The following is a 72,089-nucleotide window of genomic DNA, read 5'->3' on the forward strand; positions in this document are numbered from 1 at the left end:
GTAACTTTTTATATTACATTTTATATATAATACCTTTTAAATTTATTATAACACATTTTTTATATGACTTATGCATTAATTATAAGTTATTATGTTTTTTTCATTTTAAAGAGTATGTACAATCACAAGCTTCAACAATTACAACGATGGGTGTTAGTACTCGTCTTGATATTTGAATAGGTAACTCTTAAATTTAATAGATCTTTTGGTTTCAAGGTATTATATTTATAATTGTTTTACTTTTGGTTTTAAGTCAATTGTAACATGATAATTGTTTTGATCTTATGTTAGGAAAGTTGAAGTTGGTAGTTGGAAAGCAAAAGTTAAGGACTCATCAAAGTGTGTTGTGAGTTTAATTTGGTGTTATTGTGCTTTTGGTTTGAATAACTTGTAGTCTATCTAAATGTTTTTGGATGATAATTTTTATTTTGCTTTATTTTATTGTTGGATGATATAATGATAATATTTATTTTGTGATTTTGTGTTGTTTATTTATTTGGAGACTTGGAGTAATGTTTAATTGTTTATTTTGTGTTGTTTGTTTGGAGACTTGGAATAATGTTTATTTTGTGTTGTTTACTTGGAGACTTAGAGTTGGAGCAAAGTTTATTTTGTGTTGTTTATTTAGAGACTTGGAGCAATGTTTATTTTGTGTTGCTTATTTGGAGGCTTGGACTTGGAGTAATGTTTATGCACCTAAATTGTAAGAGCATTACTAATTAAATGAAATGGGAGTGTTTATACAAAATGAATGCATATGAGAATATAAATGGGCCGTTGATTATAGATTATTAGATTTGATTACTTAAATGTTTTCATTTTAATGGCTTATATATATTTTTTTTTTTGTGAATAGAAACTTTGTATCGGCTTGTTTTCTTGGTATATGTCAATGCCATATTGTCAAGGAAACAATACAATATACATTGTCATTTGTCAGCTTGTTTTCATTTTCTTTTTTTTTAATGGCTAGTAATTTTCCATTAATTATAGATTTCATAAATTTTTTGTGAGAATTGTGAAAAAGGTCCAAATCCGATTTCAATCCGAATCCCAAATATAATCTGAATCCGAAAATTAATCTGAAATCCAAACTTATCCGATCCGAATCCGAGTAATCCAAAATTTTCATCCGATCTGAATTATTCAGATCGGATGAAAATTTGGATTGAATTCGAATGAATTTTTTTTCAATCCGAATTATCTGAAATCCGATCGGATCCGAAATTGCCCACCCATAACTGTTGCTTCAGCTCTAGGCATTGGAATTCTTAGATCCTCCTTTCCTTTTTCAAATATAAAGAGGTTTCTTGAGTGCCAATTGGCCCAACACAAAGACACAAAAAGCACCACAACTCTTGTGTTTCTCTTCTCTGTTATTGCTTGCATGATAGTTAACAAATTTTGGTTCCCCATACCATCTAGATCGTCTTTGAAACTAGTCTAATTCCACACCTTTTGGGAGAACTTGCACTCTATAAGTGCATGAAAAATATTTTCACCTTTCTTTCCACATCTTTAGCACCATGGGTCTTGTAAAACTTTCTTTTCCACAAGTTTCCAGCCGTAGGCAATAAGTCTTGGGCTGCTCTCCACATAAACACCTTCACTTTCTCTGGAATTTCCAACTTCCATATTGCATTCCATTCTGTTGGACTTGCTCTTGAGGAGCTTGGTTGGTCTTTAAATTTTAGGCTCAATGCAACTTGGTACCCACTTTTAACATCATACTTACCTTGCTTATCATAAGCCCATACCATTTGATCTGGTTTTTAAGTTCTTGGGAAAGGGATCTTTAGAATTTTCTCGGCATCTTCATAATCAAAATGTTGCCTAATCATGCTTTCCTTCCATTTATGCTCTTTGTCAATCAAAGTGGAGACAATAGATTCCAGAGGTAAATTTGCTTTGGAGAGAATTTTGAAGGAGGTAAGTCTAGAGATCCATCTACTCTGATAAACCTCCACCTGCTTCCCACATCCAATTTTCCATCACATCCCATTTTGAAGCACTTGTCTTCCCCATAAAATACTTCTCCAAATGAAAGAGAGATTATATCCAAGTTTAACTTGCATAAAACTTGAATTCTTAAAATATCTTGCTTGCAACACTCTGGCCATTAAGGATTCTGGGAAATGAACCACCCTCCACCCTTGCTTTGCCACTAAAGCTTGGTTAAAGCATGTTAGATCTCCTAATCCCATACCACCCTTACCTTTTACTTTACACAATCTGTCATATCTAGCCTAGTGAATGTGTCTTTCTTTGATCCCTACAAAAAATAAACAATTGCTTTTTGGATATCTATACAAAGACCTATTAGAAGTTTAAAAACACTCATAGCATAGGTTGTAATTGCTTGAGCTATAGATTTAATGAGTACCTCTTGTCCTCTACTTGAGAACAATTTCATGTTCCAGATAGAGATCTTGTTTAAAACTCTTAACTTGATGTCATTGAAAAAAATCACATTTTTCCTCCCCACCATGGATGGTAGCCTAAGATACTTTGCATGCCTCGAAATAACATGAAGATGAAAGATGTTTTTTATTGTGGCTACTTGAGTTGTATGAGTATTTCCACTAAAGAACATTGAAGACTTTTCAAAATTGAAAATTTGGCCTAATGCTACAGCATAGCACGCAAAGATGGCTTTTTGGTTAATGCAATCTTTAGTGGCGGCCCCTATAAAAATGAGACTATCATCTATAAAAAGAAAGTGTAAGATGGATAGTTGTCTGCTAAATTTTAAGCCATGGATGAATTGCTTTGATTTTGCTTGCAACAATAAGTTGGAAAAAAACCTCTGCACAAAGAATAAACAAATATAATGACAGAGGACAGCCTTGTCGCAGTCCCTTTTGGGGATAAATCAAACTCTTAGCTACTCTATTTATCAAAATAGAAAAGAAGGAGGTTGATACACATTTCATTATCAAGTCCACCCATTTTATTGAGAAGCATAATCTATGCATGACACTTTTTAAAAAAATCTCACTCTACCCTATCATAAGCCTTGTTAATATCAAGTTTCAAAGCTACTAACCCGTGCTTTTTTATTTATTCAACCTATTTTATGAAGGCATTCATAACCGATGATAAGGTTATCAGAGATAAGTCTCTTAGAAACGAAAACATTTTTGAAAGCATTTTGAGTAGGTGAGATAATATAATGTAAGATTTGTTTCAGCCTATTAACTACTGTTTTTTGCTACAATTTTGTAAATAACATTACATAAGCTGATTGACCTAAACTCAGCTACTTTTCTAGGCTTTCCATCAGGGCCTACTGCTTTGGTAGGACACATTTGAACTAAGGTTGTTGTGACTTCCTTTTCAGCAAAAGGCTGGTTTAGCTCTTCATTCATTTTCCGTATCACCCTTCTTGGCACATCCTATAAAGTTGCATTAATTTGTTCTTGTGAGAGCCTTGATGATGAACAAGTTTGCAAAGTAATCACAAAAAATTCTCTCAACATCTGCAGCTTCATTTATCCATTCATCACGTTCATCTAAAATCCCTCATATCTTGTTTTTCCTCTTTCTAAAAGAGGCTTTTGCATGGAAATTTTTTTATTTTTCCCCCTATCTTAGCTAATCTGCTCTTGACCTCTGTTTCCAATAAATTTCCTCATAAAAAAGAAAAGCATTGATTTGTCTTTCAATGCCTTTAATCTTATCCCCATCTACATGTTGCAAGCCCTGTAACTGTATGTTCTTTAGTTCATCCATTAACAGCTCTAGCTTTTTCTTCTGACCTCCAAACTCTTCTTTACTCCAAAACTTTAAGTATGTCATGGAATTTTTTGCTACTTTTTAAAAATTCTCAATTGCATCTTCACTGTACCATCTTCTTTGGTCTGACCACTGTCGTTTAACAATTTGCTTGCATTGGTCATAAAAGCTCTAGAAATCTTCGTAATGAATACATCCAGTGATCTCTTTTTATACTTTCTTGCCTTGCCCTTTTTTCTCAAATTCCATCATAATTGGGTTATGATCTGATGTCCATGTTATCATCATTTCTGCTGCGTTTTAATAGAAGAAACTTCCCCAAGATTTACTATACTAAAAATGATCCAATCGTTCCTCAATTAAACCAATTTCTATCTCCTATTCAACCAAGTAAAAGGAAGCCCTTCCAACCCATATCGACCAAATCACATTTTCTAATTGCCTCCCTAAACTCATGCATCATCCTAATCTCTTTATTGTTCCTTTTTTTAATTTGGCAATAAAATTTCATCAAAATCGCCAAAACACATCCATGGCATGGAAGAAAGGCTAGCTAACCTCTTTAACAAAGTCCATGTGTGGTGCTTCTACCCTCCCGATGGGTGTCCATAAATTCTTGTGTACCTTCAATAGCTTCCATTTTCAATATACACCATTGAGCATCACGCCAATGTGATGCTTGTTGTATGACTGTATATGTAATGTGACATCTAAGTTTCGTAACAATGCCAAGCCACCCCTCATACCTTCTCTACCAACTTCAAAACAGTTTTTCAAATTCAAATTACCGTTAATTCTTTTCATTATTTTGGCACTAGTTTTGTCTCACAGAAGAAAACTATCTAGGGCTTATATTTTTTAGAACATTTTTAGCTTCACGGAACGTTCGGTCCTTCCCTAAACCCCAAACGTTCAAACTTAGGACTCTCATGGCTATCGACGAGGCTGGTCACCAGCCTCTGCCATTGGATTTTCAAAATTCTCAACTGCTATTTCCATGTCTCCTTTATACTTTCTATTTATCATCTCCCACCTTAGCATTTGCTTAGCTTTTGGTAATGTAAATGGTGGTTTTGTAAATGAGTTGTCCATTTTCTTTTTTTCTTTTTTCGCTTCTGGGCTTGGCTAATTGGCTTTATTTGTTGATCTTTTTTGCTGCAGAAGGCTCGTGTTTTTTAATCACTCTTTGGTAGCTGATTCTAGCTTGAGCCCTCCATTTTCTTCTTTTGGGCTCAACTTTATAGATCTCTGCTCCATTTCCATCCTCCCCCATTATAACTTCAATTTGGGCCGAACTTTTGTCTGGACCTTGATGTGGTTTCATGCTTTGAGAGTGCCCCAAGTTTTTTACCCTTTCTCGTTCATTTTTCCTTTTTTTTTCCATTTCCCCTTCTTGTTTTGTGCTTAAATTTTGACTTTCCTTCTGTTGTTCTCCCTCTTTCCAATTTACTCCTTCTAGCTCCTGATGCCTAGTAAGATTGACCTTACTAGTTATTTTCTCATATGTTTGCCCATTTATATCTAACAGCCTCGAGAAGCCCCCTTCTTACAGTGAATGCATCTCTATCTCTTTTGGATTTCAGGTTTGGTTCGACACGTCTTTTGACCCAGACTATCTGCAACATTTTTGCCTTGCAATTTGGTAGTACCTAGGGGAACCAGATTTGAAGAGGATTCAACTCTTTGCTCATCTGTGGTTGTATTCCATTATTCCTTTCCCCTGTGTTACTTCAATTTATCCACCATAGTTGTGGCATTAGTCCATGGCCCATACAGCAAATCCTCTTTAGCTTGGTTTTTTAACTTTGTGCATTCTCTGTATTAATGGTCAATACAACCATAGCAATAACAAAAATCAGGCAACTTTTCATATTGAACTGTAATTGGGACATCTTCTTCTTCACCATCTTTCACTACAACAAAAGAGGGCTTTAGCGACGAACAATTTTGTCGCTAAAACATGCAATATTTGTCGCTAAAGGCTATAGCAATAAAAAAACAAATTTTGTCGCCATAAGAGTGTCACATTAGTTCTTTGGCATCGAATTTTCAAATTTCGTCGCTAAAATTATTTTAGCGACGAATCTTGCTTCGTCACCAAAAGTACATTTAGCGATGAATCATGTTTCATCACCAAAAGAACTTTCACAAAATTTAAAATCTCTTTTTTGAAAGAAAATTATTACAAATGAATATAAATTTCTTGATTTTCTTCATCTTAATGTAATTGGTCCTCAATATTCCCTACAAATAAACATACAATAATTAGTTAACTTAATAAACACAAATTTAATAATAATATAAGTTAGAATAAATAAGATGAGTAAAAACAATTACACCATGTTCAAAATAAAAGAGAAAAGAAGTAGAGATTAAATTAGAAAATGAGAATTATACATTTAGAGATGAGAGAATTAAAGAATAAAATTAAGGGAGTGAGAGAATGAGAGAATGAAAGAAAGAATAAAAAAATGAAGTAGATGGTATATAAATAGGTTACAAGAGTTTTTAGAAATGATATTTAAAATTCGTCGCTAAAACTTAATTTTGGCAGAAAATAACCCGACAAAATTTTTTAAATTTTGACATATTTTAGCAATGAAATATTTCGTCGCTAAAAGTACACATTCAGCGAAGAAATTCAATTTCGCCACTAAAGGTCTTAAATTTTGGCAGAAAATCATCCGCCAAATTTTTTTAAAATTTTCATAATTTTTAACGACAAAAATATATTTCTTCGCAAAAATTAGTTTTAGCATCTATATTTTTTTTCCCGCTAAAACATGGCCATTTGAGACATCAAAGAGTTTTAGCGACAAATTCTATTCGTCGCTAAAACTACTTGTTGCGATGAAATATATTTTCGTCACCAAAACAAGCTCTTTTAGCATGTCATAGAGTTTTAGCAATGAATATATTTCGTCGCTAAAACAATTTTTAGCGAAAAAATTTATTTTCGTCGCCAAAACATGCTATGTGTAAATAACTTTTTAACGACGAAATGGCTTTCATTGCTAAAACTATTTGTGGTAACGAAAAAAATTTCGTCACTAAAACAATTTTTAGTGATGAATAGTATATCAAATTTTAATCGTTAAAAGTTTGGGTGCTAATATTTGTTTTGCCGCTTAATTTTTTGGTGACAAAACTAATTTTTGGTCGTTATATGTCGTCTTTAGTGACGATTTTTTTGTCGCTAAAAGTGATAATTAAATATTATTTTTCTATTATGACTTTAACAACTAAAGTTCTTTTTTGTCGCTAAAAAATACTTGCAACGACAAAAATATTTTGATCGCTAAAAGTTTCATTGCAAAAGACCAATATTCTTGTAGTGTAATTTCTATTTAAGTGATAAGAGGGTCATTAGGGGCTTAATAATATCGATGGATACTCTAAGTCTGATGACTTCTCTAGTGCATTCTCCATTGGCATCTGCTTCTTCAACTTTTCCTATTCTTGCTCCCAACTCTGATATCGTTTCTTTATCCATACACATAAGGGTACATTCTTTAGTTGCACCCAAAATGATGCATTGGTAAAGGACTGCTTTAACACCTCTCCAATACCCATTGATTCTCTGAATACAATAAGCGTACCATTAAAATGCCAAGGGCCACTTGCTATTGCTCTCTTTTTATCTATTTCTGCTGCAAATCTAAACATTAAAATATTCTCTCCCATGGCATCTACCTTCACTTCCCTAATTGTTTGCCACGTCTGTTGCATTGCTAGCTTCAAACCTTTTTTGTTTACATTTCTACTTGTCAACACTTTGCCCATCAGACATCCACCGACTATTCTCTCTCCTTTTGACTTCATTTCACTTTTAAAGGAGACTTTTCCTTCCTCCCCCCTTTTAAAGTTATAGCTTTACACTTTCGAATCAACTCCTCTGTATCCATTTGGAGCTCGGAGAGGTTTTACTTGAGAACCACCCCCACTCCCTATTTAATGTTATATCATTTAAGACACCTACCTCAACTGAGCCAACAAGATTTTGTGTTTATACAAACAATGTATATGTTAGTAATAAACTTGAACCTAACGAGTAGGTAGAAAAGAGAGTCATAAAGACTCTATTCACCTTCCATTCTCAGGTTTTCAAAGAAAACTTGAGAAGGAAAAAACATGTAAGGAGAGGTAGTTGAAGTGCTTATAAACTCACATCTCAAGCTTTAGCTTAATGATGTAGGATTTAATTCGTTAAGATCCATCCACTTTTTAAAAGGTAGTTGAATTGAAAACCTGAGAAGGAAAAAACATGTAAGGAGAGGTAGTTGAAGTGCTTATAAACTCACATCTCAAGCTTTAGCTTAATGATGTAGGATTTAATTCGTTAAGATCCATCCACTTTTTAAAAGGTAGTTGAAGTGTTTATAAACTCACATCTCAAGCTTTAGTTTAGTGATGTAGGATTTAGTTAGTTAAGATTCACCCATTTTCTAAAAGTGACCTCCACCAGTTCATACCCTAATTGTTATATGCACATTAGATAGAATTCATCCCAAAAAACCGACTTATAAAGAGAAGGAGCCCATATACTTATAAGCTCACATGGAAAACCTTAACTTAACGATGTGGAACTCTATTAAAGTTGCTACAGTGCAATCCTAAGAAATACCCAAAACCCTCTGTACTTTGGTATTCACAATTCTTTAAGGAAAGAAGTGTGCGATCATCTGAAGTCTTCAAAACTTGAGAAAAAATTAGAATAAAAATACAATTGATTTTATTCGATTTATTCATAACACATCAAAATCAATACAATCAATAAAAATACAAATTTATTTAAACAATCAATAACAAGAATATCAAATTTTCATAAATTGATAGAGAGAGTGTAAATGAAAGAAAAGAAAAAACAATATCAACTAGGCTAATTAATTTTAAAAATAAATGAACTTAGTTGAGAAATAAGGAATTATGAGATAATTAAAGGGGGCCAATACCGCCCCTATTTAAAAATTTCAAAACATAGAAGATGCTTCTCCGCTTTATGGGCCTTAGCTAAGTTCACTTATGGGGATTATCCGATAATTTATAACTAGAACACGATAAGCCAACATTTGCCAATAATGTAATTTATAAAGCAAACTACAAAATGTGTCCTTCGTTTAACAGACTAATTATTTCTATGTTATAAAATAAATCTAATTAAAAAAACATCGTTTAGAAAACATTACCAAACGCAAAACGTTAACAATACTATATATATACGGAGTTGGATACAAATGTTTATTTTAAAGTGATGTGATACTTATTCGTGACTAGTAAATATCATCATTTTGCATCAACTTCATTGTCGTATAATTAATATAATAACTATATGGACGGAGTTTCCTTATATTATTTTATTTTTTTACCTTAAAAGTAAGACTTAACATTTTATTTATTGGATCTGTTCAATTAAATGGTAGATAAAATGCTTACTTGAATACTACTGATTTACTCTACATCCACCCCATTTGATTGATTGACGGAATCCAGTAATTAAAAATTAAATATTGATTTTAAGTCAAAAAGTTAAACTAAGCGAACTCAACCTAAATTTTATATATGGGTAATTTTTAAAAACCTCCCCTGAGGTTTGGGCTTGTTGCAAGTAGATGGCGAGAATTGACTTATTTGTAAAAAAACCTCCTACCGTCAGTTAATTTTAACATTGACCGTTAGTTGACTGTGCAAAGACAATATTACCCTTAACAATAATTTGTAGACGGAAATAACTAAAAAAAATTAAAATTATTGGCTATTTTACCCTCTTTAATTTATTGATATTTTCTTAAAGTTCCTACAAGAAAGATAAAATTAAAAATTTTAAAAATCCTCTTTAAATTATTGATATTTTCTTAAAGTTTCTACAAAAAAGATAAAATTAAAAACTTGAAAATGAAATAGTTATAATCTTTACTTATGATATTGTAAATTTTTGGAATTGATAAGGATAAAATTGTCAAAAAATAGGGTTTGTGCTTTTCGCGCCAACAATTTTAATTTTTTTTTTAGTTATTTCCGTTTACAAATTGTTGTTGAGGGTAATATTGTCTTTGCACAGTCAACTAACGGTCAATGTTAAAGTTAACTGACGGTAGAGGGTTTTTTACAAATAAACAGATTCTCGCCATCTACTTGCAACAAATCCAAACCTCAGGGGAGGTTTTTAAAAATTACCCTTTTATATATTACCTTATTTACAAGGGTAATTTTTAAAAACCTCCCCTGAGGTTTGGACTTGTTGCAAGTAGATGACGAGAATTGATTTATTTGTAAAAAACCCCCTACCGTCAGTTAATTTTAACATTGACCGTTAGTTGACTGTGCAAAGACAATATTACCCTTAACAATAATTTGTAGATGGAAATAACTAAAAAAAAATTAAAATTATTGGTTATTTTACCCTCTTTAAATTATTGATATTTTCTTAAAGTTCCTACAAGAAAGATAAAATTTAAAATTTAAAAAATTCTCTTTAAATTATTGATATTTTCTTAAAGTTTCTACAAAAAAGATAAAATTAAAAACTTGAAAATAAAATAGTTATAATCTTTACCTATGATATTGTAAATTTTTGGAATTGACAAGGATAAAATTGTCAAAAAATAGGGTTTGTGCTTTTTGCGCCAACAATTTTAATTTTTTTTTTAGTTATTTCCGTCTACAAATTATTGTTGAGGGTAATATTGTCTTTGCACAGTCAACTAACGGTCAATGTTAAAGTTAACTGATGGTATGGGGTTTTTTACAAATAAACAGATTCTCGCCATCTACTTGCAACAAGTCCAAACCTCAGGGGAGGTTTTTAAAAATTATCCTATTTACAACGACAGGTCAAATACTTTATAAAGGTAATTTACATTTAAATTTAATAGGTAAAACGTTATTTTAAAATTAATTAAAGAAATAACGATTGCCATATCCGTGCATAAAATATTAAAATAGCATTTCAGCGTCAAGAATCATGCATGGCACACGCGAATACGTGACGAATAACGCCTTCCTCTTCTTTCTTAATTGGACGCATAGAAATTATGGTAAAGTTAATTATTACGCGCCAATTTTTTTATTTCTAGCCTACACAAATAATTAAAAAATAATTAAAGAAAAATCGGTGGCTTTCTCCCAAATATTATTGGGAATTTACTTATCAATTATGGACTAGATTTTCATTTTTCTCAAAATTTGATTTTCTCCGCTTAAACTCTTTAAGACTATTAATTTCTTTTGATCTAACGATTCTCAAAGCTTGAATTATTACATTCTCTTTGAAATAAATTGTGGGCGATCGCCTAAAATTTCTATTGGATTAATTTTGAGTTGACCTAGTAATTGTAAAATAGTTATAACCCTAATTTCAAAATTGAATTTCTTACTAGTTTTGAACCGAAAATACGAATACCTACATATACTTTTATTCATTTTTTATTTTTCAATAATAAAAAAATTATATATAATATTTAGTTGACAATCTAAGATGAAGAATGTAGTATGCCCGGCGTGGAAATTAGCCGCTTTTGCTCCATCACCATGCATGGCCAAAATCACACCACTCACTTGGGGAAGAAAGCCCAAACTCATGCTTTTAGGATACTGCTTTGAAATGTTTTGATAAAATATATACGCTGAAGCAAAAGTATGACCTTTTATGTTATTATGTGAAATTTATAATTAAGGTGGCCGATGTCAGAGCTGAGGTCATCAGAATTTCCCGCATGTATCCTAATTTCGTATATAAGTAGCAGAAGCAGAAATTAGATTTATCATCAAATAAGCTTTCATCAAATTATACAGCTTGTACTCTGTAGCAGCAACACACACACAATCAAAATGAGCTGCTGGTGGACGGTTGCTAACGGCGCTGCTAAGGTTAAAGATCATCAACTCTATGTGAAATAATGCATACGTGTGTGTGTATATATATTGTTGATCTCGTGGAAGATCCTGAACTTTATTAAAGTTCAAAAAAGCTATTAAATCGTGCAGTTGAATAGTATAATGTCATTACACTTTTAAATTATATGATTTAATAACTTTTACAGTCATTATACTATTAAATCAGATTGTTTAATAACTTTACTGAATTTTAACGAACTAGAATCTTGGATTGAAATATTTTTATATATATAAAAAGAGAAAGAGAAATATTCCAAAACAAGATGCTAGACTTTGTTAAATTTTGAAAAAATTATAATGTTGAGAGTCAGCTTCCAGTTTGGTATGTCTTTACAACGTCGCAAACTCATTTATAATGTTGTAAACACGTCCATATTATAAATTCTGGGATTTCAAGTTGGAAAGCTTTTGTATATGTTGATTTTTTTTTTTTTTTTTTGAGAAGGTATATGTTGATATTTTATTAACTAAAATGCTTAATTAATTTGTTCTTAATCACTAGCTTGTACAAAACAAATTGGATGAAGGTGAGCCATCTCGAGACAACCAGCACGTGGGGCTTATAGTAGGCGTGACGGGAATTGTGGGCAACAGCCTTGCTGAGATTTTGCCACAACCAAATACCCCCGGCGGCCCGTGGAAGGTCTATGGGGTGGCCCGACGCCCGAGGCCCGCCTGGAATGCAGATCACCCCATTCAGTACATCCAATGTGACGTCTCCGACGCAGACGAGACACAAGCTAAGCTCTCAAAACTCACCGACGTCACCCACATCTTCTACGTGACGTGGGCCAGCCGTCCCACCGAACTCGAGAATTGCCACGTCAACGGCGCCATGCTGCGCAACGTGCTCCGTTCCGTAATCCCCAACGCGCCCAATCTCCGCCACGTCTGTCTCCAAACAGGAGGCAAGCACTACTTGGGACCGTTCGATTATTTTGTCGACACACAGCTGCCTCATCATCCTCACGACCCACCTTACACTGAGGACTTGCCGAGGCTAAACGTTCCGAACTTTTATTACGATCAAGAAGACATACTGTTTGAAGAAGTTGCAAAGAGAGATGGCTTGACCTGGTCAGTACATCGCCCTCTTGGAATCTTCGGATTTTCACCGTATAGTATGATGAACATAGCGGGCACTCTCTGTGTGTACGCCGCTATATGTAAGCATGAAGGCGTCCCTTTGCTATTTCCAGGGACTAAGGAAGCTTGGGACGGCTTCACAGAAGTTTCGGACGCGGATCTGATTGCGGAGCAGCAAATTTGGGCGGCGGTGGATCCGAACGCGAGAAATGAAGCTTTTAATTGTGCGAATGGAGATGTGTTTAAGTGGAAGCACTTTTGGAAAGTATTGGCGGAGCGGTTTGAGATTGAGGATTATGGGTTTGATGAGAAGGGTGAGAGATTGAGATTGGTGGAGATTATGAAAGGTAAAGAGAGCGTATGGGAGGAGATTGTGAGAAAGAATAAGCTGCTGCCCACAAAGTTGAATGAGGTTGCCATTTGGTGGCATGCAGACGTGTCGTTCGACTTTGGTGAGGATATTTTGGTTAGCATGAACAAGAGTAAGGAGCACGGGTTCTTGGGATTTAGGAGTTCAAAGAATTCTTTCATTGCTTGGATTGATAAGATGAAACGTTACAAGATTGTTCCTTAAATGGTAATGTTTCTTTCATGGGCTTTTCTTTTTTTCTCTCTCTCTCTGAGTCAGCGAATAAGGTTTCTTTTTCTCCTTTTCTTCTTCCGGCCTCCTCCTCCAAGTGAGGGTGGCTGTTTTGTTTTCATTGATAAGGTGAAACGTGCAGTTTACTGCTGTAATGTGATCTCTGTTACGGGTGCTGCTGCTATACTGCATGTACTGTTGATATTTGAATTTTATGAAATCTATCTTTTCTGTTTCAAAAAGAATAAAAAGAAAATTACCTGAATCTTGAATCAATCCCAAGCTAGTTATTACCAATGTGGAAAGAATAAAAAATTTATATGTAGACCTTCTATATTTGCGAATGTTGAACGTTCTTACTTTTAAAAAAATAGATTTGAGACTTTATTGTTTGTAAATATCGAAATTATATTTAAAAAATCATAAAATTCATACCTAAGAATGATTATATATTTTATGTTCAATATATCAGTAAAGAGGATGACAGAATTATTTTTTCTCAAGTCTTATATGTAAGTTGTAATAATTCAGCTGTGCTCAGCTTGCTTCAACTTTTTAGGAACCTGTTAATGAAATAAAGCAAGCTTTATTCAAAATAAATACATATTAGGCCTCCATTTGTTACATTGAATAGAGTTTATAGAAGTAGAATTTTTTTAAGTAGAGCTTATACAAATAAGGCTTTTGATAAAAAATTATTGCATGTTTAGTTGTCAATTAAAAAAATTCCTTTGAACCATTAATTTATTTGGTTGTACAATACTAAAAATATTTTTATGTAATTAAATTGTCAAAAAGAATATGTAAAAAAAAATTACTTCATCATTTCAATTTGTCTTTGAATTTTTTTTCTCTTTACAGCAGTTGTCATTATAGATATCTAATATTATCACATAAAAAATAATGTACAAATAAAAGAAAGACGAAATGAATTTCTAATATAAACTAATAATGGGAACATACAGTCGACTAAAATAATAAAAACAAAAAATAATGTACAAATAAAAGAAAGACGAAATGAATTTCTAATATAAACTAATAATGGGAACATACAGTCGACTAAAATAATAAAAACAATGGCAAATATCAAATATCAAATAGTGGCACAGTGAAATGTTCATTATTTTTCTAATAAGTTAAATATATTTTAAGTTTTTAACAATAATGAAGGAAACATGCAGACGTGGATTCTTATTGTGTTGTTTCTAACTTTCTATCAAACGGCGGCAATGCGCTTGTTTCCAAAAATTTTTTTTGCTTAGGGTTTTGTATATAAGTATGGATATTGTGTATTTAACGAAATATACTTGGGATATTTTTTTTTATATTACATATATGTTAGAAGAATTCTCTAATCTTACTCCTAAAACTCAAATTTTGAGTTTTATTAATAGAGAGAAAATAACTTATTTAAGTCTCATAAGTTCTATTAAAAAAAACTAAACACAAATAAATATTTAAAAAAAATTTATAAAATTAAATAAATATTAATAATTATTAAATAATTCATACGAAATAAATATTAAATAAAATAATGATTACTGAAATGATATTTGCTAGTGACTGTTGTATATCATCTTTTTTTCAACTTAAAATCACAACCCATTATTTTATTTTATTGAATTTATTCAACTCATCGGTAGATAAATAATGACTTAAATGCTACTGTATCCATGAATAAAATATTTAAATAGCGTTTCAGCATTGAGATTAATACGCACGTGAGAATACATGACAAAGACAACTTTATATTATGACAATTTGAGCGCCGCCTTCATTTTTTCCCCTAATTGGACGTGTTCAGGCAACGTTATTTATAGTAATTTTAATTATATAATTTTTTATTTATAATTCGTAAATAATTTTTTTTTAAAAAAAAAGATAAACTGCTGGCTATATCACCCAAATAAAATTACGTTTGGGAGTTTATTTCTCACTTGTGGACTTTATTATAATTTTTTCCAAATCGGTAGGTAAATATTCTTTTAAACCCTATAGTTTCGGTTATTTACTACATTACCCTCTATATTTTTTATATTTACTGAAAGCTATCTAGTGGGAATCTATCTAGGGTAAAATCTACTCAATTATTTAACTTATCTATATTCTTCACTTGTTCCATATAAAATTTGTTTCAATTTTAAGTTATGCCATTTTAAATACTATTTTCTCTTTAATAAATTAGATCCAACATATACAATTTTAAGTTGTACCATCTTAGGTTATTTTAAAAAAAAAAATTTAAGGACTAACAAGATAAATAGCTCTAATTATATAAACTAAATGAAAATTTACCCAAATTTAATATTCGCCTTAAATTTCTTTTTTGAATGATGAATATTCCCTTTAAAGTTTAGACTATTTCATTTGATAGTAACTAGTTTGGTAATATTGTAGTTCTTAAAATAATTACTATTAGTTGCGTTGTAGAAATAATTAGTTATAAAGAAAATCAATTAAACACATAGCAAAATGTATTTTAGAAGTGTTGTGAGTTTAAAAATAGTCATATGTATTTGGTAAATAAAATTGAAAAATTACTGTAAGAATGTAAGTGACTGAAAATAAATATAATATTGAATAAAGTTTTATTTATCAACATATTTATAAATAGGTATATATAATATACTAGAATAAATACTTTCAATTTTATTTTGTTATCTCAAAATAATTGGTAATAACAATATTTTCTTTAAATTTAATGGTTTTATTTTCTAATTGAATAAGGATACTTTTGGATTTCATAACATAAGTGAGGATATATATGAAATAGTATTAAATATAAAACTAATTTTCAAAATCAAATTTGAAAAGTTATTCATTCCCTATATTTTAAAATCTATTTTAAGATGAGGTGATTTTACAAAAACTAAAATTTGAAATTATTTACGAAATATTAAAAATTAATTATTATATTTTCAAAATCACTTTTGAGCATCTAAAAGTTAATTCTAAATGACCCCCGAAGGCCAATGATTCCGGAAGCTTGGATTGTTATTTTCTCTTTGAAGCTTGAAATAAATTGTACTCACCTAAAATTTTGATTGGATTAAGTCAGCTCACGGTTCAATGTTATATTGAATTGACCGAATAATAATAAAATCGTTTTAAATTCCTTAATCTATATCCAATTGAATTTCTTACTATTTCGAATTAAAAATATCTTTATGTATATTTTTATTCATTTCATTTTAATTGTCAAAAAGAAGACATAAAATACACAAAAAATGTGGAGAGAAACTAAGATGAAGAATATACGATGGCTCTCGTGGAAAGCAGCTGCCCCTACCAAGGCCAAAATCATACCACCCACTTCAAGAAGAAAGCTGAGACTCATGCTTTCATTATGATATTGATAATATAACAAATAGCACTAGATAAATAAGAGTGCTGCTTTGATAAATATTTTGATAAAATTTATTGAAGCAAAAGTGTGATCTTGCATGTTTTTAATGTGAAATTTTATCTTACAATAAATTTGTCTACCAAATGTCAGGTAAAATTTCACATCAATGCTATAAAATTTGAAGCAAAATTTTATTGAAACCCAAGATTCTTGTTTGTTGATATATTTGGGGATAAAAAGGGATAATAAAAATTTGGGCGGTGGCATAATATAATTAATTTAAGTTAATTCTATTAGATTATCACAACTTTATTTTATTAGTATTTAACTTAACGGTAACTTAATTTTTTTTCTCAACCCATATGAATGGTTCTTTCATTTTTACAAAAGAAAATTTACAATCTTAAATATATTGGCATTAGAAAAAGTACAAAAGAATATTTTGATTAATAAAGGTAAGAACATAGTACAAGTAGACAAACTATATCCATACTTAGAAAATACTAAACAATTAGGGGGCTAGATGTTATAAACCTATTATCAAGATCCGATTCAAGACTCAAGAGTTACAAATTATGCATGAATAACATGTATAGATTAATTAAATATATCTTCTAATTATAAGGTAATATTTTTAGATAAACACACACACACATATACATATACATATATATATATATATCGGAGCTTCTAAGGTGTAGCCGAATAATTTTCAAGCAATTACACTTAATTGAATATCCCAAGAGAGAATGACTAAAAGATGAATTTTGACCTTTGTCTACTCATTTATTTTTTAAAATAATAAAGAAGTACGTGCATTAATTAAATATAATTTTTATAGGGTGTGTTTGACATATCATATTAATAAATTTTTCTATACACTATAATATGAATCGTTTCGCATTAAATAAATTTAAAAGGATTGAGTTTGTGTAATATGGTACTATTCACATGTTTAATATTTCTTTAATTAAAATAATAATAATAAAATATAATATTAAATAAAATTATAAACTCAAATAATTTAAAAATATTAATTTAATATAAAATATTAAAATAAAAATATTATTCTATATAATACAGTCCAAATCACAATAAATATAATATTACTTTATATTTTAAAATAATTTAATATAATATAACCTAAAATAATACTACTAATACCACAATATAATATGCAAAACGTAATATACGCTAGAATCTCTTCAAATTGGTCAATCACTCCACTCGGAAGCTTCCATTTGAATTTTCAACCGATGTAGCCAAAAATCAAAAAAGAACCGCGCGACCCTAATATTTGCATGTATGCCCCACGTATTGTCGCTCACTTTACATTTCCGTCCTCCCTTATATTTAAAAAACCAACAATAAAAGACTCAAAAAATTGGCGTGTAAACAACCCAGCCCAGCGCAAATCTAGCATTTCTTTAGTTTCCCTCTCTCCGATCCCACGGTTTTCCTCTCCTTCCTTCCTCTCTCTCTCTCTCTCTCTCTAATTTTTGTTTTTTCTGCTCCTCATTTTTTTTTGTCAATTGAATCTTTCATCTCGAATTTGAATCTAGGGTTAGGGTTTTGAGGATGGGCCAACAGTCGTTGATCTATAGCTTCGTGGCTCGAGGCACGGTGATCCTCGCCGAGTACACTGAGTTCACCGGTAATTTCACGAGCATCGCATCGCAATGTCTCCAGAAACTTCCCGCTACCAATAACAAGTTCACCTACAACTGCGATGGCCACACCTTCAATTACCTCGTTGAGAACGGCTTCAGTACGTTGTCGTTTTATCTTACGTATTCATGTTCATACGAATTACAAGATGGACAAATCTGATCTGGATCTTTTTTTTTTTTTTGATTTGGTTGACTTTTGTGTTCTCATGGATCCGTGTGTTTGACTTTTTTATTCTGATTTGATATTGCATTTCTCGGTGATATATATCTTTATTTAATCGTTTTGATGTGTTTTTATAACCTAATTGGATTGGATCATGCATAGATCATACGTAGTCTTATAATTCTCTTGCTGGTTAATGAAGAATTGAAGATTTAGAAATCTGAACTATGATGATTTGTAAATGATTAAGATGTGGTGGCGTGTGTAATCTATTTTATGATTTGAAGGATTAATGTTTAGCAGAAGGGATGAAACAGTGAAATGTCGATGGATTATTTTCAGTGGCTGAAGTTCCTGTGTAAAATAACCAATTACAATAGGAAATTCACCAGAGTTATGTTTTCAGGTTTAGCGTGTGTAGCTAATTTGGGGACAAGCAAAGTGTGTTTCTCTATTTGGCAAATGATGAATCCTCTCTTTATGTTATTAATTTGAGAATTAATATTTGGTGAAGAGTTAGTTGTATTTGTGTATTGTGCTTGATACACGCACATGAAAGTTTTGGTCTTATTTGACTTTTGGTAGTGCGCCTTCTTTTTTTGTCGTTTGCTTTATTAAATTATGTAGCACGCAAGTAGTTTGTTTATTTATTTATACATTTAGGGAAATAATTTTATTCTTTGTGAAGGAACAATGGTATTTTCTTTGTCTTTTATGGAACCTTGATCAGGTTAAAGTCAGTTGCTTCTTCTCATGCATTTACAATGTTCTGTAGTAAACTATACTTGTTTGTAACTTCTTATGTCAGAATATGAAGCAATAGTATGGTTAAATCAAGATAATGGGAGTTTTTCTTGTATGGGGGATAATTTTTCTTTTAGTATAATGATCTGGCATATTTAAACTCATTGTCTCTATGCCTACTATGAATATTAGGTATTTGGTTTTAGTGCTTTGACTGCGTAGGAAAATGTAGCCATTCTAAACAAATGTAACAGCATTTTTGTTTCGTAAATCAACTCCATTACCTTTCTACATATGAGTTTATGGTCTAGATAATATTTGATATTTCATAATAAGATATTTGGCAATCTTACTGGCACTTTGACTGACTTTGATTTAATAGTTAGATTGAGACATGGAAATTTTTCTAGATTTCTCGTAAAATGATTCTGCAAGTTTTACTTATTCAGACATGGAAAGAGCAGTTCTGATTTGTACAATCTTACTGGCACTTTGACTGACTTTGATTTTATAGTTAGATTGAGACATGGAAATCTTTCTAGATTTCTCGTAAAATGATTCTGCAAGTTTTACTTATTTAGACATGGAAAGAGCAGTTCTGATTTGTATGTACATGACATTGGTTGCTGATTGAATCGTCATTGTCTTAACAGTATTGATAGTTTAGTTATTATGCTTGTTGCAGTATAAGTAACATGTGACATCAAAATGTTAATTCTGAAGCTTATGGCTTGCAGATATTTGTAGCTATCCACCAGATAAACAAAAATTATGGCCCATGGTTTGAGAAACTTTAAGAGAATTTTGTTTTTTTCTCTTTTTTTTCTCATTGTAGTGCTCAACAATTTCCTTGTTTCTTGACTTTGTGTTGTTTCAGTCATTTGCTTCAGAAATTATCTGAAATAATATTCAGAGGATTTCGTAGTACCTGGTTTAATTTGTTGTTATTTATTACCCATCATTTGTTGGTCAACTATAGACAATTGTGTTACTGTTTTGTTGAAAATCTTCACTATTTTTATGGATATTGTATTAACTATGGAACTTGATGTTTGGTTGCTGCAGCCTATTGTGTGGTTGCTGTTGAATCTGCTGGCAGGCAAATTCCAATTGCCTTTCTGGAGCGAGTTAAGGAGGATTTCAACAAGAGATATGGTGGAGGAAAAGCTGCAACGGCTGTTGCAAATAGCCTGAACAAAGAGTTTGGGTACTATATTGGTTCTCTTCATTGAGGAGTACTTCTTTTTTGATTGTTATTTTTTTACATTTTTGTCTGCACATTACAGGTCTAAACTAAAGGAGCACATGCAGTATTGTGTGGATCATCCTGAAGAGATCAGCAAGCTTGCCAAAGTCAAAGCTCAGGTTTCTGAAGTCAAGGGGGTTATGATGGAAAATATTGAGAAGGTAAGGAGTAAGCTGCTGCTACATACTTAGTAATAGATTTGTGATTTGTCCTGTTCTCATGCTTTTTCACTGATCAGTTAAGTGACTTAAATGGATTAACACCAGTGGCTCTAGCAGTACAGGGTGTTCTTTTCTAATAACAAATATAATGTATATTTTGGTTGAGGAGATTTGTCTGTTGTGCAGGTTCTTGATCGTGGTGAGAAGATTGAGCTGCTGGTTGACAAAACTGAGAACCTTCGGTCACAGGTTAATCTGGCTGTAGCTGATTGCTTGTTTAGGAGTTGAGCAAAATGTGTGATGTTAACTTTGTTTTGAATTGACTTATTGGTCTTGTTGCAGGCACAAGATTTCCGACAACAGGGGACGAAGATGAGAAGGAAGATGTGGATCCAGAATATGAAGATTAAATTGATCGTTTTGGGTATCATCATCGCATTGATCCTTATCATCGTTCTGTCAGTTTGCCATGGCTTCAAATGTTGATTTGGTCTTGGAAAGTCCCTGGAAACTGTGCTTTGCTGTCCCGCTGACATGGTCGACTTGGTACATTGGCCACATCTTTTGATCCTTGCATCTCTCACGCTTGTTTTTGTTTATGTTTTCTTTTTCCCCTCTTTTAGGTCATCATGCCCTTACTTGCCCCTTGGCAAGGGAATGAATTTGTATCTTTTCGATTGCTTGTATAGGTTATATGCTTGAACTCCTCGAAATAGATAAATATCTTATGCTGCCTGCTGTTGTCTTATGCTGCCTGCTGCTTTATGTGGATTTTAGTTTAAGATGTAATGGAACAATAGTTGGATACCTGCAGAATTGATCATTCCTTTGGCATTGTTATCTGAAATTAATTTCCAATAAGAGATTAGTCAGAGACAAGTTAAGCGATAAGAAAAATACACACTTTAATATAATATATTTTGTCCATTAGTATGTTAAAATTTGTGTTCATGTGTTAACTTGTTCTTATCATATTAATGTAAGCAAATCTTTATTGGGAGACTGTTACACGTGTGACAAAAAAGTAAGAAATTTTGATCTTTTGTGGTGGTGCAGGCGGTTTGGGTTTGAATTCATCTTGATAGGAGGTGGTGGTTTGATTTAAATTTGTAATAAAATATAGAAAAGAAAAATTAACCATTTTCTTTTTTCGGTACAAGAACGCGAGTTTTATTAAAGCGAACAAAAGGAGGGTATTGCAGAAAAGAATAGAAAATCGAGTGCCACGTTGTAAAGCCTAAAAAGGGTTCATGAGAAACAATATTTGGACCAGCCCAGCCCAGCCCAAAAATTCAATAGGGACTGGGAAGTCCTTAGGTGCAGATTCAGGCTATGCTCTTTCTAAAATACGAATTCAGGCCTTTCTATATACAGCACTGTAAAAAGAGTGAGTCCATTGTTCATAAAGCGTAGATTTGAGGAGAATTATTCGACACTTGCAAAGGATTATGCAAGAAAACATACGAAGTCAATCGAAATATTATCATCGTTATTTCGTGAACTTTTGGAAGGATTCTATTATCAAGCCTCGAAATTATTGTCCTCTAGAGTCCTTGTCATTCTGAAATGTCTCTTCTTCTCTAGCAGCATCCGAATATTCGCCTTCTTTAGACACTGGCACGCTCATTTTTTCTTCATTTTCATTATCATAGTTTTTCTGAAACTCTGTTTGGCTACCAAAACTCAAGGCTAATGTGTGAATGCATTTGACTTTTCGGATTGAAGGATCAAACGGACCAATGCTGCCATTGAAGAAGTCGAAACTTCCTCTAAAGCAAGTCTACGAGCTCGTTCAATATGAACATGCTAATATCATCTTGAGTCTAAAAATAGAAGACATAGAAGCCTTTTGGAAGAGGAACAAGGTGCCCGTTTCCTTTGGGCTACAAGTCACATTTGGTTGGAAGAAATGACAGGATGGAAGAGAAATTGGTTGGGGTGGGGGGGGGGGGGGGGGGGGGTTTGCTAATGGGATCAGATTCTCTACTAATCTGATATCTTCTTGAGCACAAATACATATGGATGATTGGTAGTTAATAAATAAAGAAAGTAAATAAGTTAAATTTTATCCATACAGTATTACTTAAAGACAGATGATACAAGATCTTTATCCTTGGGAATAAGGGAAAAAGGTGATCAATAACAATTTCATTATTTAATTTAACAAAAAATTCACTCTTTTTTTCTCTTATTATTTCTCTCCTATCTTCTCCTTTCCTCTTTTCTCCTCACTTTTCCTTCTATTTTTTCACACCAAATATGCCGTAGATTGTGTAGAATTAGTAAAGAGTTACATGATTGGTCAGTTCAACTTATGGACGGGCCTTGGGAAAGCAACACTTGCTGGGATCGATATTAACTTGCTGATTTATCTAACTTAGAAATTGTTCTTTTCGAAATTATTATATCTAAATTCAATGCAATATTTTTTTTTTCTTTGGTTTTCTTCTTTTGGAAAGGATGGATATTCATTCATGAATAGGCATACCATATCTGAACTAAATTTTTTCTAGTTAAATAATCTCTTTTAAATTGCTCTAGAATAATTAGGTTATGTTTGGCATGCAGAATTGGATTGAACTAACTATTCGAATTGGATTAGATTATAATGAATTAGATTAGATTATAATGAATTAGATTAGGTTGGATTATATATAGCGCTGGCTTTTATTTGGTATGATATCGGACTGAATTATGTTAAATTAAATTTACATGAAATTAAATAGTATTTACATTAATATTTGAATTTAAATATCAACTATTTATAGATATTTAACAAGAAATATTATAATCAATTAAAAATAAGACTAATAAGAATATATATATATACATATATATATACAAATCAAAGTTGGTTGGTATGAGTGGTTCGGCACTCTCACTCCTTAAGAGAGGTAAGGGGTTCAAGTCCTGCTCTCGTATGGAGTCACCACTTTGGCCAGCACTTTATCCTTTACGGGTAGTCATTGGGTAGTCATAATTATAATAAAGAAATATAAATTATTGAAATTATAGGTTATTTCAAATGAGATATCATTTCATTAAATAAAATAAATAAAATTATTCAAATAATAAATTAATTAATAAATTTTAAGTAAATCATGAATAAAAAATAAATTACTTAATTAAAAACAATAAATAAATAATTTTTAAGTTATAAATAAAATGGTGTAATAAATTATGGAACATGTTATAAATGAACAAATATTTTTTTGACATTATCTTGTCCTAACTTAACCCACATAAAAATTAGGATTAACAATCCCATGAATTTAGGATTAAATTTGAATTTAGTCCATTAATTCGATCCAAGTGAGCATGCCGAACATGATATTAATATTTTGTCCCAATAATTAGTCCAATCCTATACTTAATCCTACCTCCCAAACATATTAATCTCTAGATTACACACACACACACATACATACAAACACACACATTTGCTTCACTTAAAATTAGGGTTGGACATGAGTTGATTTGGGTTGGGTTCTAAATCAATCTAAATCAAATCACAAAAATTTGAGCCCAATCCAAACCAATCGAAATATTTTTAACCCAACCTAAACCAACCTATTTGAGTTTAGTTTAAATTTTATAATCAAAATATTTTTATTTTGATAAATTTAATTATTTCAAAATTATAATAATTATTAATTGTTATTAATTATTAAATTAATATTAAAATATAAAAAATATAGTGGATAAAAAATTATAAATAATATATTTTGCAATAACTTCATCCTTAAATTAAAGAATACTAGAAAATTAAAATAAAGTCTAATCACGAACATAATTATTTCTCAATAAATGAGAACGTAAACTCTAATAATAAACTTTCATATTCAGTTAAAATTATACGATCAGATCATATTATAAAATTAAATTAAATTAAATCAAAACAAATCAAATTTATAATGCAGCCTACATGTCAAGATAAAAAAAAAAAAAAACAAATTTGTAGTCCAGCCTCAAATAAAATTGGCTTGAAATTCTCACCTAAAGATGACCAAAATCTAACATAAAATAGGATTCTTCCGTACATCTTATAGAAATGAATGCTAAAATTTCTACCTTTTGCTGAGCTATCTTTTTAGAAGTTGGTAGGGGTGTTCAGAATTCAATCCCATCTGCTCAATCCGTCTGATCCGTAGAAATCATATCCGTAAAACTCCGATCCGTAGATTGGTGGATTGGATTGGATTAAAAATTTGATAATCTGCAATCGGTGGATTGGATATGGATCTACTTCTGTAAATCCGCAAATATCCGCGAATCAGCAAAAAAAAGTATTTATTTAATTAAAAAATAAAACTTGCAAATATGGCATTAGTACTTACTAGTAAATAAATAAATTAAAATATAATTACATTAACACTATATTATATCTTATCTGATAATAATAAAAAATAAAAAATAAAAAAATAATTAAATAAAAAAATATAGATTTCTAAATAGTTAATTTTCATGTACTGATCTAAATAAATGCATTTTTTCGTTTTGGTGTATTATATTTTGAAACTTTAAATATATTTTCTAACTTTATTTAAACAATTAATTTATTTAAACCTTATTTAATTTTAAATTTGATCGGTAATAAAATTATTTTTATATTAAAAAATTTTATTTAGTTAGTTCGTGGATTGGATAAAATTAAAAATTTTCGGTCTGCAAATCAATTAGTAAAATGGTGGATTGGATATGAATTGGGTCAAATCCGCATCCGATCTGCAGATGTATGGATTGGATTTGGATTGAATTTCACTAATCCGTGGATTAGATTGGATTGAAAATTCATAATCCGCAAAATCGTGGATCGGATATGGATTGATGTCCAATCCGTAAAATCCGATCCGCGAGCACCCCTAGAAGTTGGAACAACAACTCGTTTGGGCCTTGGTTCAAGAGTTTCAACAACAATACTTGACCAATTTGTGATAAGATCATACAAGATTTTAGAATTGAAAATAATAGTATTAAGGAAAATTATCACCGGTATACCCTTAAATGTCACCGTTATCAAACATACTACAACACTTTTCATTTATATCACTCGTATACCCTAAGCTGACAAAATAGTTCTGGCGTCCACCTTTCCGTTTACTACCGTTAAGAACTTAACAGAATTTGAGCAAAATGACTATTTTACCCTTTAAACTCAAAATGAGGTAAATGGGATGACATGTCATTTTTATCAAAATATATCATATGACATGTCATTTTTTACTAGGTAAATGGGATGACATGTCGTTTTTAAGAAAAAGACTAAATTACCCTTGTGATGTCAGCGCTCGCAAACGGCAGTTAACGAATCGGTGGACGGCAGAAGTGTTTTGTCAACTTAGGATATACGAGTGATACACTTGAAAAGTGTTGTAACACGTGCCACATCATCGGTCAATGCCACGTCATCATCCGTTTATGTGAACAGTGTCGTGAACAGTAACGTATACAGTACCATACACGTGAATAGTACCGTACATGTGAATAGTGCCATTTTTCCTTTTATGCTCCTCCTAAGGTTTTCGACCGTCCTGAGTTCAAAAGTGATGTCCGTTTTGCCGTCTGATCTCTCCTTTATTGTGAAATGACTATAATGCCCCTAAAATACATAAAATACTTAATTAAAATAAAACACATGTAATTAAATCACAAGAAGGTTAAATATATAAAAATAAGGGTTGTTAGTAAGACTTAAAATGTAAAATGACGGTTTTCTCCTTTATAAATATGTATTTTCTAACACTCAACAACACGTTTGATATTAATGTCATTTAAGGGTATATGACTGATAATTTCCCTAGAATTAATTTGTTTTCATTTATTTTCTTTAATTTATTTTCCACTGACATATCACCTTAAGTTTTGAAAAATTGTCCATGACCTATGAGTAAACCATACCCAAATCATAATAAAATAGTTTATTTTATAAAAACTCAAATTTAACTCATTTTTATGATTTACCCAACCCAAACCATTTTATTTGATTTAGGTTTGGGTAAACCCATGGGTTGTGTGTTTATGTCCATTAGTACTTAAGATTGATTGGATTTATCATTAAAACATGGTTTTAAGTCCGAAACTCCCAATGAATGACTAGTTAACCAAAGAAAAGTATAAATTCATTCATAAAATGCTTATAAAATTATCATAAAATTGTTTTTGGAAACTTCTCCAACCAACAGTAAAAGAATGCAAAATTAAAGTTAACTCAACTAGCCTATGACTTGAGAATTCAGCATATCTACAGAGGGCTGTTCTCAAAATTTATGAAGGATCAATTTTTACTTTTTATAGAACGTCTGCAATCACCCTATATATCACCTAACACCAAATATTGAGCAAAAATTTGAAAATTGTATCCTAATATAATTTGCAAATCGACAATGTTTTAGACAAATTTTGGAGGGTAGAAAAATAGAAAACCTATCTAGAACAATAAATTTATTTTTTAGGAAAGCGGGGTACCTCACTACATTGTTGAGTGCGATATTTTTAAATTTGGAGGGGGGAAGAAGGGTTGAGGGAGTTGGTGGTGGCGGCGAGGGGTTTGTATCAAGGAAAAGAATCATTTGAAATGAGCTTCTACGCCTGCAAAATAATGAAATAGAGGTTAGAGGTGAAGCCGGGGTATCCCGGTGTTCACTCTCCGACGCTCAAGTTAGTAACTCACTTTTTTTTTTTTATAGTAAAGAGAGCTTGCCAACCCTCTATAAATCGAAGTTTAAGGTTGAAGAAAACTTATTTTGTGGAGTGTGAGTGTTCATGAGTGAATGAATAATATGATGGAGAATAAGACCTGGACATCTTTATATATGGAGTACCTCAGCTGCCATGTGACATATTTTTCTGGCTATTGGCTAGCCCTTTTTAGCCCTTTTGCGTCCCTTTACATTTTTATTTTTATTTTTGGGTTGTTATGTGCATGCTTGGGAATTAAGAAGGCATTTGTGGCGTATCTTATCATTTTGAGTGCGTGGCGCGCTGGAGAGTGGTTCAGGGTACCTCAGCAGGGGCTATCTGATAAGATGGCTAGGATAGTGTCCTTTACTTTTGGTAGAGGTGGCAGGCGACTGTCACTACATTTCAGTATGATGTTTTGATATTTAATTCTAACAAAATCAAATATTATCCTTCAAGCGATGGAGACATTTCTCATGGCGAACTTTTTCAAAAGATTTTCCTGAATTTGATTTGTTGGGTACCTTAAGTTATACGAGGTACCTCGAGTTATGTGGGGTACCTCGAATTATACTAGAGATATGTGGGGTACCTCGAGTTACTCTTGAGTTATGTGGGGTACCTCGAATTATGCGGAGTACCTCAAATTATACTGGAGTTATACAGGGTACCTCGAATTGTGCTGAAATTATGCGATGTACCTCGAATTATACTGAATATCTCGAATTATACTGAAATTATTTCGTTCATTGACACGTGTCGTTCTACTACCTTTTTCGCTTTTTCCCCCCACACAGACAAATCCAACGAATATAAAGCTCCCTAGAAGGAACAAAAAGGTCATACTAGAGAAAGCATCATGTCCACCGAAGAGTCACATTCAATCAATTTTTATTTTATTTTATTTTACTTTTTAAAATCAATTTAATATAATTACATTGAATCATAGAATTGTCAGGTACCTATCGTTCATTGTTTTTAATTATAAAAGAGTGCGTTATCTTTTCTTGGAATAACACTCCAAATTTTCTAGTAACATGTTACATAGATTCTTAGATAACATATGAATCGGAAACAAGGCAATAGAGTACTATTTGCACGTTCCAGAAAATACCAATTTTTCATAGATTTATTTGGATTACACAAGAAAAATATACTGAAAACATTTTAATTTATTCTCCAAATTTAGGAGAAAACGTCTAAAACCCACACCTTTTGTTAGGTGAAAATAATCAATTCTTATGTCATGTTCTAAAATCCTAAAATCCCCCGTCAGGTTAATAATATTCTGTTAATTATCAGTTTTGTTCTTTTTTTTTTTTAAATAATGTTAAATGTCCATTAATTCATTTATTAAAGCATAGAGAATTTAAAGTTCTACCTTATACCAAAACATTAACTTAAGAGTTGAGGATTGTTTAAACTTTATATACATAATTCAAGATCAATTCTTAGTTAATGTAGAAGTTAGTTTTTTTTTTACCCTAATCATTATTATCTGATAAGGTAGCGTGTTGACATACTTATACTCAAATTTGGCTTTGATACTATATAAAAGCCTATATATGGACCAAACTACCCAAAAGTTATTATCTCTACAATCAGGTCTTGGCATTACTAATATGATTGTTCTTGATTGAATCAGTCTCAACATATCTCTTTAATATGATCTATATTTTTTCAAATTGGTAAAGATTTTCTATTTACACCAGGCAAAACCTTTCGACGATGGATCCTCTAATTAAAAGGGGACTCTTCGCACCAATAACCACTACGTATGCACAGATTAATTGCAAGTTCAATATTTTAAGGTTTTAAATCAAAAGGTTCAAGTTACAGGTTTAATATATTGAATTTCAAGTCTGATATAAAATACCTACATATAAAATATCGTAGCCACCCCAGCATTATCGTCATGTTACCAAGCTGTATTATTAATTTATTATGAATCTAGTATCCATACCTCTACTAGTCTAGACAATACGGTTGTAAACAAAAGCAAAACGCTCGATCATATAAAGAATGTTGTGTATATCTAGCTAGCTAGCTGTGCCGTATTTATTTATATGTTATTATTAACGGTTCTTCAATAGATTACGAATAGATAGATACCATTGCATGCAGATAGTGATTAGGTTGTTAACTCCGGCAAATAATTAAGCTTCCCAGTTAGGAGAGTGAAGATAATTTCTATTGGCTCGTTTAATTTGGATCTCTTGTTGATACGAGATTTGTTGATTTTTTTTTTTAAAATTTTGGGCACATGTGGGTTATATATAATAGTGTATGGTTGAGTTATTACAATTGTGAGTTTTTAATCAGGAATTAAAAAAAAAAAAACTAGCACCATTGATAATTTTATTCAATAACTACCCATCACAACCCTGTAAAAGGATCAGCATAAAATCACAAGGAAACCAAATTCCTTTATGGTAACTTAGTTAATAAATTAAAAAGTTGACGGCATCGGGGGGATTTAACTATAAGCAATTAATAAGGCATTATCGTTCTGTATATATCTATATGAGCCAGCATCATATTATTTTTTTGCGCATGAAAATGAGACCCTAACATGCAGCCAAAAAGAAACATAGCTCACTTCCATCTCACATATTCAGCATATGCTTCACATATTCTTTTCAATAATAAATTTCTAAATAAAAAAGCAAAACGTTGTTAACAAAGCCTTGAATATTAATTATTATTATGCATGCATATCGATCCTCAGCATAGGACCCAGTACCAGTACAGCACCGCTCTATGGTTATGGCTGCTTACCCAGAAGAGCTTATGCAGGTTGATGATCAAGAGAAGAAGAACAAGAACAATGAGCATCAAGCGGATGAAGAAGGGATGAAGAAGAAGAAGGGGAAGGATGTCGAAAAAACGTTGCCGTTTGGTAAGCTTTTGAGCTATGCGGACGCTTTGGATTGGACTCTAATGGCACTGGGGACTCTTGGTGCTGTTGTGCATGGCATGGCTATACCCATCGGCTACTTGTTGCTTGGGAAAGCACTGGAAGCTTTTGGAAACAACATTCATGACCGAAAGGCTACGGTTAAATCCCTGCTTAAGGTATATTTTACACTTTACTATGCTACTTGTTAAGCAGATGAAAGGCCTGTTTAGTATTAAGTTTTGGCAAAAAAAGTTACAGTATAAAAATATTTAATAAAACACTCGTTATATGATGAAAACTAACTTGAGTTAATCACATAAATATATGACAAAAAATCTATAATATCTTTATAATTTTTGTCAAAATTATTATTTAAAAATCAGATTTATTAATACTATTAACTTTTATTTTATATTTACAATTTTTTTTTCTCTGTGACTTAAAAGTGATAGTATCTGAATATAAAAAAGGACCTAAGAGTCTGTTTGTTATTGTTGTAATACTATTTGGCAATTGAGTGTAAAGTATTTGTACTTGCAGCACTGAAGTGATTTTAGCTTACAATTAATTGTTTTATAAAAATTTATTGTATATCAACTTATTTTATCAAAAACATTATTTAAAAATTATATTTACTTAATATAATCAATTTTTATTTATAGTTTGATCTTTTTCTTGTAATAAATGTTCATTGTGTTTGTTAGGACTCTGTTTGTTATTGCTACTTAGCAGAACTTATGGTTGTAAAGTGATTGCTAAACATTAGTATTTGTAGCTTTTTAGTTAATAAAATTTATCTCACAATTATTTGACGAAATAAAGATTTTTTTGTCAAAAATATTCTTTGAAGTTGCATCTACTTACCAAACACAGTAAACTTTTGTTTCGTAACTAGATTTTTTTTTTTTTTTTTTTTCACAGCATTACAATACCAAACAGATTATAATTTACGAACTTTATCATAAAAATTAATGTCACAACATATATTAATTAGCCATTTTTAAGTCGATATTCTTTATGAAAACAAATTTATAATTAACAAAGTGCAACGAGAATTTACACAAAGGGCTTATTAAATGTTTCTCTTCAGGTTGTTCCATATGTGTGGTACATGGCCTTCGCTACATTTCCCGCTGGAATACTCGGTAGGCTTATCACATACCTTGCGCTTATTTGTTTGCCTTAACACTGAAAGCTAAGGAGATTGACACTTTTCCTTTTAAGCTTTTTCAGCTTTCACCTCCTGCCACTTACAGTTTTCATAATACAGTAAAATTTCAATAAATTAATAATATTGGAACCATAAAAAAATCTTTTAATTTAATAAATATTAAGATATCCATAAATAAAATATTAAAAAAATTTATTATCATATAAATTTATCGAGCTATTAGTTTATCACATTAGCCCAAATTGGGACCGGTAAAAACTTTTGTTTAATCGAGATTATTAATTTTTCTAAGATTATACTCTATTTCGTTACTTTATGTCAAAATGGTCGCAGTCAAACTCATCTTGTCTTGGCATCCAAAGGGTAACAGGGTACTCATGAAAATTGGAGGGGTAAGTAGTAAAACGAAAAAACTGTAAGAGAAAAAGTGTCATTTTCCCATGGAAATAAAAATGAAAAACTTGCTTCACGGATAGAGGATATGTATGTATTAATAAGTTATATTAATGTCTTTAAAATTAAAATACACAGAGATCGGTTGCTGGATGTATGCAAGCGAAAGACAAGTGACGCGACTGAGAATAGCATATCTAAGAGCAGTTCTTAATCAGGAGGTTGGAGCATTCGACACTGATTTATCAACTGGTAAAGTTATTACTGGAGTCAGTAACCACATGAGCGTCATCCGAGATGCTATTGGGGAGAAGGTATACATGCAATTAGCCTTCCTCCTCACTAGTCTGATTTTCGTGCTAACGTTTTAGAAACTATAATCGGGAGTTGTTGATAAAAATATATCAGTAATTAAATCTTAACCGTATATTAATATAAATACATGCGTGAACAAATAATAATATTATAATATCCCAATTTCGTGCTGGTAAGTAATTAATACAATTATTGTTTAGTAATATGCGTATATTGCTGAAATAAATTTAAGTTTTATACCCTTGATATTTGCATTTTCAAGCAGACTCATGCATAGAGTAATTCGCCATGATTCTAAGCTTTCAAGCTTGTTATGGAGCTCCTACAGGCTGTCTCTAACTTGATACAAACCCTTGCAACTTGAGCCTTCCTAGTTGTTAAACAATCTACACCCAGTTAGCAAAATGAGAGAGGAAGAAAAAGAGAGATAGTGCTCTTCACTCTTGTCTGAGTGTCAGTTCTATAAACAGTAAACTCTCAATAGGCTGAAGTCACTTAAATATTGTGACTCAGTGTAGAGATACCTCATGTGTTAATACAAAATTGCTCATTTCATTATGAGCTAAAATACACAATTAAAGGTTGTACTTTGTCCATAATATGCTAGTATGTAAGGTGTGACAAAATTAGATTCAGTAATATAATATTTGATCACTTAATAAACAAGTCTATCAAAATTATTCCCTCATATTTGATACAAATCACATATTAATTTGGTAATACATAAAAATAATTAGAATGATTTATATTAGTCCACAATATGTGAGAAATAAGTTCTATCATATATGTCTCTTACATGCAGTTGGGGCATTTCCTCTCAAGCTTTGCAACATTCTTTTCTGGAGTACTTATAGCAGTGATATGCTGTTGGGAAGTTTCACTCCTCATTTTTTTGGTAGTCCCCATGATTCTTGTAATAGGAGCTACTTACACCAAAAGAATGAATGCTGTTTCTGCTACTAAGCTGCTCTACCTCTCTGAAGCTACATCTATGATAGAACAGGTGATAATGCAAATCCATTCGCAAAGTTTACAGCTGGTTATTTGGTAATTCGGACCTACACATATTAGACCTGTTTATTAATTGTTCTGAGATTTTTAAGCACTACTTGACACGATTATTAAACCTATCATAATCTTGTCAACTATATAACACATTTTTAATACCTTTTTCTAAAGTTTCAGTTGTATTATAAGTTTTCCGATACATTTTTCTAAAATATTTGTGATTCAAAGTATAGCTAAATATATATATATATATATATTTTTTTTTTCTAAAGTATGACAAATATAGCATAGTTATTTGAATCACAATCGAGATATCACTATAAGAAGATATGATTAATCGAATAGTTAATTATGTCATGAACTGGTTGACATATTGGGAACTCAAATCCTAACCCGACTATTAGTAAAGGAGTGACGCAAATTTGACTCGATTATATTCGTGTCATCTTATGTTAATTCAAATCCAAAAATTTCCATTTGTGCTCGTTTTGAGCACAGTATATCTATTATTAGTTAGTTCAATTGGTAAGATATTTTTATATTTCAAATGATAAAACAAGTTTGAGATTCGAGTCCTGCTAACACCTGCTGCTGCATGGTTTGCATGCCACAGACAATATCTCAAATCAAGACAGTATTTGCATTTGTTGGGGAGAGAAGTGAAATAAAGTCATTCTCTGACTGTATGGACAAGCAGATTATAATAAGCAGAGGAGAAGCACTTATAAAAGGAGTTGGATTAGGAATGTTTCAGTCTGTGACATTCTGTTGTTGGGCTCTCATCATATGGGTTGGAGCTGTAGTTGTCACTGCCAAGAGATCAACTGGAGGAGAAGTGCTTGCTGCTGTCATGAGCATTCTCTTTGGTGCCATGTAAGAAAAACAATTTTTGTTAACTTGGATTCCAAGAAACAATCACCATTTGACTGTTCATTAAGCTTTTAGGTCAAACGGTAACTTAAACATGGCATCAGAGCCAGTTTTAATGTTTAATAGAATCAACTCACAATGTGGCTTCTCTAAAATTGCAGAGCACTCACTTATGCTGCACCTGACATGCAAGTTTTCAATCAAGCAAAGGCAGCTGGATTTGAGATTTTTCAGGTGATTCAAAGAAAGCCAAGAATTAGTTACTCATCAAAGGGGAAGGAACTTGAAAAAATTGATGGCAACATTGACATAAGAGACGTATGCTTTGCGTATCCATCAAGGCCAGACCAATTGATCCTTAAAGGGTTTTCCCTTTCAATTCCAGCAGGAAAAATGGTGGCTTTAGTTGGTAGCAGTGGCTGTGGAAAGAGCACGGTCATATCTTTAGTTGCAAGGTTTTATGATCCCTCCAATGGTATGCTACAATCTTCAATTCCTTGTAAATCGGTGACATTTTTTATGTTAAATATTTTATTCATACGACAAGCAAAATGTACATAATGAAATTGGATATCTTCCAAAGTCTAATGAAATGGATATACTCCAGGTGATATTCTTATTGACAGCCATAACATCAAGGATCTTGATTTAAAGTCCCTGAGAAAGAACATTGGTGCAGTTTCTCAAGAACCATCACTCTTCACTGGCTCCCTCATGGATAACATCAAAGTAGGAAACATGGATGCCGATGATGAACAAATTTATAATGCATCAATGATGGCAAATGCACACTCTTTCATATCACAACTTCCAGATCAGTACTCAACTGAGGTATGTATATTTTAATTTGAATTCTGGATTGTTACTAAATGTGTGTAGGTTGATTTTGTATTATGCTTTAATAAATCCAGTTAGGGCAAAGGGGAGTCCAGTTATCAGGAGGACAAAAGCAGAGGATTGCTATAGCAAGGGCCATTGTGAAGAATCCTCCTATCCTTTTACTTGACGAGGCCACAAGTGCACTTGATTCAGAGTCAGAGAAGCTGGTTCAAGAGGCCCTTGAGAGGGCAATGCAGGGAAGAACAGTCATTTTGATTGCACACAGGATGTCAACTATCGTTAATGCAGATATGATTGCGGTAGTTGAAGATGGTCAAGTCACTGAAACAGGAACCCATCATAGCTTGCTACAAACCAGTGACTTCTACAACAGATTATTTACCATGCAGAACCTCAGACCAATTGATGATTCGAGGTTAGTTACAAAAAAGTTTATTCTGGTTTCATTTGAAGTCATGCTCAACAGAAAACAATTATAACTTGCTTAAACTGTGAAATGCACAACAGGACTAAAGCTTCCACCGTAGAATCTACAAGTACTGAACAACAAATTTCAGTTGTTGAGCAACTAGAAGAACCTGAAGAGTCAAAAAGAGAGCTGAGTGCATCTACTAGGCAGGAAGAAGTGAAAGGGAAAAGAACAACTATATTCTTCAGAATTTGGTTCTGCTTGAATGAAAGAGAACTTCTAAGGCTTGTTGTGGGTACAGTTGCCGCAGCTTTCTCTGGAATTTCAAAGCCTTTATTCGGGTTCTTCATCATAACGATTGGTGTAGCATACTATGACCCTCAAGCAAAGCAAGAAGTTGGATGGTATTCATTGGCCTTCTCTTTAGTGGGATTGTTTTCACTATTCACTCACACCTTGCAGCATTACTTCTTTGGAGTGGTTGGAGAGAAGGCTATGACAAACCTCAGAAGAACTCTATATACAGGTATCCACTGCTAGTTATTACCATCTTCTTTTTATTGGTCTCGATACATGACAGCTTTAGGCTGATAATATTTTGTCATATGCATATGGTCTCATCAGAAACTGCAAAAGAACACATTAACAGATGCAATTCATAAAAATGTTCCAGGTGTCCTGCGTAATGAAATAGCTTGGTTTGAGAAACCTCAGAATGATGCTGGTTCACTTACTTTGCGGATTGTAAGTGATACCTCCATGGTCAAAGCCATAATTTCTGATCGTATGTCTGTAATCGTGCAATGCATCTCCTCAATACTGATTGCAACAATAGTAAGCTTAGTTGTCGATTGGAGAATGGCTCTGGTAGCTTGGGCTGTGATGCCTTGCCATTTCATAGGTGGACTAATTCAAGCCAAGTCTGCACAAGGATTTTCGGGTGATTCTGCTGCTGCACATACTGAATTTATCTCCCTTACTTCTGAGTCTGCCTCCAACATAAGAACTGTCGCATCCTTTTGCCATGAAGAGAATATACTCCAGAAAGCTAAAAGTTCTCTAGAAAAAACCAAGAGAAGTAGCAGGAAAGAAAGTATTAAGTATGGTGTCATTCAAGGCTTCTCCCTTTGCCTGTGGAATATAGCACATGCTGTTGCTCTGTGGTACACAGCAGTTTTGATTGATAAAAAACAAGCTACATTTAGGGATGGCATAAGAGCATATCAGATTTTCTCTCTCACAGTACCTTCAATAACTGAATTGTGGACACTGATCCCCACCGTCATCTCTGCCATAACTGTTCTGGCTCCTGCATTTGAAATCCTTGACAGGAAAACTGAAATCGAACCAGATGCACCAGAGAGTTCTGAGTCAGGGAGGATTAAAGGGAGAATTGAATTTCAAAATGTCAAATTCAACTACCCATCAAGACCAGAAGTGACTGTTTTGAACAACTTCAGTTTACAAATGGAACCTGGATTGAAAGTGGCTCTTGTTGGACCAAGTGGAGCTGGCAAGTCGTCTGTCTTGGCCCTTCTACTCAGATTCTATGATCCGAATGAAGGAAGAATTCTGATTGATGGAAAGGACATAAAAGAATATAATTTGAGAAGGCTGAGGTCACAAATAGGATTGGTGCAACAAGAGCCACTTCTTTTTAGTTGTTCAATTAGAAACAATATCTGTTATGGGAATGAAGCAGCCTCTGAAGCTGAAATTGTCGAAGTATCGAAAAAAGCCAATATACATGACTTCATAAGTAGTTTGCCTGGTGGTTATGACACAGTTGTTGGGGAGAAAGGCTGCCAACTTTCTGGTGGGCAAAAGCAAAGAATAGCCATCGCTAGAACTCTGCTAAAGAGGCCTGCAATCATGCTCCTGGATGAAGCAACAAGTGCGTTGGATGCTGAGTCTGAAAGAGTGATAGTCAGTGCACTGGAAGCACTTAATCCCAAAAGCAGCAGCTGTGGCGAATTAGCTTCCAGGACAACACAGATTACAGTTGCACACAGGCTAGCCACTGTGATAAACTCTGATGTCATTGTTGTGATGGACAAGGGTGAAGTTGTTGAAATGGGCTCTCACTCAACTCTAGTGGCAGAATCTCAGGGAGTCTATTCAAGATTGTATCAGCTCCAGGCCTTTTCAGGAAACTGATTACATATACAAGTAGTAACATACAGAAATATTCTAGTTTTAGATACAGATTGATGCTGATATAAAGATGCAGTACGGTATGTAAACAAAATGAAAGGTACTTACAAGAAGCCTGAGTACCATGATTCTGCTTTGAGTGTGAGTTGAAGACAATAGAGTCTACTAGAATTCAATATTTCCTATACTCAATATCTATCAGTAGAGTGTTACATTATTGACATAATATCTTCATGAATAGACTTGCCAATATAGAATTGACATAATATGTTATGTCCTAAGTCCCACAGGTGGAAAAGGATAATCAAAAGGATGACATATGTTGTAAGACTATCAGTAACTCAACCTATTCCCTTTTCTTGGTGCATTTGTTTATCAAGAAGTTCTATAATAAAATGGGTTTGAAAACAGTAAATTGTGTAAATTACTAGTTTGAAGAAATTGAGTTAGATGTAATAATTGTCTCATCCATGTTTTTCTGTCAACCACTTGACTATTGAGTAATGGAGCCCCAATTCCACAACCCCACGCACCAGCAAGTAAAATGGTCAAATAGTTTAATAGGTACCCTTAAAATTTAAATTAATGACAAAATTATTATAATAATTTGCCTTAATAAGATTGAAACGGGATTTATCGATGGGGTGCATATCATTTTTCATTTAGGAGATTAGTATTATTTTCAAAACAAAAAGATTATACAGTGTACAAAGTTATATTATATTTCAAGTGTTTCTTGATCCCTAAGGTAATCCTATTCCTAAGCAACCGTCAATTTTCAGGCTCACAAGCAATGAAAACTCAAAACGCCGGAGAAACTAACACAACAAGATCAACAGGCTAATTGATCTCTGAAAGGTGAGATTTCTTCGAAGATAGGAAGTCTTCTTGATCTATAAGGAGTCCATTGGTTCATCAGATCATCGAGGCCCTCCAAAAATGCATCTTCTAAACTTGATTTCTTTGTTGTTAAAGATGGTGGTATGGATTGCCAAGGCTCTAGCTCTTGCAAGAGCTCCTTAACACGATTTATAGTCTTGGTTTCAGTAGATCCAGAAAGTTTACCCAGTAACACATCTTCGAGAACTGACCGTGCTTCTGTATATCTAGCTTGCTTAATCAGGCAATGGCTCAAGTTGCAGGCCTTGTTTGCATCAGGGTCAATCAGCTGAGCTTTACGATATACTACTTCTGCTGAGGTGTAATTTCCTTTTTGCATGTAGGCCCAACCCAAGTTTCCCTGAGTTACATGTCCGCACAGTCAGGTAATAGTAATGACAATGTAACAACTACAACTGCTATTGGCCAAGTTTCACTACTACCCTTGAATTTTTTTTGCATAACATGAGAACAGAATCAGACTGAGTTAAAGGCCACTTGTATGTTTAGTGGAAAGTGAAGGATAACAAGCCCATTTCACTTCCAAAACAATGTGGAATTAACAGTGCAATGCCCCTTCAAATCCTAAGCTTTTCATGTTCAGGCAAGTTCCTTAAAATACTAAACTGGCAGAAAATATCATAGCCAAGAAATTGTACAAAGAGCAAGTTTAGTACCAGTATCCTGGAGGTCTCCTGCTTGACGGTCACTTGGAACTTTTTTCCATGCGAGCGTGCCGTCTTGGTAGGCTTCCCATTGAAGGCCTCTCCATGATAAATCATCCGAAGCTTCTGCTTCAGCAGCTCTATCTGCTCATCAAGTCTTCCACATTTCTGCAAAAAATATCGTAATTACTACAAATAAATTAAAAACAACCAAAGCAGGACAACTGGTTTGGACTTGTATAGATGTTCTAAATTTGAAAAATGACAGAATCCCTTAATTACGAAACAGTGAGTATCTATCTATCTATCTAATAAAACCAAGAGATAATACACGTAATAACTCTAAACTATGCAAATTGTGTCGAAACATTCCTAAATTTGCTTGGAAATGCAGTGCAGATAAAATACACATGCTAGTATATACTTTGTTCCACTCCAACAAGTACCTTGTATAAGTCAATGAGGACATTGTCTAGTGATTCCTGTGCTTGCTTGGAACAGAGATGCCTAAAGGACTTTATAGCTTCAACTGCTTCGTCTGCTCTATCTTGCTGTTTCAAAACCACCGCCATGTCTTTAAGGGCACTATCTACTCTATCTCCAGCATTTATCGCTTTCCAGAATAAAACTATAGCCGCCTCTGGATCTTTCTCAACTAGCTGAATTTGAATAGGGAACAAATACATCAATATAAAAACTCAAAATAATAATAATAATAATAATAAATATTAATCCGCTCAAATAATAACATATTTTATTTCTTAAAAGGGCATATTTTGATGAAAATGATTTAACTATGAAACGCAGGAATCAATTTAGCCAAGATTCACCCATTTATTTATTAATTTTTCTAATTTTAGTATTTTAAATAATTACCGTATCAGAATTTATTGAGCGTTAAGATTTTCCACACCTAAACGTGCACCAGCCAATCATCCCATTTATTTTATAATACTTGAATGTTACAAAATGCATTGAATGACACATATCCAATATAGTAACTGAAGGATAGCCTCGACGAATTCGTAGCATTGGGACAGAGAAAAATTTTATAATTACGCAAATATTAATTAATCAGGATATAATTAATCACGGGACTGGCAAAAAAAAAAAAAAAACATATTATCCAGATTTTAATTCTTGAAAATAATGTTTACAATAAGATGAGCAGACTTTATTAATAAGATCGATCAACATAGAAACAAACAAAAACTATCGAGTAAATACTGCTTCAACTCAGGGGTCTTTCCGTAATTACAACAAAACAAACGCCAAAAATACATTTATGTATGGCTTCACTCGTTCACACTCCATGATCCTCTCTAGTCTCTACCCGCCAAAAAATAAAAATAAATAAAGTATATATTGATAAATTAAAAAGAACGCAAAATTACAAATTAGTTAATGTACATCTGAGAGTTGGATCATGTGCGAATAATATGATCATGATTTATTGATATACATACATACATGTGAATGCATTCATGTATCATGTACGTATATGTATGTATGTATGTACCTGGACGTGTTTGGCGCGAACATAGGGGCTGTCGCCGGGAGGGAGTTTGTGAACGACGTGGTAAGGCTGGTCTCTTGTCTGACTCATATTTTTCTTTCCTGTAAATTCTTTTCTAAGACTTGTTTGTTTCTCGGGAAAGGATGGATGTAGCTAGAGAAAGTTTGGATTTTGAGCTCTGAGAGAGAGAGAGAGAGAGAGAGAAAGAGAGACAGAGAGGGTGGAGGAGAGAGGAGATACATCATACCATATAACTTCTTGCGGGAGATGCGAGGGAAGAATGAACCCGGGCGGAATGTGAGCCAGGTTCAGTGTTCGTTGGAGTTTCACTTTTCATAGGGCACAGACTCTCGTGCCACGTATGAGTTTTGCACACGTTGCGGCTTCGTATTTAGCAGACGTGCCATCCATCGTATTCTGATTCTGTTGGCTATTGGTGTTGAGATTTTAATTTTCTTTTTTTTTTTGGTTAAATCAAGTGGACGCTACACCATATTCATTTGGTGTTTGTTAAGCTGATGAGATTTGGGTATTTAATTTTTGGTTAACTCCAAAATACTAATAAATAAAAGTAAAAATTAATTTACGGTTATTACAAATAATTAACGTTGGGATAATGATTAGGAAAATTAATGTTGTGTTACGAGGCCTATAGTTCTATTCGTATTAGTGTATTATATTATATTACATTATTTTAATATAAGTGCATTATATTTTATTATATTACATTAACATTATATTATATTAATATTGTATAATATTTAGTATTATATTGTATTATATTACTTATAATTACACTGTGTTGGGTGCTGCATTGTATGGTACTATATTAATTTTTTGGTCATTATAAACATTATATTTTTAGAAAATAAAAATTTTACTTTTTTGATAACTTAGAAAAATATATAATATAGTAATGAGTCCCTTAAATAATCAGCATGCACTAAATTAGAACTCAATAATTGGATTTAATAACTAAGTTTTCGTGTTTTTACAAAAGTGACATGATTTTTCTATATCTATAAATTAGGTCCTAAAATAAAACTCCTAATGGATTTACTTGATGTATTAGTTATTTTAAACCATTAATTTCTGATGCACCCACATTTTTTTTTAATAAAATAATTATCAAATTGAAAATCAGTATTTTTAAAATTCTCGAAAATCATAAAACTCCTCTTTATCAACCACTTTCATCCTAAATTTCACGTAAAATTTTTAAAAGGTAACTAGCTTCTTCTTTTTTTCAATTTTCTTTATTCTTTCTTTACTAAAAGGTAATTAACCCTCATTTTATCTTTTATCATTCTGTTCCTTCACCTTTGTTAGATTACAAAAGGGATCAATTTATTAATTTTAGTACTTATTTTATTTGTTAACAGCAATACTTATTTCTTTTAACAATAAACATTGGTAAAAAAAAATGAGGAGATGAAGGTGAGTGGTAGCAACTTAACAAGGTTAAATAATTAATTTAATAAAATATATTTTTATAAAAAATCTTAATAGAAAATTAATGTGTTCAAATAATCCTACCGTATTTAGGGATGGAAGTAGAATGAGACAATTAGATAAATTGGCTCCACTTAATTAAAAAAAATACTCAACTTTATATTTCCAAGTAATTGTATTGTGACCGTAATCTTTAATTTACCTCCTTAATTTTATTATTTTATTCTTTATCCCTTAAAATTAATTGAACAGCTCAATAATTGAAAATTAAAACCCCACGGCACCATAGAATTTTTTAAGTTAAAGTAAGGTCTTAGAACAAAAAGTTGGCTCAAATAAAAGACGAAAAATTGACTTAAAAGTCCTAAACAAAAGATAAATTTTTTGACTAAATCAAATGCCGTGGTTTTTTTTATTGTTTGCGTGCACTCTCGTTATTTTGGCCAAATAGGCAAATGACCAGTTTAGGAGTGCCGTTGAAATTTAATAAAATGCTTATTTTATAATTTTTGATAAAAGTAGTGTTTGATAAATTTTGTGAAAGCAACTTGTTTCATAATTTTTTTCATTTTGTCAGTAGCTTTTAAAAACAGATAGGAGGTTACTTTTCATAAGCAGCTTATTGAATAAGATACCACACTTTTTTAAAATTCTTATTATAACCCTATATTTTAATAAAAAGACAATTGTATCTCGCTTATCCATAAACCATTATATATAAATAATCAGATATCATATTACTGTCATAATCACATATGTTCTCTCTAGTTTTGATATAGTAAGTTCATATTCTAATTTCATAATTATGGCTTTTAAAGTTTAATCTATATTACATATTTAAGAAAAAAAGATATGTCTAAACAATTTATTAAACATACTCTAAAAATTAAAAGCAATTAAAACTTATATATATTTTGGTCATTATATAATAAAATAACACTTTCGTAATAAAATTTACCAAAAACATATACTTTACTAGACACCAACTACTTTTTTAATCAGCAACTTATTTCATCTGCACAGTATAAACAATTTATTTCATCAGCCTCTGCAATCTCAAACTGGCCCAAAGACTCACGTTAAGCAATTTCACTTCGATTTTTAACTTTATCGGGTTTATTTTACATCTATTCTATTCTAACAAGCATGTTGGCTTAATGGCTTTTGATTGTTTGCTCAACTGGGGCTTTAATTTACAACGCTTTGATAGTTAGGGTTTTATTAACTTACAATGATATTAACGCACGGAAATGCACTCCAAGTAATTACAAATGGTGTTGACAGAATCATATATACAATGAATGAAAGATATAATTTTTGTATTTATTATTATTATTTTTTTAATTTCTGACTCCTTCTCTGATCGAATACAGAATTTAATTCTTTTTCCTCAATCTCTTCTAATTTTATTAGCTTTTTACTGGGTTGGATTAAAAAAATTTAATACTGAAAATGGTGTATTAGATGTGAATATGTGCCAAATTGACATAACTTGATTCGTGAGCAGTCACTAGTAAGGGACCTATTTGATAAAATTAGAAACAAGATTTATTAATTTGAAAATTAGTAAAAATTGAAGATCAAGATTTTATCACCCAATAATTGATAATGATAGTCGACAAATTAAATTATATAGTTCATTCATAGTAATTATAATTTAATAACCAATTATTTGACAGCGGATTGGTATAAATCTTAAAATAAAATAGAGAAAAAAATCTTGAATAAAATTGATTCATTATTTCTTTTCATGAAATAATTAGTCTATTCTCAGATGGAGTTGGGCTTAAAAGCTTCGTAAGAATGCTTAATGAAAATTTAGTGAAAATCATCAACGTCAAATCTAGTGTGCACCGTTTTGCTTTACATGTTTGACAATTTAAGATTGATACGTGCAATTATTAAAATTACTAATAATATACTTGTAAGATTGGGATATAAAGATTATAACTTTGTATCTTTAATGACGTGGTATATGATGTGCTATTTATTTTTTGATATTGTAAAATAATCCATTAATAATAATACAAAGTCAAACTATTATTAAACATATGGTAGCCATTGGTTGGTTACATGTTATTTGGAATATAAACTTGTTTTGGCTCACTTTTTGTCGTCTCAAAGCGGATAAAAAATATTAAAGGAGACGAAGATGAATCATGAGTGAAGGAAGCTAAAATAAGGATCCTTGATCAATCAGGTGCTATGCTAATCCAATGCTTTGGGGTTGCCCTAAAAAATGCTTTTAAGGGCACTCTTAAAGAGACTTAAATGATTCTCATCGTGTAGTTAGAGATATAAAAAGATATTCCTTAGGGGATTTCTCAAGGTCACCCCATAAGGTCACTCTGGGAGCCAACTTCGGGAAGGCTCTGAAAAAAATCAAGTTTCTATACTACAAATAAGCGCTAACTAAGATGTAAATATAAAGAACACGAGATTTACGTGGTTTTACCTTTGGCCTACATCTAAGAGAGCAACTCACTAAGCCATCCACTATATGAAATATATTGTTACAATAGTTTTCTTATATATATATATATATATATACACACTTAAAAAATGAGCTTCTTTAGGTTTCTGGCTTCTTTGAATCTATAGAGGATGCTTTCTCACTCATTCATAGGGATCGCTTTGTAAAAAGATGAACTTATAGAGGACTTGGTAATGGTTGCCCTAGAGAAAGTGAGTATTTAATGGAAGAGTGAGAAAATAATTGATGTCCCATCTAGAGATGAAGGTTAAGAAAGGTGCACAGAGGATGATCCCTTTAACAAAGGTTGTGGAAAAGGAGCTTTGCAAGGTGAATGGTTGTGAGAACTTCAAAGATTTAAGACATGAAGAGTTTAGAGAGAGAAAATTTAGATCATTCACCCCAACATAAAGAAAATAATATTCAAAATAGAGAAAAAGTGCCTCTAAGAGGAGAGATAGAAGATCCCAAACCCTAAACTTAGGCTTTAGTTTATATATTATGGCCCTTGAGTGGATTTGGTCAATTTGATTGCATGGAACTCATTAATTGGAGATTCCTTTTCAATTACGGGTTTTATTAGTGGACCTTGGTGATATTTCCTTGGCTAACTTGGAGATTAAATAGAAAGGTAAATTGGGTTTACTTATATAAGTGATGGACTGTAATATAGTCACCTTAATAAGAATCAGGTGCCTTTGCCTGTATTAGGCAAGTGCCCCTCATTCATTGCTTGCATTAGATAGATAAGGGGGACTGGTGCACATGGCCATTTGATTGATACACAAGAGCTTGTCGTGGACTCGTGGGTATTCCCATCTATAAAGTGGGGTAATTTCCACTTTCCTCTCTAGAGGTTTGGCTATCTCCACTTTTATATAAAGTATTACCATACTTCCACTTTCCTTCCCTACTATTATTAAACTATTTAAATGCTCGTTAGTTTGTTGAATAAACTACCAAAATACCCTTGAACCATTATAATCAAAGTTAAGGGAGATTTGCTGGGTAATAGCTTCTTGAGTGTATAAATAATACGAAATGATCATACTATCCTCAACAAAAATCAATTTGTCTTTGTTGATTCAGAAATCAAAATTTAACCAAAAAAAAAGCTTTAAAAATACTAAAAATGTTGCCAATATTAATGTTGAATCCAAATAGCTACATTGGTAGTGATGTTGGCTATATATTCATCATCTCAATATCAATATCAACAAGTGGTTTGCTTGACATTTGCATCACAACCAGACACTTAAAACAAAGCTCATTCATTGTAAAAATTATCCTACCATTCTGATTCATCATCCAACTCAATTTCGACAGAATCATCAACCATTAATTTCCTAAGCACAAAGATCAAGCACTAAGTATCCATGGAATCTCAAAGATCAAGCACTTCAAGCAAATCAAACACATTCTACCATCCAAGTTGGAGGAATTGTGTCAATGGCAAGCTTATTAGGTACTCGAATAGAATATGTAAATGTGGTATGAGAGCTGATTTGAGGGTTTATGAATCTTATGACAATCCACACATGTTGTATTACCATTGTGCCAAGAAGGAAAGATGTGAATATTTCATGTGATGGGTGCTAGAGAGGACTGACTTCAACAATGGAGCTGTTTTTGAAAGGGGTGTGACAAAAGTTATCGATCATAAGCTATTAAATGCACTTCAAAATAAGGTGGAGGAGCTAAAGATATGCTAAAGAAGTCACTAAAGCTAGCTAAAGATTCTACTACTGTGAAGATATTTATGATCCTAAATGTGATGTTATTAATATTCAACTTTGTAATATATGTGACGTCAACCCTCTTGATCTAGTTTTTTGTGAATTTAATAAAGTAGTGTATTATGCCTGATTATATTATGCTTAAGTTTAATATGCATATATAATATTTTGACAATATATACTTGTACTAAACTTAAAAAACTAAAATGAAAGAAATTTTCTCATCTCAAACTCTATTAAAAAAATATAACACAAATATATATACATAAATAATAAACATTGTATAATCCTAAACAAAGCTCAGCTTACTAACTTAAAGTTAGAATATAAAAACTAAGGTACTAAACTTAAAAAACTAAAATGAAAGAATTTTTCTCATCTCAGACTCTATTCAAACAATATAACACAAATATATATACATAAATAACAAATATTGTATAATCCTAAACAAAGGTCAGTTTACCAACTTAAAGTTAGGATATAAAAACTAAGCCAATGCTTCCCATAAATTTTCATAATAAGCAAACTTAAACATTAGCTAGTAGATTTTGCACCAAAATATCACAAGCAAACAAATAAACCAAAGGCTGAATATCCTGACAGCCACACTTTATAACATATATAGCAAAAGAAGCAATCTCAATTTAAGTAAAACACAAACACAGCACACTAAATATTAATTCATTCCAGCAAAATTTTTACTTTTGACAGACAAATCAAGATGTATTCTAATCAACTAATACATCAATAGAGGCTCCTATCTACCTTTAAGCATCTATTAAAAGTTTGTCATGGTCAGCATTAAGAAAGGCAACATTAGTGTAACACCAAAAACTTTGCTTTTGAAGGAAAAAAAAAAAAGAATTATGAGAGGAGAAGGACTCTTACGTGAAGAAATTTCCTTCCCTTATTAATAAGACTATTCATGGGATAATTTTAGAAAAGACTTACTTTTCCAAATTTAATAAGGTTTATTTCAAAACTCTTTATAAATTCATACTTTTCCTTATTCCATAACCCTAAGTCCACAACGTTTTCTTCTATTTTTCTCTGCTGTTCATTATTCTCTTACTCATACCCTAGGATTCTTTACTTAGAAGAAAATCTTAACAGTTGGTAAGTTTTACTCTCTTTATTCTCCACAAGTTTTCCTATCACTCTATTAAGGGTTTTATTGACATTGTTTTAGATTGTTACAGACCATTATGCATGATTTAGGATGTGTTAAAGTTCTGTTTAAGGCTTTGATTTATTGTTGAGTCTTATTAATCAATCGTTAATACAATAAACACACTAGACAATTTTAGATAGTATCAATATCTCGAAATTAAACATATGTTTGATGAATGATTCTTCCTAAGAACCTTATTTTTCTAAAAACTAGACTTGTAGGGCTTATTGAATTTTTTTTTCATGATATTTGATTTGTTTTCAATTGTATATGTATTTTCAAAACAGATACTATTGCACTGTAAAACTACAACTTCAGTAGAATGACAAATTTCACAAAATTATTTGTAGTACCAAACGAATTAAAAAAATTCCGAAATTTTTTAAAAAAGATTTGTATATGTGTCTAGTATTCCTAGTTTTAATGTCATAAGTTTTTTTATTTATTTATGATTTTATAAAAATCTCGGAACATGTTCTGTTTAGTTAAGACACTATGAAACAATTTCGAATCTGTCAAGAAACAAATAGTTTTGAAAATGTTTTTGGTATCAGATCTTCTTGAAAATTTTACATGAGATACATATGAAGGTTTAGAACAGTTATGTAAAATATTGTGTCATTATGATTTTTAGATTAAGAATTAAAATTCTGAGAATTAGACTTATACGAGTACGAACTCGAAAATCAAGTTCTTAAAATAAGTTCGTAATAATTGTATCTTGTATTTGTTTAAGGTGTTGGAGGAGTTTGAGGCTCTTAGAGGCTTAGAGGTGTGTTAGATCAATTCTTTTATCGAGGTAAGTAACTTCATTCATAATGTACTGAATATGTATGATTATTTTTTATATTATTATAAGTATAAATGTTTTTATACTACTTAAAAGATTAATTGATTTTTATAACAAAATTAGTTTATGTAAATGTTTTCAAATATGAAAATTATGTTATTTTTATTTTTTTACAAACTATTATAAATTCTTTTAAATATGTAATTAATTTTATTACATGATTACATTTTACGATTTTTTCTATAAAATATTTTGCAAGCCTAAATTATTGTTATGGACATTTGTGAATTTGATACAAATGTTTTGTGCCCATGTACGATTTGATATTATTTATGATTATACGAACCCACCTCTTGAGATTATAGGGGGGTCACCTCTCGAGAGCCAGAGCGTCGTGAAGTGCCACATACAAATCATTACATATGAAAAATTAATTTGAATGTTTTGGCTCATTGTCCATAGTTATTCTGATTCTGTATACATATATGTTCTGGACTAGTATTGAGTTTTTGTTTTGAGTGTGCACATGATATTCTGATTCTAATTCTGTTTCTGGCCGGGTCACCGGGAGTATAGGTAACACTATGTGACATGAGCTAACTTCTTATTTTCTGCATATATGCTATACCATTTGCTTTTATGATTAATTATGCTTTTGATATACTAAATTACTATGAATTTATGTCATTTTATGAAATTTATGAATTATAATGTATGTTTTAATAAAAAGAAGGCTTGCAGTATTTCTCACTACTAGCAAAATGAGCTACCATGACAGAATTTTTGTGATATATATTAGAAAATTAGTCATTTATTACAAGAATATGATAGACACGTGACATAATTTTCATACATCATAAAGCCATGATAGATTTGTGATAGAGTTTTTATATATCAGATAAACATGATAGCATATTAATATTTAATCAAACTATGAGTTTCAGATAGCCAGCAAGGGAAGTACCCGTTTCTTTAAATAAGAATCCATTTAAAAGTAGCGGATTGACTTTTGTTAGTGGGAGATGCCTTGATAAGAAATGATAAATATCATTGAAACTCATGCCCTAATCCATTACAGTTAAGAATCGTAAAGAGTTAAATAGAATTTCAAGTTCACACTAGTTCCAATCCAACATATTGTTACATACTTATAAATGATTAATGCTTTGACCAATGCTAGCCACAAATAACTTCATCACTCAGCTTTAAGCACGTGTGTATGACCGGCCAGTCATTATAAATTGTGAAAAATGTTTGGTTTTTCCTGTTCATTTCTTACTTCCATTTGGTGCTTCCCAACAAAATGGATGATGACATTTGTAGGATGACTTAACTCAAATTGGTAACTTCATACACTTTTCGCCTTTAATTTTTTCTTCATTTATTATTCTCTTATAGTTGGGTCATTGCATTATTATGTTAACTAACATTATTTTTGTGACTAGCGTTGCACGCCAAAGATGCTAGGAATGGTGAGCAAGTGAGATGATGTCGGCAAAATACATAATATTGTTCACCTAATATTTGCTAACTTTAACTGACTAGTAAAGGAAGTACACATTTTTTTAAATAAGAACTCATTTAAAAGCAAGAGAGTAGCTTTTGTTAATGGGAAATGCCCTCATAAGAAATGATAAATATCACTGAAACTCATGCCCTAATGCATTATAGTTAAGAACCGTAAGGAGTTAAATAAAATTTTAAGTTCACACCAGTTCCACTCCAACAGATTGTTACATGCTTATAAATGAATAATGCTTTGACCAATGCTATCCACAAATAACTTCATCACTCAGCTTTAAGAACGTGTGTATAACCGGCCAATCATTATAAACTGTGAAAAGCGTTTGGTTTTTCCTGTTCATTTCTTACTTCCATTCGGTGTTTCCCAACAAAATGGATGATGACATGTGCAGGATGACTTAACTAAAATTTGTAACTTCATACACTTTTCACCTTCAATTTTTCTTCAGTCATTATTCTCTTAGAGTTGGGTCATTGCATTATTATGTTGACTAACATTATTTTTGTAACTAGCGTTGTACGCCAAGATGTCAGGAGTGGTGAGCAAGTAAGATGATGTCGGTGAAATATGTAATATTGTTCACCTAATATTTACTAACTTTAACTATCCAACAAGGGAAGTACCCATTTTTTTAAATAAGAATCCATTTAAAATCAAGAGAGTAGCTTTTGTTAGTGAGAGATGCCTTCATAAGAAATTATAAATATCATTGAAATTCATGCCCTAATCCATTATAGTTAACCACAGTAAGGAGTTAAATAGAATTTTAAGTTCACACCAGTTACAATCCAATAAATTGTTACATACTTATAAATGAATAATGCTTTGACAAATATTAGCCACAAATAACTTCATTACTCAACTTTAAGCACGTGTGTATAACCGGCCAGTCATTATAAACTGTGAAAAAAGTTTGGTTTTTCCTGTTCATTTCTTACTTCCATTCGGTGCTTCCCATCAAAATAGATGATGACGTGTGCATGATGACTTAACTCAAATTGGTAACTTCATACACTTTTCGTCTTCAATTTTTCTTCAGTCATTATTCTCTTGGAGTTGGGTCATTGCATTATTATGTTGACTAACATTATTTTTGTGATTAGCGTTGTACGCTAAAGATGCCAGGAGTGGTGAGCAAGTAAGATGATATCGGCGAAATACGTAATATTGTTCACCTAATAGTTGCTAACTTTAACCGCCCAGTAAGGGAAGTACCTGTTTCTTTAAATAAGGATCCATATAAAAGTAACAGATTGTCTTTTGTTAGTGGCAGATGATAACATATTCAGGATGACTTAACTCAAATTAGTAACTTCATACATTTTTTCCTTGTAATTTTTTGTTTTTCATTATTCTCTTTGAGTTGGGTCATTGCATTATTATGTTGACTAACATTATTTTTGACGCTATCATTGTACGCCAAAGATGCCAGGAGTGGTGAACAAGTAAGATGATGACGACCAAATAGGTAATTTTGTTCACCTAATATTTACTCACTTTAACCGGCCAGTAAGGGATGTACCCGTTTCTTTAAATAATGATCCATTTAAAAATAACAAATTGACTTTTGTTAATGGGAGATGCCCCCATGAGAAATGATAAAGATCATTGAAACTCATGCCCTAATTTATTACAGTTAAGAGCCGTAAGGAGTTAAATGGAATTTCAAGTTCACACCAGTTCCACTCTAACAAATTGTTACATGCTTATAAATGAATAATGCTTTGACCAATGTTATCCACAAATAACTTCATCACTCAGCTTTAAGCACGTGTGTATAACCGGCCAGTCATTATAAACTGTGAAAAACGTTTGGTTTTTCCTGTTCATGTCTCACTTCCATTCGGTGCTTCCCAATAAAATAGATTATGACGTGTGTAGGACGACTTAACTCATATTGGTAATGGTAACTTCATACACTTTTCGTCTTCAATTTTTCTTCAGTAATTATTCTCTTGGAGTTGGGTCATTGAATTATTATGTTGACTAACATTATTTTTGTGACTAGCATTGTACGCTAAAGATGCCATAAGTGGTGAGCAAGTAAGATGATATCGGCGAAATACGTAATATTGTTCACCTAATATTTACTAACTTTAACCGCCCAGTAAGGGAAGTACCCGTTTCTTTAAATAAGGATCCATATAAAATTAACAGATTGTCTTTTGCTAGTGGCAGATGATGACATATTCAGGATGACTTAACTCAAATTAGTAACTTCATACATTTTTTCCTTGTAATTTTTCGTTCTTCATTATCCTCTTGGAGTTGGGTCATTGCATTATTATGTTGACTAACATTATTTTTGACGCTATCATTGTACGCCAAAGATGCCAGGAGTGGTGAACAAGTAAGATGATGACGACCAAATAGGTAATTTTGTTCACCTAATATTTACTCACTTTAACCGACCAGTAAGGGATGTACCCGTTTCTTTAAATAATGATCCATTTAAAAGTAACAAATTGACTTTTGTTAGTGGGAGATGCCCCCATGAGAAATGATAAAGATCATTGAAACTCATGCCCTAATTTATTACAGTTAAGAGTCGTAAGGAGTTAAATGGAATTTCAAGTTCACACCAGTTCCACTCTAACAGATTGTTACATGCTTATAAATGAATAATGCTTTGACCAATGTTATCCACAAATAACTTCATCACTCAGCTTTAAGCACGTGTGTATAACCGGCCAGTCATTATAAACTGTGAAAAACGTTTGGTTTTTCCTGTTCATATCTCACTTCCATTTGGTGCTTCCCAACAAAATAGATTATGACGTGTGTAGGACGACTTAACTCATATTGGTAATGGTAACTTCATACAATTTTCGTCTTCAATTTTTCTTCAGTCATTATTCTCTTGGAGTTGGGTCATTGAATTATTATGTTGACTAATATTATTTTTGTGATTAGCGTGTACGCTAAAGATGCCATGAGTTGTGAGCAAGTAAGATGATATCGGTGAAATACGTAATATTGTTCACCTAATATTTGCTAACTTTAACAGCCCAGTAAGGGAAGTACCCGTTTCTTTAAATAAGGATCCATATAAAAGTAACAGATTGTCTTTTGTTAGTGGCAGATGATGAAATATTCAAGATGAGTTAACTCAAATTAGTAACTTCATACATTTTTTCCCTGTAATTTTTCGTTCTTTATTATCCTCTTGGAGTTGGGTCATTGCATTATTATGTTGACTAACATTATTTTTGACGCTATCATTGTACACCAAAGATGCCAGGAGTGGTGATCAAGTAAAATGATGACGACCAAATAAGTAATATTGCTTACCTAATATATACTCACTTTAACCGGCTAGTAAGAGATGTACCCGTTTCTTTAAATAATGATCCATTTAAAAGTAACAAATTGACTTTCGTTAGTGGGAGATGCCCTAACGAGAAATGATAAATATCATTGAAACTCATGCCCTAATCTATTACAGTTAAGAGTCGTAAGGAGTTAAATGGAATTTTAAGTTCACACCCATTCCACTCTAACAGATTGTTACATGCTTATAAATGAATAATGCTTTGACCAATGTTATCTACAAATAACTTCATCACTCAGCTTTAAGCACGTGTGTATAACCGGCCAGTCATTATAAACTGTGAAAAACATTTGGTTTTTCTTGTTCATATCTCACTTCCATTCAGTGCTTCACAACAAATAGATTATGACGTGTGCAGGACGACTTAACTCATATTGGTAATGATAACTTCATACACTTTTCATCTTCAATTTTTCTTCAGTAATTATTCTCTTGGAGTTGGGTCATTGAATTATTATGATGACTAATATTATTTTTGTGACTAGCGTGTACGCTAAAGATGCCAGGAGTGGTGAGTAAGTAAGATGATGTCGGCGAAATACGTAATATTTCTCACATAATATTTGCTAACTTTAACCGGCCAGTAAGAGAAGTACCCATTTCTTTAAATAAGGATCCATTTAAAAGTAACAGATTGACTTTTGTTAGTGGCAGATGATGACGTGTGCATGATGACGTGTGAATGATGACTTAACTCAAATTTGTAACTTTATACACTTTTCATCTTCAATTTTTCTTCAGTCATTATTCTCTTGGAGGTTGATCATTGCATTATTATGTTGACTAACATTATTTTGGTGACTAGCGTTGTGCGCTAAAAATGCCAGAAGTGGGGAGCAAGTAAGATTATGTTGGCGAAGTACGTAATATTGCTCACCTAATATTTGCTAAGTTTAACCGGCCAGCAAGGGAATTACCCGCTTCTTTAAATAAGGATCCATTTAAAAGTAATAGATTGAGTTTTGTTAGTGGCAGATGCTTTCATCAGAAATGATAAAATCATTGAAACTCATGCACTAATTTATTACAGTGAAGAACAGTAAGGAGTTAAATGGAATTTGAAGTTCACACTAGTTCCACTCCAACAGATTGTTACATGCTTATAAATGAGTAATGCTTTGACCAATGCTAGCCACAAATAACTTCATCACTCAACTTTAAGCACATGTGTATAACCGGCCAGTCATTATAAACTGTGAAAAACGTTTGGTTTTTCCTGTTCATATCTCATTTCCATTTGGTGCTTCCCAACAAAATATATGATGACATGTGCAAGACGACTTAACTCATATTGGTAACTTCATACACTTTTCGTCTTCAATTTTTCTTCAGTCAATATTCTCTTGGACTTGGGTCATTGCATTATTATGTTGACTAATATTATTTTTGTGACTATCGTTGTACCCTAAAAATGTCATGAGTGGTGAGCAAGTAAGATGATGTCGGTGAAATACATAATGTTAGTCACCTAATATTTGCTAACTTTAACCAGCCAGTAAGGAAAGTACCCATTTATTTAAAGAAGAATCCATTTAAAAGTAACAGATTGACTTTTGTTAGTGGCAGGTGCACTAATAAGAAATGATAAATATAATTGAAATAAAAGCACTAATCCATTACAGTTAAGAACCGTAAGGAGTTAAATGAAATTTCAAGTTCACACCAGTTCCACTCCAACAGATTGTTATATTCTTATAAATGAGTAATGTTTTGACCAATGCTAGCCACAAATAACTTCATCACTCAGCTTTAAGCACGTGTGTATAACCGGCCAGTCATTATAAACTGTGAAAAACATTTAGTTTTTCCGGTTCATATCTCACTTCCATTCGGTGCTTCTCAACAAAATAGATGATGACGTGTGCAAGATGATTTAACTCAAATTGGTAACTTCATACACTATTCGTCTTCAATTTTTTTCAGTCATTATTCTCTTGGAGTTGGATCATTGCATTATTATGTTGACTAACATTATTTTTGTTACTAGCGTTGTACGCTAGATAAGCGAGGAGTGGTGAGCAAGTAAGATGATGTCGGCGAAATACATAATATTGCTCACATAATATTTGCTAACTTTAACTATCCAGCAAGGGAAGTACACGTTTCTTTAAATAAGGATCCTTTTAAAAGTAACAGATTGACTTTTGTTAGTGGCAGATGCACTAATAAGAAATGGTAAATATCATTGAAACTCATGTTCTAATCCACTACAGTTAAGAACCGTAAGGAGTTAAATGAAATTTCAAGTTCACACCAATTCCACTCTAACAGATTGTTATAAGCTTATAAATGAGTAATGCTTTGACCAATGCTAGCCACAAATAACTTCATCACTCAGCTTTAAGCACGTGTGTATAACTGGCCAGTCATTATAAACTGTGAAAAACGTTTGGTTTTTCCTATTCATATCTCACTTTCATTCAGTGTTTCCCAACAAAATAGATGATGACGTGTGCATGATGACTTAACTCAAATTGGTAACTTCATACTCTATTCGTCTTCAATTTTTCTTCAGTCATTATTCTCTTGGAGTTGGGTCATTACATTATTATGTTGACTAAGATTATTTTTGTGACTAGCGTTGTACGCTAAGTATGCTAGGAGTGGTGAGCAAGTAAGATAATGTCAGCGAAATACGTAATATTGCCCACCTAATATTGGCTAACTTTAACTATCCAATAAGGGAAGTGCCCGTTTCTTTAAATAAGGATTCATTTAAAAGTAACAGATTGACTTTTGTTAGTGGCAGATGCACTAATAAGAAATGATAAATATGATTGAAATAAAAGCACTAATCCATTACAGTTAAGAACCGTAAGGAGTTAAATGGAATTTGAAGTTCACACCAGTTCCACTCCAACAGATTGTTATATTCTTATAAATGAGTAATGTTTTGACCAATGCTAGCCACAAATAACTTTATCACTCAACTTTAAGCACGTGTGTATAACCGGCCAGTCATTATAAACTGTGAAAAACATTTGGTTTTTCCGATTCATATCTCACTTCCATTCGGTGCTTCCCAACAAAATAGATGATGACGTGTGCAGGATGATTTAACTCAAATTGGTAACTTAATACACTATTCGTCTTCAATTTTTTTCAGTTATTATTCTCTTGGAGTTGAATCATTGCATTATTATGTTGACTAACATTATTTTTGTGACTAGTGTTGTACGCTAAATAAGCGAGGAGTGGTGAGCAAGTAAGATGATGTCTGCGAAATACATAATATTGCTCACCTAATATTTACTAACTTTAACTATCCAATAAGGGAAGTACCCGTTTCTTTAAATAAGGATCCTTTTAAAAGTAACAGATTGACTTTTGTTAGTGGCAGATGCCCTCATAAGAAATGATAAATATCATTAAAACTCATGCCTTAATCTATTACAATTAAGAACCATAAAGAATTAAATGAAATTTTAAATTCACACCAGTTCCACTCAAACATATTGTTACATGCTTATAAATGAATAATGCTTTGACTAATGCTAGCAAAAAATAACTTCATCACTCAACTTTAAGAATGTGTGTATAACCGGCCAGTCAATATAAACTGTGAAAAACGTTTGGTGTTTCTTGTTCATTTCTTACTTCCATTCGGTGTTTCCCAACAAAATGGATGATGACATGTGCATGATGACTTAACTCAAATTAGTAGCTTTATACACTTTTTCCCTGTAATTTTTTTTCTTCATTATTCTCTTGAAGTTGGGTCATTGAATTATTGTGTTGACTAACATTATTTTTGTGACTAGCATTGTACGCTAAATATGCCAGGAGTGGTGAGCAAGTAAGATGATGTCAGGGAAATAAGTAATATTGCTCACCTAATATTTGTTAACTTTAATTGGCCAGCAAGGGAAGTACCCGTTTCTTTAAATAAGAATCCATTTAAAAGTAACTGATTGACTTTTGTTAGTGGCAGATGCCCTCATAAAAAATGATAAATATCATTAAAATTCATGCCCTAATCCATTACAGCTAAGAACCGTATGGAGTTAAATGGAATTTCAAGTTCACATCAGTTTCACACCAACATATTGTTACATGCTTATCAATGAATAATGCTTTGACCAATGCTAGCCAAAAATAACTTTATCACTCAGCTTTAAGCACGTGTGTATGACCGGCCAGTCATTATAAACTTTGAAAAACGTTTGGTTTTTCGTGTTCATTTTTCACTTCCATTCGGTGCTTCCAAACAAAATAGATGATGACGTGTGCAAGTGACTTAACTCAAATTGGTAACATCATACACTTATCGTCTTTAATTTTTTGTTCAGTCATTATTCTCTTGGAGTTGGGTCATTGCATTATTATGTTGACTAATATTATTTTTGTGACTAGCGTTGCATGCTAAAGATGCCAGGAGTGGTGAGTAAGTAAGACTATGTTGACGAAATACGTAATATTGCTCACCTAATATTTGTTAACTTTATCCAGCCAGCAATGGAAGTACCTGTTTCTTTAAATAAGGATCAATTTAAAAGTAACAGATTGACTTTTGTTAGTGGCATATGCCCTCATAAAAAATAATAAATATCATTGAAACTCATGCCCTAATCCATTACAACTAAGAACCATAAAGAGTTAAATGGAATTTCAAGTTCACACCAGTTCCACTCCAACATATTGTTACATGCTTATAAATGAATAATGCTTTGACCAATGTTAGCCATAAATAACTTCGTCACTCAACTTTAAGCATGTGTGTATAACCGGTCAATCATTATAAACTGTGAAAAACGTTTGGTTTTTCCTTTTCATTTCTTAGTTCCATTTGGTGCTTACCAAGAAAATGGATGATGACATGTACAGAATAACTTAACTCAAATTAGCAATTTCATACCACAATTTTTTTCCTTCATTATCCTTTTGGAGTTGGGTCATTGTATTATTTTTATAACTAGCATTATTTTTGTGACTAGTATTGTACGCCAAAAATGCCAGGAGTGGTGAGTAAATAAGATGATCTCGGGGAAATATGTAATATTACTCACCTAATATTTGCTCACTTTAACTGACCAGTAAGGGAAGTACCCATTTTTTTAAAAAATGATCCATTTAAAACTAAAATATTAACTTTTGTTAGTGGGAGATGCCCTCTTAAGAAATGATAAATATCATTGAAACTCAAACCTTAATCCATTACAATTAAGAACCATAAGAAGTTAAATGAAATTTCAATTTCACACCAATTTCAATCTAACAGATTGTTACATACTTATAATTGAATAATGATTTGACCAATGCTAGCCGCAAATAACTTCATCACTCAACTTTAAGCACGTGTGTATAATCGGCCAATCATTATAAACTGTGAAAATCGTTTGGTTTTTCCGGTACATTTCTTACTTCCATTTAGTGCTTCCCAACAAAATGGATGATGACATGTATAAAATGACTTAACTCAAATTGGCAACTTCATACTGCAATTGTTTTCCTTCATTATTCTTTTGGAGTTTGGTCATTGTATTATTTTTGTAATTAGCATTATTTTTTATACTAGCATTGTACACCAAAGATGCTAGGAGTGGTGAGCAAATAAGATGTGTCGGGGAAATACGTAATATTGCTCACTTTAATTGACCAGTAAGGGAAGTACCCATTTTTTCAAATAATGATCCATTTAAAACTAAGTTATTAGCTTTTGTTAGTGGCAGATGCCCTCATAAGAAATGATAAATGTCATTGAAACTCAAGCCCTAATCCATTACAGTTAAGAACCGTAAGAAGTTAAATGAAATTTCAAGTTCACACCAGTTCTAATCCAACAGATTGTTACATACTTATAATTGAATAATGCTTTGACCAATGCTAGTCGCAAATAATTTCATCACTCAACTTTAAACATGTGTGTATAACCGGCCAATCATTATAAACTGTGAAAAACGTTTGGTTTTTCCGGTGCATTTCTTACGTTCATTTGGTGCTTCCCAACAAAATAGATGATGACATGTACGGAATGACTTAACTCAAATTGGCAACTTCATACTGTAATTTTTTTTCCTTCATTATCCTTTTGGAGTTGGGTCATTGTATTATTTTTGTAGCTAGCATTATTTTTGTGACTAGTATTGTACACCAAAGATGCCAGGAGTGGCGAGCAAGTAAGATGATGTCGGCGTAATATGTAATGTTGCTCACCTAATATTTGCTCACTTTAACCAGCCAGCAAGGAAAGTACCCATTTATTCAAATAATGATCTATTTAAAAGTAACATATTGACTTTTGTTAGTGGCAAATGCCCTCATAAGAAATGATAAATATCATTGAAACTCATGTCCTAATCCATTACAGTTAAGAATCGTAAGGAGTTAAATGAAATTTCAAGTTGACACCAGTTCCACTCCAACAGATTGTTACATGCTTATAAATGAATAATGCTTTGACCAATGCTAGCCACAAATAACTTCATCACTCAGCTTTAAGCACGTGTGTATGACCGGCCAGTCATTATAAACTGTGAAAAACGTTTACTTTTTCTGATTCATTTCTTACTTCCATTCGGTGCTTCTCAACAAAATGGATGATGAAATGTGCAAGATTACTTAACTCAAATTAGTAACTTCATACACTTTTTCCCTGCAATTTTTCTTTCTTCATTATCCTCTTGGAGTTAGGTCATTGAATTATTGTATTGACTAACATTATTTTTGTGACTAGCATTGTACGCCAAAAATGCCAGGAGTGGTGAGCAAATAAGATGATGTCAGCGAAATACGTAATATTGTTCACCTAATATTTGCTAACTTTAATTGTCCAGTAAGAGAAGTACCCATTTTTTAAAATAAGAATCCATTTAAAAGCAAGATAGTAGCTTTTGTTAATGGGAGATGCCCTCATAAGAAATGATAAATATAATTGAAACTCATGCCCTAATCCATTACAGTTAAGAACCGTAAGGAGTTAAATGGAATTTCAAGTCCACACCAGTTCCAATCCAACAGATTGTTACATACTTATAAATGAATAATGTTTTGACCAATACTAGCCACAAATAACTTCATCACTCAACTTTAAGCAATTGTGTATGACCGGCCAGTTATTATAAACTGTGAAAAGCGTTTGCTTTTTCTGATTCATTTCTTACTTCCATTCAATGCTTCTCAATAAAATGGATGATGAAATGTGCAGGATGATTTAACTTAAATTAGTAACTTCATACACTTTTTCCCTGTAATTTTTCTTTCTTCATTATCCTCTTGGAGTTGGGTCATTACATTATTTTGTGACTAGCATTTTTTAAATGGAAGAAAATTAAACCACGTGTGAATGTCTAAGATTTACATCGTTTTTCGTTTGTCTTTTTCTTCACTTTGCACAACTATATAATTACTCCATTTCCCCCCATTTGCTGAGAGTCACAGTGTGTAAAATCTTAGGTTTGATAGGAATCAATGCATTATAACACCACGGATCTTCATTGCCACGTTGTTTCATGTTCGCCTTTTAACAATCATTTTCCTAGCACTCCACTCTTAATATAACTCAGCATTCACCTTTCAACGACCCAAATATTTTCATTTCGTAACTCATTCGGCCCACAATAACTCTCATTTTAACCAATCCAACAATTACTATTTTCATTTGTCCTCCCTTACAATTTCGTCCTTTAACCTTTACGCATTTTTTCGTCGCATGTGTTGAACCCTTAGACTCAAATCAATTTCTATTATCCGACATCTTTGTCAATCCATATTACTTTAAAATTACAACCTCAACGAAGATGAAAATGAGTGCCATTAGTAAATAATTACCAAAAACAATAATACTTTTTAGTTAATTCAGATTCACATTCACCTTCACATAAACAAAAATTTTATATCATAACTCAGGAACCTACAATTTACTGCACTCGTCTAGCTGATCATTACCTCATAGTTGAAGTATTTACAAAGTACAGGCTACTACAAGGGAAAACCACTTTGTTCACAATGCATCAGCAAAACAACATAATTGTTCTAAAATAAATAATAGTAGATTCGTAATAACAAACCTAATTTGTTATGACAGATAGCAGTTGTATTTATACGGGTAGATGAAACGAAAACCGCCAACAGACCTTAACTACCAGCCTTTATAAAAGTTTATGCATACTTGTTCTTTCTATGCATCTTTGTAAAAACTTCAACAACGTACTCTACTCGACCACAAATTTAACAATATTCACTGTAAATTACAAGAACATGAGACAAACATGAAAAAAAAAATAGTAGGCCTAATTAAATTTAAATTATATTAATTCGTTCCATTAGTGTATTTAATTCTCTCGATCTTCAAGAAAACCCCAATCAAAATGCACAAGTATGAATAAAACAGACTTGTTATCTTTCCCCCCCCCCCCCAAATCCTGCCGTCGAACAACACATAAAACGACACGATTTGTCTACCACAATAATTGTCATAAACTTAATTTACCGATTTGTCTGTTTACCAAAGTATTGGCTTCCAACTTCTAAACCATATGGTTGATTTACATTAACGCTAACTTAACTTAAACAAACAAATACAAGACTATGATCTATTAACCAAATGCCAATAACGTTAAATGTCAATAACGTTAACTTTCTATACGTCCCCTAAGTACCATGCTCTATAAATTTTTTGAAAATACAAATCAAAGATGAGTAAGCAATCTTTCAAGATTGCAGTAGCAGAGAAAATGATATGGTCAGACAACAGTAGTCAGGAGGTTCATGTGAACAGTGAAATTGACCATCAAAAGGATTAATTAGTGTATACAGGCAAGCGTTGGGACTATGATTCTAATTAATCAAACTAATTAATTATCCAAACCTAGTCCCAAAAGAATACAATTCTATTCGGTAAAAACATATCTAACTGAAAAAAAATATTAATTCAATATTTCCTTTGTACCGAGATGCCTATACCTAAATTTCAAAACCCTAGTATTTAATCTTTATCTTACGAACCTGACCATCGCCTAACTGGACATCAATATCGACGACCAACCATTGTCGATCGGATGTGAGGATCGAGGAGCCTACCTTCTAGGCAGCATCGATTGTTGAAATTGGACCACACATCGTTTCGATGGCAAAAAAAATTGGATGGGTATTTTCAAACCATGCTGTTGCAGGAGATGCAACGTCGGCTCTCTTGCTATATCAAAGTGCAAATACAAAATTGAAATCCTGGAACCACCCACATATTTGCAATATCAAACCGCAAATATTTGGACTGTCAAAACATGACCCATCAACCTAATATATTTGAAAATAGCACCCATGGTCCAAATTGAGTGACGGGTTATCGGTCAGCAACTGGGAGGATTTCATTTTGTCACTGGAAAAAAACCAGAATGGCAAGTTTCATATATAATCTCCCATTCCATCTGACGTCCACGTGCCACGCACACATATATCATCATGTCAAACTCACAGGTTGTTACTTACAGAATCTGCAACGTAGATGGGTCCTCAAATGAGATTGTTTTTCTCTCTCTTTAATATTGAAGAGAGATAAGCATTATCTTTTTTGAAAAATATTATTTGCAGAGTATTTTAAAGTTTTTAATTTAATATTATATTATTTTTATCTCATTATCTTAAAGAGAGAAAAGTGTTTTAATCGCCATCATTTTGATAAAGAAAAAATGTTGATTAAAATAACATAAACTTATATTTATTTGAAAAATATTTTGGTAGATAACTTATTTTTTTACTCTTCTATTTGCCACATAGGTAAGGAAATAAAATTTAAAAAGTTAAATTAGAAGAGTTTTTTTGGTGATACTCTAATTACCGCGTAAAAGATCCAAACTTCAAACTTGGTTTTAGGAGTGAAGCTGAGTTTTCATTTTTAGTGGGTAATTTTTTTTTTAACTAATGTTGTATATTACTAAATATGAAGTATGCTAGAAATCTTTTTTCTAAGGGAAGATGGTAGAAATTTAAATAGATTAGAAATTGATTATAGTTTCTTGTTCAATTTATTTGTGTTGTAATTATGTAAAAATAATTAATTAAGTAAAGTGAATTCTAAGTGTATTGCCAAGTGGTTTTCATACAATTTTATTTTACTGGTCATCTAAGTTTAAATCTTGAGAAGTAAGGGGTTAAAAAATAAATTTGAGATTTGATTACAATTTTTATTTTTATACTCTTATAATTATTTGAATCATTTAATTTAAAATGATGTGGGACAAGATTTTTAATTAACAAAAAAAAGAAAAATCAAAGGTGAGAAATAAAAATGCTTTTTCCTGAATACGGTGAGTTAATAGGTTTTGTATTAAATTTATATTCTAAATTTTATATGAAATGAAAAATTGATAAATTATTAGTGTGACAGGCTTGCAAACATAACAATAATAAAGCTGTAAAATTAGTATTAACGATATTTATATGAATAAAATTAAAAAAAAAAATTTCAAATTTTGGACGGCTACAACTCGTCCCAGCCAGCGCACAGTGCTGCCCCGGTGCCCTTGCCCGGTTTTTCCATACATCACTGCCCGAAAATCCGAACCACGTTGTCCTCCACCTGTGACTGTGACCGGTCGCCCTGACTCACACCATTCGCCTTCTCCACGATAAATTCATTAAAAACATGAACCAGTGGTTGCACATGCGCCTAGTCCACTAATCCAGCAGATAAAAAATAACTAAATTAATAAAACGAAAAAGTAAATATAAAAAAAGTAACAATCATTATTTCACCCGCTAAAAACTTCAAACGCTCCGCCTTGTGCCACGTGTTCCTATAATGACCAGCCACTAGTGCTGCACACAAAAACAAACAAAACAACTCTGAACGTAACGAGAAGTTAAACGAATCTTCAACAGAAATTCCAAGTCTTGAAAATTACTGGTCCACTGATTCTGATTCTCTCTGCCACAGAGCTCACACTCAACTCAGTGAGATCACTCTTTGATTCGCAGTCTTTTCACTATACGGTTCCGCTAATGGACGCGTCACCCCGGCTCGTCTACTGCGGAATCGAGCCCGCCCGGTTTCCCGCCAGCTCGTTCCGGAAGAACAGAGTTTCGGTCCGCAGGCGGACCAGAAAGGTGTTCGCGGTCGCCTCTGAACCGAAACCGAAGCAGACCGGAACCGGACCGGCCAGTTCCTCCTCGCCGTCCAAAACTGTCAATGGAAGCTCAAGATCATCGCCTCCTTTGAAACCGGTCAACGGAGCTTCCATGGTAGATTTTCAAATCACTTTTATTTCATCTAAATTGCCAAAAATATATATATATTACAATAATATTAGGTTATTGATTGTGTTTTATTTATTGTGAACTGCAGAGGATGGGTGAGGTTTCACAGGAGATTAAAAGAGTGAGGGCACAAATGGAAGAAAATGAACAGCTGTCAATTTTAATGAAAGGATTAAGGGGCCAGAATTTGAGGGATTCTCAGTTTGCTGATGACAGTGTTAAACTTCGCCTTGTCGAGGTAACCTTATGAACACCACATTTTATTATATTTACTGTCTTTGCAAAACCTTGGTAATGGTTGTGATTTTTTTTTTTAATGTAATTTTTCCCCTTCACAGGTTGATGAAAGCAGCGAGTTTTTGCCCTTGGTATATGACCCTGCAAGCATTACTGCATATTGGGGCAAGCGTCCACGCGCTGTTGCTACACGGATTGTCCAGTTACTCTCTGTAGCCGGGGGTTTTCTCTCACGTATTGCTTGGGATATTGTTACCAAGAAGATCAAAGAGGTAAAGTCTTAATGAGCTAGTTTCGTTCTTGTATTCTGAATTACATTTGCCCCAAGAAATTGTGTATGTTAGTGTTGGGGTATACCAGCTCTTGTAGTTTGAATTTCCTGATACTGTGTGTTAGTGATATGCTAATTGTTCCAAGTTCCTACTTTCGAAATTCTCTCTGCAGATAGAGGATGTGGGCTATTATCAGTAATTTTTTTGTTATTGAAAATTTGAGTTAGCATTTTCCTATGAAGCATGCATGTGCATTTTGAATGTGGTTCATGTTCAATTGGTTAAGTGCACCTATTATTTGCAATCTAATTTGTTTTCTCTGAATCAGAATGAAGTTGCTAGAGCAATTGAATTAAGAGACATTGTTACCTCCTTGGGTCCAGCATATATAAAACTTGGGCAAGCTCTGAGTATTCGACCAGATATATTGTCACCTGTTGCAATGGTTGAGCTGCAAAAGCTTTGTGACAAGGTAAAGTACTTGGCATTTCTGTATGTTTCTTTCGTTTCCCTTTCTTTAAATAGGAATCATTACATTTTCCCTGACCTATACTAGAATATTTTTTTAATATAATTTTGTCAGTCCTCATTTATTGCTCCTTAAGTGACTGTGTTTATTGTATGCATTTAAGATACTTAAGAACTCTTAAAGCCCTCAACAATATAATGAATTTTTTTTTAAAAAAAAAAAGCATTGCAAACAATTTATGGAAAGACAGAAAATAGAATGGTAAAGTGCCTTCTTGCTTGATCATGTCAGCATCCATTAGCTTTTGCTGCTACATATAATTGATATCTGTGGTTGATGATGTGAAGGTTCCTTCATTTCCTGATGATGTAGCAATGGCTCTTATTAAGGAGGAGCTTGGTCAGCCTTGGCAAGAAATCTATTCAGAACTCTCTTCTTCTCCAATTGCTGCAGGTAGGCTCAGTTATAATTAATCACAATATGATCAGATTTTCAGTTCTCTGAATGAAGAAAGGGTGCCTTTGTTTAGTAATTTCAGAAAGTCTATGGCGTAAAATATTTACTCGTGTGGTTTATATCAGCATCACTAGGACAAGTATATAAGGGCCGGCTGAAAGAAAATGGGGATTTGGTGGCTGTCAAAGTGCAGAGACCTTTTGTTCTTGAGACAGTGACAGTCGATTTGTTCATTATACGCAACCTGGGACTGGCTCTGCGGAAGTTTCCTCAGGTTTTTTTTTTTTTTTATTGTGTGTGTTTGTGTGTGTGTGAAAATAGTAGAATTTAGCCTTTCTTTTTCAAGAGGGCATGCTTATTCTACAGTGGCAGTAATGATATTTTGCATCACTTCCTTCTTACTCCTTTATTTTCTCTTTAAGGTCTCCATAGATGTTGTTGGATTGGTTGATGAATGGGCTGCTCGTTTTTTTGAGGAGTTAGATTATGTTAATGAGGGTGAAAATGGGACACTGTTTGCAGAAATGATGAAAACGGATCTTCCACAGGTGAATTTGATGACTTTCACTGGTGTAGCTTTATTATGTCTTGAAGACTGTTGTTTGGCTTTTGAGTTTTGACTGCTATTTGGTTTTCATCTTTAACCTTGTTCTGATAATTTTATAACAAAAAGATCTGGAAGATGCAATTTAGTGTATAAAATTATGAGTGAAGCAACAGTTATAAATACATGTGGCCACAAAGTCTTCAATTTCCTATAATTAACTCTGATCTGAAAAGGGTGTCTTGTTGAATGACTCCCTGCTCTCCTGCAACAAACTTCCTTTACTTAATTGCAGGGCTCTGGTTAATACAAATTTCTTGGCTTTACACGTCTATAATCTCAATTTAGATTTGGTGTGTACATCAAAAAAATTGGGACCCAATGCTTGGAATGGAAGGTGACTTCACTTGTGTGATGTTCTCCCTTGGTCCAAAATATTTTTAAAACATTCATTTTGAAATCTGAACCATTACATTCGCACCCTACCAAGTTTCTGTTTAAATGTCAAGCAAGTGGAGTTGGTACTGGCTTATGAGTCAGCCTACTAGACTACACAGTGAATATCATGCTGCTTTTCCAGCTTTTGAACTCAAGAATATTGTAAAGGGCTGAATTGGTCATCAGAAATTGACATATCCGTTGTATGTTCTTGAAAGCCATAAAAGTACAATCAGAGAAATGAAAACTGTCTATGCATTACAACTAAAGCTTGAATACTGTGGTTGATCCCACAACTGTTTATTCTCAACCATGGAGTATCACTTGTACCTCAATGTGGAGATGGAATGCATATATCTAGAACTGGAATTGAAAATATTTTTATGATAGCACATGCTTCTAATATACCTCTGTGTTTTGTCTGCATAGACTGGACTGTGATAACAAAAATATAATGGAAGATTGTTACTAAAAGCTCCATATACCAGGTGGTTATACCGAAGACCTATGAAAAGTATACTTCAAGAAAGGTTCTTACTACAGGGTGGATTGAAGGAGAAAAGTTGTCACAAAGTACGGAAAGTGATGTTGGAGAGCTGGTTAATGTTGGGGTCATATGCTACCTGAAGCAGGTAATATCTGCATGTGTGAATTGCGCTGGCATGTCTATGCTAGCTTACTGAGGATAGATTCTTTTGTACTTATTTAATTTTTTTTCCCTATTTTTTATGTTTGTTTTGTTCTCTTTTTTCTGTTTCAATTCAATTGCTAAGATGACATGCACATAGATTTCTCAGTAGTTTCCTGATTTCTTCCCATACGTCAACAGGTATCTGTGATAATCTTTGTCCATCATTGAAATTTTTCATGGGTATTCACTGTTCAATTGGAAGTCCAGTCTTCGTACAACAACAACAACAATTAGAGAGATTAATGATACATGCTGAGGAAATAACAATTACTGTTCACAATATTGTAGTGGTGGCCATACCATATGTTTGGAAATATAAACAATGACTGTCTTCTATGATCACTTCTTTGATTCATTTCATGTTTTACAACATATAATTGCATCTTGCATATGCTATGCTACCAATGAGGTGGGTGTTCAGGAAGCACTGAGCTTCCTCCTTTTTTTTTTTGGGTGTCTTTTTTTGTTATTTTGATCATCATTATTGTTAGTTTTATTATTATTTTTTTCCAAAATGTAATTAATTAGTTTAGATTGGAAGACTCCTAATTATCTTCTCTCTCTCTCTCTCTCTCTCTCTCTTTCTCTTTCTTAAAACTTTTATTACAGTTGCTTGACACTGGATTTTTCCATGCTGACCCACATCCTGGAAATTTAATTCGCACCCCAGATGGCAAGCTGGCTATACTTGACTTCGGTAACAGTCTACTCCATAAGTGTTTATTGTGAAAGATCATCTTTTTATATTCTTAATCTAATAGTTTACTTGTGTTATTTTTATGTTTTATTTTTTGTTTTTGAAATTTTATAAAGAAGCACTTCATCTTTCTTCCGTTTGAGCCACGCAATTTTTTTTTTTTCATGTCTTTGCTTCTCATAAGTCATAAAAGTGTCAAGTAACTATTGTCACAGATTAAGTTCCTTCTATTTTTCTAACAGGTTCTTCAGTTCTATGAACAAATTGATTATTGCTGTTATCTAAATGTAATGTCAACATTCAGCTCTGTATTTTCTAATATAAAAGTGTATTTATAGTGGTTTCCACGATTAGTACTTTGGTTCCAGTCTTTTTGCAATCCAATAGTTCCTTGACTGTTGGTTACAAAGTGCAAAAAGAATACTCAGGATTTACCATCAAATAATTGGTTTAGGTCTTTCTTTCATTCCTTTGAAATGGCATGAACATGATTGAATGTTGATGTCAGGAAACCCAAGCTGAAACAAATAATTCCAAAGTATAATCTAATGGAGATAATAGGACTAGTAAAAGTTGGCGCATATATGATAAACAAGAGAAGCATATTTTGTTGAAATACAACAACCGTAACCTGATGAATTTGATGCAATTTTGCATAATAATATACAATGTCCATGAACATGATTATAATAGGATATACTTTGCTTTCCAACGTGTGACTGTGAGTAGGCATCCATACTGTACAATGTTTATGAACTCATTATCAAATCTTAGGTGTCCAGATTGCAGGAATCAAATTGCAAATGTACAGGTCTTTGTTGTTTATATTTCAGTAATAATGAAAAATCTTCAGTTGGCTTCTTGATACTATATTGGCTTGTAGTTTCAAGCAAATGACAAATTGCACAATAGGATACTCTCTGCAGGACATCAAGAGCCAAAATACTATATGCTAAGGTACACTTTTGATGTGACAGGTCTGGTCACAAAATTGACTGATGATCAGAAATATGGAATGATCGAAGCAATCGCTCACCTTATTCATCGGGACTATGAAGCTATAGTCAAAGATTTTGTCAAACTTGATTTCATTCCTGAGGGGGTTAATTTGGAGCCCATCTTGCCAGTCTTGGCTAAGGTATTTGATCAGGCACTTGAAGGTGGAGGAGCCAAAAACTTTAACTTTCAGGAGCTGGCAGCAGATTTGGCCCAAATAACATTTGATTATCCCTTTAGGATACCGCCTTATTTTGCTCTCATAATTAGGGCAGTAGGAGTTCTAGAAGGCATTGCTTTGGTAGGGAATTCTGATTTTGCCATTGTGGATGAAGCCTATCCATATATAGCCCAGGTATGAATATTAGTGGATGTGTACGAAAATTTTTAGACATTTTTGTGAATAATAATTACACAGATATGCACGTGTCAACTCTTCAATTAATGGGTTTTAGTGAATACTGCATACTTTGGCTTTTAAAATGACAAGTATATACTTGGCAAAAGATGTTAATAGATTTTAAAATGGTGATCACAAGTCATTATTTCAATGCCCAGACTGAGAGTTGGACAGAAACTTGACTTTTGAATTCAACGAGTTTTTATTCATCTCACTGGGGTAAGAAAAAGCTTAAGCGGAGATATTGTTTACGAAGTTCTCAATACTTTAATCATTGCAACTAAAAGATTAAATATACTGAAGTCCCAAATTCTTCGTCTGACAAGTTTCGGCAATTTTAGTTAATTATTATGTTGAGGCTTTAGACCATTATGAAACATTAGTCTATCTAGAACCCTGGAAGTGTATGAATGCTGAAGGTCAATTATATAACTTTTGCATCCCATTAGTTAGGCTGCATGATTTTGTGAAAACTATTCCACGACCATGATGTCAGTTGGCCATTTACAGTTTGACTGTCCGGCTTTTTGCGTTACAATGATTTAGTCTTTTAAAGAACATTGCACATGGTTCAAACTGAAGTTTGATATGTTTTCTTATATTCCCAATACCATCAGAGACTTTTGACTGATGAAGCTCCTCGTTTGAGGAATGCCTTGCGATACACAATATATGGGAAGTCTGGTGTTTTTGATGCTGAGAGATTCATTGATATCATGCAAGCCTTTGAAAATTTCATAACTGCAGCCAAAAGTGGTGGTGGAGAGGGCTTAAATGGGCATATGGCCGAGCTTGGTATTTTGCAAAGCCAAACAGGTTATATCTTTCCTGTACTTTCGTCAAGTGGATCTCAACCAACACAGCAAATTCAAACGAGGGCAGCTTTAGCCTTTCTGTTGTCTGATAAAGGGAGCCTTTTTCGAGAATTTCTTCTGGATGAGGTAATTCAAGATCCAACCCTGATTTTTCATGCTACCATGCGTCTTCTTCCCTCTTAAACATTCACATTTTTGTGCTTCATGATTGTTCATTCAAATATCTAATTGTTGCATTTGGCAATTGAATCAGATTGTAAAGGGCATTGATGCAGTTACAAGGGAACAGTTGGTACAAATAATGGCTGTTCTGGGAGTTGGAAATGTTGCCCCAGTTTTTAGCATGGTTCCTTCTTTTGGACCCTTTAAGCCTGCTGCACTTCTACCCACCGTAACTGAGGAGGACAAAGTTATATTGAACAATGTACAAAAAATTGTTGCGTTCTTAACTGCGGGAAGTTCAGTATCAAGGACATCAAATCAGGTACTTTAAAGTTTGCACTAAATAATACAGTGGAGAGTAGGCTTCTCTTTCAGTCTTGAATAATAGAGTTACATCTGTTTATAATTTAGTATGCATATAAACTTTTTCATTCTATGACTTAGCTTCCTGTTAAAGTTATGCATGATGGTGGGACAACCTCTTCAGGAGTTTCTTTTTTCAGGCAGTTCTCTTGTTAAAATTCCTAGTGGAATCTATCTGCTGAATTGTTTCGTTTAATCCAGTTCTTTTGGTGGAGATAAAATTTCTGAGTGAGCCTAAAATTATAGAACTGTTTAAAATTTTGAAGATAACAAGGGTACCTTATAGCATAGTCATTTTAGCTCCACACTGGGAGGTTTGTTGGATCAGTTCCTTGGTTTTCTAATGAACGAAATTCAAGAATGATCTCTTCTTCATTGATTTGGAGAAAGCTTATTATGACCGCACTCTCTCCATCTATAGTGTTTTCTTTGGAAAGGATGTATTGAAGGAGGTTGAGGGAATAATCTTCTCTTTGTTGGTTCTCAACTCACTCACTCTGTCTTTTGTCTTTTTCTGTAGTGTCATAGCGTTAATTTCATGATGGCAACAAGTAACATGAAATGAAATTAATATTATTAATTGCACAGCTACTTATTTTCCTCACTTATGACGGCTATATAATTTTCATTTCATTTCATTCACTCTCTTTCTACGGTGGCCCTCCTCAGGGTGTAGATGTTGCTCAGGCACTTCGAGAGCTGCTTCCCGTGTTGCCAGGCATCTCCACAATCTTTCCTGAGGTGATCAGTCGATTATCTTCCCGGGTATTAGCACGCTTAATCCGAGATTCATTTTTGTAATCAACTTTATGTCAGCCTAACCGGTGATAGGGTTTACCATACAGAATTTGTATACAGAATCACATATGGAATACAATCTGATTAGTCTAACACGCCTCTTTAGTACACTAAAAACAAACCCAAATCGTTGTGTCTGATACTGTCGACGGTATCACTGTATACGCATGTATAATCGAGCTCTCCCTTTGTAGCCTAATGGCTTGTTTTCTCTTTTATCATAAAATGAAATGAAAAAGATTTCTTTACAAAGACCTATTGCGCCAACCCTTTCAATACTTTCAATTCCACTTCTAGCATTTGATGAATGTATAAGTATTTATGATCGTAGTGATTGCTTATTTCCTATTGTTCGTGTTTAGCTCAAACTATATCATTAAGCAATGAAGCATTTGTTGCTTTGGCCATGCGGAAAGTTCCATCTATTACCAATTAAAAGTTGGGTAAACTTCAATGCATGTTGGGTAAACTTCGTTTCATTCTAATAATCCTCAAAAATTAAGAAAATCTCAATTTATACTCATTTTCGTTTAAAGTATAATGGTAAAAGGGGTGGAAAATCTCAATTTATCCTCATTTTCATTTAAAATATAATGGTAAACAGGGGTGTATTGATAATTTTGTTTTTTAATATCCTTAACAATAGATAGAAATAAATT

General features: G+C 32.6%; 5 protein-coding genes across 5 annotated transcripts; 4 read left to right on the forward strand and 1 right to left on the reverse strand.

Moving 5' to 3' along the window:
• The first annotated feature begins 11,523 nt into the window (after window positions 1-11,523).
• On the forward strand, window positions 11,524-13,454 carry LOC112499560 (3-oxo-Delta(4,5)-steroid 5-beta-reductase-like). Its single transcript, XM_025102633.2, has 2 exons — window positions 11,524-11,601; window positions 12,131-13,454. The coding sequence occupies exons 1-2, from the start codon at window positions 11,563-11,565 to the stop codon at window positions 13,286-13,288; spliced, it is 1,197 nt and encodes a 398-aa protein (XP_024958401.2). The 5' UTR covers window positions 11,524-11,562; the 3' UTR covers window positions 13,289-13,454.
• Window positions 13,455-17,948: 4,494 nt separating this feature from the next.
• LOC102627800 (putative vesicle-associated membrane protein 726) lies at window positions 17,949-21,431 on the forward strand. Its single transcript, XM_006489720.4, has 6 exons — window positions 17,949-18,093; window positions 18,203-18,408; window positions 20,283-20,424; window positions 20,504-20,624; window positions 20,811-20,873; window positions 20,967-21,431. The coding sequence occupies exons 2-6, from the start codon at window positions 18,219-18,221 to the stop codon at window positions 21,108-21,110; spliced, it is 660 nt and encodes a 219-aa protein (XP_006489783.1). The 5' UTR covers window positions 17,949-18,093; window positions 18,203-18,218; the 3' UTR covers window positions 21,111-21,431.
• An 8,593-nt stretch (window positions 21,432-30,024) lies between these two features.
• LOC102628093 (ABC transporter B family member 19-like) lies at window positions 30,025-37,364 on the forward strand. The gene is made up of 10 exons (XM_006489721.4): window positions 30,025-30,377; window positions 31,292-31,346; window positions 31,904-32,079; window positions 32,883-33,083; window positions 33,702-33,961; window positions 34,120-34,433; window positions 34,566-34,789; window positions 34,870-35,213; window positions 35,306-35,733; window positions 35,881-37,364. The coding sequence occupies exons 1-10, from the start codon at window positions 30,063-30,065 to the stop codon at window positions 37,362-37,364; spliced, it is 3,801 nt and encodes a 1,266-aa protein (XP_006489784.2). The 5' UTR covers window positions 30,025-30,062.
• A 628-nt stretch (window positions 37,365-37,992) lies between these two features.
• Window positions 37,993-40,811, reverse strand: LOC102628382 (hypothetical protein). The gene is made up of 4 exons (XM_006489722.4): window positions 40,425-40,811; window positions 39,352-39,564; window positions 38,918-39,073; window positions 37,993-38,601 (listed from the first exon to the last, which is right to left on the reverse strand). The coding sequence occupies exons 1-4, from the start codon at window positions 40,509-40,511 to the stop codon at window positions 38,194-38,196; spliced, it is 864 nt and encodes a 287-aa protein (XP_006489785.2). The 5' UTR covers window positions 40,512-40,811; the 3' UTR covers window positions 37,993-38,193.
• A 22,882-nt stretch (window positions 40,812-63,693) lies between these two features.
• LOC102628685 (uncharacterized) lies at window positions 63,694-71,682 on the forward strand. Its single transcript, XM_052433861.1, has 13 exons — window positions 63,694-64,077; window positions 64,181-64,330; window positions 64,431-64,601; window positions 64,930-65,073; window positions 65,418-65,523; window positions 65,652-65,800; window positions 65,949-66,074; window positions 66,997-67,140; window positions 67,809-67,896; window positions 68,874-69,247; window positions 69,910-70,233; window positions 70,361-70,591; window positions 71,302-71,682. Exons 1-13 carry the CDS (start codon window positions 63,838-63,840, stop codon window positions 71,431-71,433), a joined length of 2,379 nt encoding a protein of 792 aa, XP_052289821.1. The 5' UTR covers window positions 63,694-63,837; the 3' UTR covers window positions 71,434-71,682.
• The last annotated feature ends 407 nt before the right edge of the window (window positions 71,683-72,089 follow it).

The sequence above is a fragment of the Citrus sinensis genome, chromosome 9, assembly GCF_022201045.2.
Source record: "Citrus sinensis cultivar Valencia sweet orange chromosome 9, DVS_A1.0, whole genome shotgun sequence".
NCBI lineage: Eukaryota > Viridiplantae > Streptophyta > Magnoliopsida > Sapindales > Rutaceae > Citrus > Citrus sinensis.

What these genes read in the sequence shown, in the direction of transcription:
- LOC112499560 (XM_025102633.2), top strand. Translation starts at nt 11,563, where the DNA reads ATGAGCTGCTGGTGGACGGTTGCTAACGGCGCTGCTAAG. An exon ending in TTGCTAACGGCGCTGCTAAG is followed by an intron (nt 11,602 to 12,130) that starts GTTAAAGATCAT and finishes CTTAATCACTAG; the next exon opens with CTTGTACAAAACAAATTGGA.
- LOC102627800 (XM_006489720.4), top strand. Translation starts at nt 18,219, where the DNA reads ATGGGCCAACAGTCGTTGATCTATAGCTTCGTGGCTCGAGGCACGGTG. An exon ending in AGCCTGAACAAAGAGTTTGG is followed by an intron (nt 20,425 to 20,503) that starts GTACTATATTGG and finishes TGCACATTACAG; the next exon opens with GTCTAAACTAAAGGAGCACA. An exon ending in CTGAGAACCTTCGGTCACAG is followed by an intron (nt 20,874 to 20,966) that starts GTTAATCTGGCT and finishes GTCTTGTTGCAG; the next exon opens with GCACAAGATTTCCGACAACA.
- LOC102628093 (XM_006489721.4), top strand. Translation starts at nt 30,063, where the DNA reads ATGGTTATGGCTGCTTACCCAGAAGAGCTTATGCAGGTTGATGATCAA. An exon ending in ATTTCCCGCTGGAATACTCG is followed by an intron (nt 31,347 to 31,903) that starts GTAGGCTTATCA and finishes TAAAATACACAG; the next exon opens with AGATCGGTTGCTGGATGTAT. An exon ending in AGCATTCTCTTTGGTGCCAT is followed by an intron (nt 33,962 to 34,119) that starts GTAAGAAAAACA and finishes CTAAAATTGCAG; the next exon opens with AGCACTCACTTATGCTGCAC.
- LOC102628382 (XM_006489722.4), bottom strand. Translation starts at nt 40,511, where the DNA reads ATGAGTCAGACAAGAGACCAGCCTTACCACGTCGTTCACAAACTCCCT. An exon ending in TTCGCGCCAAACACGTCCAG is followed by an intron (nt 39,565 to 40,424) that starts GTACATACATAC and finishes ATTCAAATTCAG; the next exon opens with CTAGTTGAGAAAGATCCAGA. An exon ending in TCCTCATTGACTTATACAAG is followed by an intron (nt 39,074 to 39,351) that starts GTACTTGTTGGA and finishes TATTTTTTGCAG; the next exon opens with AAATGTGGAAGACTTGATGA.
- LOC102628685 (XM_052433861.1), top strand. Translation starts at nt 63,838, where the DNA reads ATGGACGCGTCACCCCGGCTCGTCTACTGCGGAATCGAGCCCGCCCGG. An exon ending in TTCTTCTCCAATTGCTGCAG is followed by an intron (nt 65,524 to 65,651) that starts GTAGGCTCAGTT and finishes GGTTTATATCAG; the next exon opens with CATCACTAGGACAAGTATAT. An exon ending in TGAAAACGGATCTTCCACAG is followed by an intron (nt 66,075 to 66,996) that starts GTGAATTTGATG and finishes TCCATATACCAG; the next exon opens with GTGGTTATACCGAAGACCTA.